The following is a 71173-nucleotide window of genomic DNA, read 5'->3' on the forward strand; positions in this document are numbered from 1 at the left end:
TATAAGAATATAAGTATAGAAAAAATTTAATACTATAAAAGTAAAGCCAAATAATTGAAAAAAAAATTAAAAATGAGTGAACAAGAAATTTTAAAAAGAAGATATAGCCATTATATAAAAAATTTTAGAAAAAAAATTCAACTGTGTAAGCAACTGAATTAACACCTAGAAAAGGTCATAAGGATCACATAAGACAGCATGCGCAAAGGAATTGTAAGGAATTTCCTGGCCCATATTAGGTCAACAAATAATAGCCAGTATTATCAGTGCCTCCCACAGCGGCTGGGGATCTCCTTAGTAGGAACTAGAGCAGGGTGGCTGAGTGGAGGAGCGGAATCAGCCTTGTTTTAGGTAGCTAATGCCAAAGTGACTCAGAAAGGTGTGGACTCTCCACTCTCCACCCCCCATGGCGATCCATACAGCCAAGTCTCAGCATCCTTGCCCAAAATGAAGGGCAAAGGGACAAACTATTTTTCTTTAGTTAATATTTTTACCATTACTTATATTTAGCTCTTTTGCCTTTTTTCACCTCTAGATTGGCTGTTCTTGCATTTTTCGCAATATTTCACTAGTTCATACTTCTCTCTTTTTTAAAATTTTTAAGAATTTATTTGGCAGAGAGATTGAGCACAGGCAGGGAGAGCAACAGAGGCAATGGGAGAAGCAGGCTCCCAGAGGAGCAGGGACCCCGATGCAGGGCTGGATCCCAGGACCCTGAGATCAGAACCTGAGCTGAAGGCAGAGCTTCACTGACTGAGCCCCCCAGGTGCCCCTCTTTTCTTTCTTTTCTTTTTATTTTTTTTTTAACTCATAGGAGAAGGGCACAGTGTACAGAGTCAGAGCGTGGCTTCTATAGCCTCAGCCCTGGGTCCAGCTCCTTCCCTTAGCAGCTCTGTGACCAGTAGGCAAGTTACTTAACCTCTGGGTCCATCACTTTCCTCATCTGCTACGTTGTGATAGGATATTATTTATATACGTTGATGTGAGGATTACATCGGGTTAATAAATACAAGGCAGTGAACTCTGCGGAAATGCTGTTGGAATTGCGTTCTCTGTATTAACCCTTTGTCCTGAGTATCACAGCGGGAACCAGCTTGGATCAGGGGCAGTGTCCTCACATGCCCAGGCCTGACACGTCTTCCTCAACATAGCCCTTCTCTAACGGCTCACAGTGTGATTTTGTAATTTTCTCTGCAGAAGTCTGGCATATCCTTTTTTTAGATTTATTTTTATTTTGAGGATTTATAAATGGAGTCTTTTTCTCCCCTCCAATTCCTTGTTAGAATGTTTGTAAATGCAATAGATCTGTAAAACCACTTTTAAAAAATGTAATAAAATTGTTAAATATTCTGACTAATTCAAATAAATTCTTTGTAAATTCTTTTGGGGTCCTACACACATAATAACATCATTGGCGGGTAATGACAGTTTGATTCTTCTTTCCTGATCTTTATTCCCTTAGTTTCTTTTTATCCTTTTATCATATTCTCTCATAGTCTCATGTGAAATATTGAATAGAAGTGTCATTAATGGGCTATTTATATTTATCTCAAAGGGAAAATTTACAACATTTTACTATTAGATTTGATACTTGGCTTTAGCTTTTTTGTATTTAAACTAGATTGAGAGGTAGCTCTCCGTTTCCAGTTTGATAAGCTCTTGTTATGAATGCTTATATCATTTTCCTTTCATCAGTTACGGTGGGATATTATATTACAATTTTTCTGACGTCCAAAGGAGAATCCCTGGCATTTGGGGGGTTAAACTCAATATAGGTAATTGTGTTTTGTCTTTCAGGCTATGTGCTAATATTTGTTACGTGCTGACGTGCGTGTCCGTGCACGTGCATGCATGGGTGTGTGTGTGTGTGTGTGTAAACACACAACGTATGATCTCTCCACTTCTCTCGAGAGTCCCCTCTGACATTCTATAAGCCATCACTGAGTTTTACTATCAAGATCACGCCGGCCTCATAAAATGACTTGGGAAGTACTCTCTGTTCGTGTTCCCTAAAGAACTTGTGAATCATCGAAATGGTTGAGGCCATCTGGGCCTGGCTAGTTCGTTATCAAGTGGCTTATAAATGATTCATTTGTTTCTTATTTAAATAAATGCACATATCTTCCAGAATGGATCGAGTTTTACTGAGACTTCACTGATTTTCATCTGTCATAGACATAGATATAACCTTCTGCCCAGTTTGTTCTTACTGACTTGTTATTCTCTGCAGCATCTGTGGGGGAAATCCCTTTATCATTTCTAATAATATTCATGGCATTTCTCTGCCTCTGATTAGTCTTGCTGGAGACCTTTCAGATCAGTTTTTCTCAGAGGAACAGTTTTTGACTTTGCTAAATCGTCTATATTTTAAGTTTCTTTTCTATGTCAACTATCTTAATCTCTACCTTCACCATAACCATTCTTTTCCCTTTTGTACTTTTTGTTTCTAGGTCTTTTCCTAACATGTGATTTTAAGGCTATGCAAGTAGCTTTCATTCCTCTTCCTTTCTCTTAGAGGTTTTTATGGCTGTGGATTCCCTTCTAAGTACTATTGTAGCTGAATTTCTCAAGTCTTGTATGCAATATTTTAAAGATATTTTCTCACTAGACAATTCTTAAAATAGTAGTTACTTAGAAGTATGCTTCCTAACTTCCAAATGCAGGGGAGATTTTCCAGTTACACTTTCTATTTATTTATTCAGCAAACATGTATTGATCGTTATACACCATTCATTCTTCTAGCACCAGACATGGATCAGTGAGCAAAATGAAAAAACATCTCTGCCCTGGTGGGGTTTTATTTTGTTGTTATTATTGATACCCTCACTGTAGGCAAAAGCGTGTTTTGTGTAATTTTAATCCCTTCGTGTGAGTCAAACTTTATCGTCCAGTGTATAGTAAATGTCCCTGTCCCTGTGAAAGGGGTATATGTTCTGCAATTGTTCGATGAAGCATTTTGCTATCTTTTTTTCCTAAATAAAAAGCTTTAGCATCATTGTTTAGTGCTTCTGTATCCTTATGAATCTGTGCTCTACTTTTTATAACAGTCACCAAGAAAGGTGTGTTAAACTCTCCACAATGACTATGAAGTTTCTTACTTCTTTCTTAGTTCTCTTAAAATTTTCAGTTATATAAATATTATATATATATTATATATATAAAGGATATCCATTATATAATATATATATGGTCCGATTATAGTAGCTTCCTAATGAATTAAACAATATGCATTATAAGCCGAACTCCTTATCATTGGTAATGTTTTTTGCTATAAAGCCTAAATATCACATTTTAATTCAGCTAGCACTGTATTTCTCTGTTTGGTTTTTGTAAGCCTTGACTATTTGGGGGGGGGCGGGGAGCGGGTATCATATTAGGTTCTGCTGTAGTAACAAACATTCCTAAATTCTAAAGGTTTATTTCTTGAGCATGTTGTGTTTGAGCATCAGGTGGCTACACCTACGCATTAGGCTCTGCTACCTCTTTTCTGGGATCCCGGATGAAGACACAGCCCTTACCTGCCTCCCACTGTTCTCATTGTAGAAGGGAAAGGAGCAAGTGGATCCATGCCATAGTTCTTAAAGCTTCTGCTTTAAACATGGCCCACACCGGCATTTACATTTCCTAGCCCCAAAGCGAATCTCATGGGGCACCCGGGTAGCTCAATGGTTAAGCTCTGCTTTCAGCTCAAGTCATGACCCCGGGGTCCTGGGATCCAGTCCCACATTGGATTCCCTGCAGGGAGCCTGCTTTTCCCTCTGCCTGTGTCTCTGCCTCTCTCTCTGTGTGTCTCTCATGAATAAATAAATAAAATCTTAAAAAAATAAAGTAATATACATATTCACTCCAGATTCTTCATCTTATCTTCTCCTGAAGGCTGACCTGTGTGAATTACAGTGATTGGATATAATTATGAAGGATATAAAAACTAGGATGCTGCTTAGTCCAGGTAACTCCATTGTCTATGCATTTCTCCTATGCCTTGATTTTCCTTAAGTCTAATGTGCCATTTGTTTCCCATTGGGACCTTGGCTGATCAGTGACTGAAAACAGAAATGGCTTGGGGAAAAAAATGGGGTTCCAGGACTGGGTTACTTGCCTATATAAGAGCACACAGACAACCCTCTCACCAGCGTGTAAAGGAATGAGTTCATTCTGACATCTGATGCCATTTCACTTACTCAGGTAAGCACCACTGTGGCATAGTTTGAATTATGGAGGGAGGCCACGGCATTGGGCAATCAAATTTCATCATTGGGCTGCAAATTTCATCAGTTTACTAGGAATGGGAGCTACGGAATCATCATCTTCCTCCAAATCATATAAATTCTGTTTGGCTGGGTGGTTATTGACCACATTGATCCTCATTCCAGCAGGATGGTTGTGGAGTGGTGCCATGGCTTTCTGCTGTGGAACCTGGATGGTTTTGGTGATTCAGGGCAGGGGTCACTAAGCCGATGCTCTAGCTTAGATAGCACGGTAATCGTGGTGGCCATAAAGAATTTTTAAGCTCCTGGCATTTTCACAATTATAGAGCATGAAAACAGATTTAAAAAAAAAAAAAGAAAACAGATAAAAACAAAGTTACAAGTAATTAATTGACAATTTAAAAGATGTCTGGAAAATCAGAATGTCCTCTTTTTTTTTTTTTTTTTTATTTATGATAGTCACACAGAGAGAGAGAGAGAGAGGCAGAGACACAGGCAGAAGGAGAAGCAGGCTCCATGCACCGGGAGCCCGACGTGGGATTCGATCCCGGGTCTCCAGGATCGCGCCCTGGGCCAAAGGCAGGCGCCAAACCGCTGCGCCACCCAGGGATCCCCAGAATGTCCTCTTAACAGATGTGCAGGAGTCCACATGTCCTAGAGTCTTAGGAAAGCTATCATTAAGGGGGAAGTCCGCGACCTGAGGGTATATTTAGCTTCGAAGGATCAACCTGACCAGAGCTCTTATGCTAAATGAGCTATGACATGACACACCGGATGGATACATTTCAACTGATCTAAGTAAGGCTGAGGTCTTGATCCTCCAATTCCCCTGAACCACCTTTATCTGTTGAGAAAGATATCACCCCCACCCCCATACATACACATCTAAGGGACTCAACCGTCCTCTGCATAAAAGACTGTGGTTGCACCTGGGCTATTTGCCCCGTCACCTAACTTTGTTTCTAGGCCTACAACGGGAACCAGATCACAATGCAATCTGGATAGAAAGGTGCAGGGCCTGCTCTGGGGTAGTTTAAACACACACACAAAAACAGAAACAAATACCCACAAGTCCTGCCAATCTGTATCAGTGGGAGTTAGGAGGCCATGTCCTCATGCAGGAGAGAATTATAAAGATCTTAGACCAGAGAAGAAAAAAACACCAATTTCAATCCTGGGATTCAGAATTCAATTTGTTGACTCATGCATCCAGCAATGGCATCAATTGTCTGCTATAATAACTAATAGAAGCCTGAAATAAATATTGACATACGGTTAACAAATTGGAAATGCCACTAGTTTTTGTAATACATCATCAAGGAATCCAAAAGCTCTGGGAAATGAATGTGTTGGGATAGAAAAACTAGAAACGACCTCCTCATCCAACCACTAAACACTATCACGCAGGAGACCTGGTTGTGTTTATAAAATGCAGTGGTAATAGCAATATAAACATCCTTAAAGAGCTCTATGGTAATTCTTATTGTAGACTAGAAATGATGAGAACTGATTTGTTTCATGAGAAGGAATGGGCAATTGGGTCCACCGATGTCAGAGAGAGTAATAGTATTCAGGAGGATGGAACCCTGGGGGCCACACAGAACTGTTAGAGATAAGATGTGGGCAATAAACAATATAAGTTGAAGTTTAGGGTGATAATTACTGTTATGACCTGCAAAGATCTGTGGAAATGGCTGACCAAGGGATTTCTAGCAATAAAATAGGTGAGCAGCCATTCAATAAACTGTTTGATTGTATTTTATGCCTGATGGATGACTGCGCAAGGTACCAGTATGGCAATTCATGGCCACTTACCTAAATTTCAGCACTACACCAATTCCTGAACCTCCTTGATTATGAGAAAAGATGGGTAATTTTGAGGAAAGAGACTGCAACATGGCCACAATTGTATCCTGAAAATCTTGACTTAGTATTTCCCAGAGGGAACTCATCATTTACCAAAGTTCCTGGGAACTGGATACAGGAAAATATCCAGACTTGGGGGGTGGGGGGTTCCTTAGATACTGTCTGTATATTTATGCACATCCCAGAAGACCAGGAATGCCCCCATGATCTACTGGTCAGAGTAGGGACCAATGGAGGTCAGGTATTAGATGAAATGTTGGTTCAGGTCCATCAGGATTTGAGTCTTTTTGAAACTAGGCTCGGGCTCTGAGAAAGCTAGCCAGTCTACTTCTTATTTGCCTCATACTCATGCTTATTTGTGCTTCTCAACCCAAAAGCTTGAGAAGTTCTTCAGGCACAAGTCCTTGGTGGTCCATGAACTGTATTTTTGTCCTCTGACTCCATTGGTTTTAACCTCAACTTTTCAGTATTTTTTTTTTCCAGAATTGCATAGCCTTTGTAGATGGACTTTTTCCACTCAGCAATATGCATTTAAGGTTCTTCAATGTCTTTTCATGCATTTCATTTTCCATTTGTCTGTTCCTTCACCAATATCATGCAGTTTTGATTTATTGTTACTTTATAGTAAGTCTTGAAGTCAGGTAGTATCAGTCTTCCAACATTATTCCTCTCTTTTAATGCATTTTAAAATGTAGACTTTACTTTTATTCAAATAGGCCAACAGATCAGGAGACAATTGCCATTGAATAGATAGTTTACTGCACACAGTTCCTGCGGGATCACACATCACTGGTGCCATGCCAAGATACAGGTGAGTTGGGTCACAGGCAGAGAAGGTTTGAGGAACTGAGAAAGATCCCCTCCTTTGTGCTGTTGTTTTTGTTTTCATGAAAAGGAATGGGCAAGGCAGGGTAAGCAAGCTAAGCAGATTTAGGACTGGCCAGTTTGATCATTTCAGGGAACTCCTGAGTGCAAGGCCATCCCTAGTTTCTGATGGTTGGCCCTAGGATAACCACCAGAGGGGAATCTTGTAAAGAGCCTGAAAAAGCAGATATTTGGGGATTGTTTAGTTTGCACATGAAAAGCATACTCTAAGGAAAGCCGAGTGTTATCTCCTGGAATTGGAATACTCTAGCCCCAGGGGGGCAGTCCCTCCCTGGTCACAGCCCCGGAATGTTAAAGCAACAGGTACGTTTATTTGGGGAATATAAAAACTAGTGAAAGGGAATAAAGGGGAAAGGAGAAAAATGAGTGGGAAATATCAGAGAGGGAGACAGAACATGAGAGACTCCTAACTCTGGGAAACGAACTAGGGATGGTGGAAGGGGAAGTGGGCCGGGGGTGGGGGTGACTAGGTGACGGGCACTGAGGGGGGCACTTGACGGGATGAGCACTGGGTGTTATGCTAGGTGTTGGCAAATTGAACTCCAATAAAAAATACATTTATAAAAAAAATTTAAAAAATTAAAAATATAAATAAATAAATAAATAAATAATAAATAAATAAAATCCGTTTAAAAAGTAAAACAACAGGTACAGAAATCAGAAAAATGTGGTTAACGTGCACTGTTGTGTTGGCTGTTCTGGGTTTTCAGCCTTTCCATATAAACGTGACGGTCAGTTTCTTGATATACATAAAATAACTTGTGATTTTGATTGGGAATACTTGGAACGTGTAGATCCAGTTGGAAAGAACTAACATCTTAACAATATTGGGTCTTCTCATCCAGTAACATGGAATATTTTCCCATTTATTGAAATCTCCTATCTCTTTCATTGGTATTTTGTAACTTCACAAACCGGACTTTTCTATATCAACTCTATTATCCTGTGATCTTGCTTTAATCACCTACTAGTTCCAGGAGGTTTTTGATCTATTCTTTGGGATTTTCTATGTAGACAATCATACCATCTGGGAAGAGATGTTCTTATTTTTTATAATTTCTATTTTGTTCTTTTCTGGGAGCGAGGCAGAGTCTTCTTTCTCCAAAGATAATCTGTACTTGTGTCTTGCAGATCTTTAGAAAGACTACCACGTAGACCCACTATAAATTTACCACTTTAGATCCACTACAAATTAAATTCAGAGCTCAAGATTTCTTAAACCAATAATGATGCAAATTTGGAATTAAATTAGAATGAACCCCAACGGTTCACAACCTCTCTTGAATGAATGTATTTTCCTCACCCTGACCTATGCCTTTGGTCAGCCTTGGGGTGATTTTCCCACTATTCCTCTTAACAGAGAACTAAGGCATGCCCTTAGTTTTGCCTCATGCTTATCTTAAGGCACCGTCCTTCAGAGTTACAGCTTAAAGAGGAAGATCTACTTTTTGATCCACATTTGGTGGGTGCTGATCTTTCATTTCTATCAGTGACATTCTGGGATTCGCTCAAATCATCAACTTGGCTTTGTCATTCCTTCCAGCTAAGTAAATCTCCTCACTCTGGAAGGGACTTCTAGCCCTCCACTCACCTCTCTAGATTCTTGCTTTCTTTCAGATTTTGACCTGAAAATTTCTGGGACACTTTCATCTTGTCAATCTACGAAAAATTTTAAAAATATTTCCCCAGTAACTTAGTTGTTTTCGGAAGAATGATTTGCTGGAATACCCAGACTGGCTACTGCCAGAAATATGCTCAATCTTTTTCCCTTGAATATCCTGGTATAAAACAGTAGTTTCCACTTCACTTTCTTATTCCCAGTGTTTTTGTTCATAAAGTCATGGGATGAATCTCAGCCCTGGTTGTGTTTGAGGCTCTTCACTGGGAGGTGCTGTCTTTCTAGAGGCCCTCATGTTCACTGGCACACACTTCGGCATGCCTCTTGTACGTAATTGTGCTTGTATTTGTCTTCTGTGCTAAATTAGAATGAGCAGTGTGATCCATTCATCTTTGAATCACCATCATGCCTAATGTCGTGCTCTGCGAATCACTGCACTCTATGAATGGCTGCTGAATAAAAGTCTTTACCTCACAATCCGACCCTGAAGGACATTTAAAAACCTAGTTGTCTGACTTCTTATCCAGGCTTTGGATAGAGAAGTGAGACAGAGATTTCCTACATAATCACCAACCCTCACCTTTACCTCTTACACTTTATCAAATCAGTCTTCGTGTAAGTCTCAGGGTTGGAAAACTCTCAGGGTTGGTTTCTCTTGACATCCCAGTGTTTTGTACCGTTTTTTGCTTAAAAGTAACTAAACTCCCCCTATGCTAAAAGAATACTTAGTTACCTTTTTAGTGCTTTACAGAGTTGGAAAGCTTTATGCAACCTGAATTATTTCTTCTGATATTAGATGAGATGCCTTTGTCCACATTCAGCCATTTATTTTCTCTCTCCCATTTGCTCCCCTAAGTCTCAGAGGGCCCTAGTCCTTAGAATCCCAGAAGGCTATAAATACTCTCCAACTTAATTATAGAATCTGAATTGACATATGAATAGAGAATGTGCTATTTTCTGACTCTTATTTAAGACTCAAAAAGGTTAGGCATCTTAAGTGTCAAGATAAACACTTCATGAAATGTTTAGGTGCATTTTTTTTCAATTGCTTAATCTTTCAGGACAGATGTCATTGCTTGTCCAAGTGACCTTCTACTGCTACTTCTTTCAACATCCAAAAGACCAACAGGACTCTGAGCCACTAAACTCAAAGTCATATGTCAACTTTCTCAATCATTTAAACATAAGTGGGTAAGTGTGTTTCCTTTGTCAGTTACTGTCTGAAGAAACATTTTCCACTAAAGATTTCAAAGATTTTATTTATTTATTTATTTATTTATTTATTTATTTATTTATTTATTTATTTATGAGAGACACAGAGAGAGAGAGAGAGAGGCAGAGACACAGGCAGAGGGAGAAGCAGGCTCCATGCAGGGAGCCTGATGTGGGATTCAATCTCAGGTCTCCAGGATCAGGCCCTGGGCTGAAGGCGGCACTAAACCACTGAGCCACTTGGGCTGCCCCCACTAAGGATTTCAGATTTGAATGTATTTGCATAATAGTTTTTATTATTATGAAAAAAATCTGCATCAAAGTAGAATTCGATTTGCTTTTTTCTTGAAATGAAAGAAGTATACACTCTTGAGTGTACATATACATACAAACAAAAACACATATGCACGCATACCACGCTTTACACCAAATTGAAATGCTTAAAAATCTCAGAAATAAGTAATGACAATGAGGTTAGAAGTTTATCAGTATAGATTTCTATTTTGTTTTTTAAAAAAAGATGACTTTATGAATAATTAAAAAACTTAAGGGTTATATAGATTGTAGTAGAAGAGCAAAGAGCACATCCTAGGGGGAAAAAAATCACAGTCTATGAGAAAACTCGGAAACAAAAGGAGAACAAAAGCATGCCATCACTTATTAAGGTTTGGTTGTAGAGTCTGTTATGTGCCTTTACCGTGATGGGGCTGCAGATTATCCAGAACACATTGCTGTGGTCCCTGCCCCAAAGAAACAGTCTAAAGAAGGTGTGTGTATGTGTTACCATGTATTATGGACTATATTCTCTATATGTTCTATACTATATATAATACATAGTATAATGTACTATATTATGTATAATATACTGTATTACATATAGTATTTAGTATAGAATAAATGGTATATATAATAATCTATATACTATACATAATATAGAATGTGTATAGTATATGGTAATATATATTATATATATATAGTACCACAAGATGATATCCAACTTGTTCACCATATAAGTATTATTGCAAGGTCTCTAGATATTAGGAGGAGGAAAAGCATCTATGTGGACTCTAATAGTCAGGGAAGGTTTATTGGAGAATATATATGGTCTGTTTTTTTTCTGTATCTGAGTCCTCATCATGTCCCACATTCTCCTTATACTTTATAGCCATTGGAGGAGCCAAGAAGTTGAGGGATGTGGAGTAGTGCAAGTATTCCTGGTATCTCCTAAATCCTGAACCTGGTTCTGAAAATAAGATGATTTAGGGCTCTGGATGTTATTGTATTATGAAATAGGTGTTATTTTTATTTTGTTAACATTTCTAGCAATAAAATGGCTTAGACATGCTAGCCATCTCCCCCTGAATGAAAGCATGTGTTATAAAATGGCACTCTAGAAAATTAAGGAAAGGAAGTGTTTGAAATTATACGCTGAGAAATTTTGCTTTCAAGAGGCAATTACCACTTCTTCCTTCTGTACCTTAACTGAACTACACACTGGTAGAAAAATTTCCAAGGGTGTGATGTGGAGAGAGCATTGGAGATATGGTTTGAAGGTTGTTGAGGTCTCTGTTCGCAGACTCTGACAACAGAAGTGCAACACACAGCCCGGTTCGAGAGGAATAGTGGAATTGCATTTCCCAATCGCAACATGAGAAATCTACCTTTTCTTCACCTCATCGTCCCCATTCTAAACCCTCCAACATGCCTTCTGATGTAGATCAAATGATGAGCTGGATTCTCAGACTGTTCTCTGCCAGGAATTGTTCTTGAACTTAAAAAATAAAAATGGTATTTGCTTTCATTGTTGCACACATTTGCTGATTACATTTGGCCAGTGACATGTGCTTTTCTTGCTTGCCCCCATCCTAGCAGGCCATCCACTGTGACTGCCAGTGGTCAGAGGACAGGTGTATCATGCTATCAGTAATCATCTGCACTAACAGATGTTATAAATGATGCGCATAGTTTAGATATGTGGATATTCCAAAAGCCTTTTTTTCATTTTGGAAAAATAATAGTATCATATTTAGAAGCAGTAAATCATTCTTATTTATGTTTGGATAGTATTTTTTTCCACCCAAAAGAGGTAGAAATACTCTGGAATACGTAACAGTGAAGTATATTTAGAATCATCAAATTAAAATATATTTATTGTTAAATATTTGGAAAATATAAAAATATATCTGAAAGCAAACCCAAATCACCTCTAATCTTATCATAAATATGACTTGGTATCTTATTGTAAATATGGCTTGTATTTTGTTTTTTCTCATATTACAGTAGAAGACTTTCTCATGTCCTCACATAGTCTATGGAAATATCGAAGTTGCTTCTTTTGTTACTTTTTTTAATCTTTGTATATTTCTATAATATTGCTAATCATTCTTCCATTACTGGAGATTAATAATTTCCTGTAAAAGTCATCAAAGGGAGTATTTTTGTTGAGAGAGAGAGAGAGAGAGACCTGGAGAGAGAGAGAGAGACTTATCAATATTCTGGGCCTGAAAATATGATACTGAAAGAGAAAGCATCAGAAAAATGTTTTTATTACAATGACAGTCATCCTTTTGTCTCTCCCAAACTCACTCACAGAAAGAAGTCATCCAGATGCACAGTTTCAATAGAACCACTATGGTTACGCGGTTTGTCCTGGTGGGCTTCTCTAGCCTGGGGGAGCTCCAGCTACTGCTGTTTGTCATCTTCCTTCTCCTGTATTTGACAATCCTACTGGCCAATGCAACCATCATGGCTGTTATCCGCTGCAGCCGGACTCTACACACTCCCATGTATGGTTTCTTATTCATCCTTTCCTTTTCTGAGTCCTGCTACACATTTGTCATCATCCCTCAGCTGCTGGTCCACCTGCTCTCAGCCACCAAGAGCATCTCCTTTGTGGCCTGTGCTGCCCAGCTTTTCTTCTTCCTTGGCTTTGCCTGCACCAACTGCTTTCTCATCGCTGTGATGGGGTATGACCGCTACGTGGCAATTTGCCAGCCTCTGAGGTATACACTTGTCATGAACAAAAGGCTAGGGTTGGGGTTGGTTTCCCTGTCTGGAGTCACAGGTTTCTTCATTGCTTTGGTGGCCACCAATCTCATCTGTGACATGCCCTTCTGTGGCCCCAACAGGGTCAACCACTACTTCTGTGACATGGCACCTGTTATTAAGTTGGCCTGCACAGACACCCATGTGAAAGAACTGGCTCTATTCAGCCTCAGCATCTTGGTGATCATGGTGCCTTTCCTGCTAATTCTCATCTCCTATGGCTTCATCCTTAATACCATCCTGAAGATCCCCTCGGCTGAGGGAAAAAGGAAGGCCTTTGCCACCTGCGCCTCCCACCTCACAGTGGTCATCGTGCACTACGGCTGTGCGTCCATCATCTACCTGAGGCCCAGATCCAAGTCTGCCTCAGACAAGGATCAGTTGGTGGCAGTGACCTATACTGTGGTTACTCCCCTACTTAATCCCCTTGTCTACAGTCTGAGGAATCAGGAGGTGAAGACTGCCCTCAAAAGAGTTCTGGGGATGCCTGTGGCAACCAAAGTAATCTAACAAAAAACCTTAAAATTATTGAGGGAAGCTACAGAAGTCAAAGGGAGAACATTTTCTCTGGCCTTTTACCAATCCTGTCCCAATGCTGTCAACATTTCCAAAGACTAAGACCACTGTTCCCTTTTTCTTTCTTCCCCATTCCAGAAAAAGGATGAGTCGGTCTACATGCCACATTGTCCAATGCCTGGCTAAAAAACAACAACAATAACAACAAAAAAACAGGGATGCCTCGGTGGCTCAGTGGATTGAGCATGGGACTCTTGATTTTGGCTCAGGTCACGATCTTAGGGTTCTGATATAAAGCCCTGCATTGGGCTCCCTGCTGAGAGTGGAGTCTGCTTAGGATTCTCTCTCTCTTTCTCCCTCTGTCCCTCCCTGCTCACAGTCTCTCCCAAAACAAACAAACTGGAAAACAACTCACACTTGGCAAAAAGAGAAAAGGATAAGGTTTTTTAAGGGAGGACAATACTCAAACTAAAAGGTGGCCGTGGTTAGCTTTCCTGGTTGAATAGAGAACAGGATCCAAAGCTACTGGCGTCATCTTATCTAGGACATAGGCATCTGCGTAGGCATCTATGTAGTAAACCCACTATGCACCAGGTTCCATGCAAAATGGAAAAATTAAAAGGAGAAATTAATAGCTTATAGGGATGAAGGAGAGGCAGGAACATGAACAGTGAAAGAAAACTATGACAATGCACAGCGATCAGATCTATGAAATGGATATAAACTAAGAGTTATAAGAGCCAAAAGAACAAATATTTATTCCTGCTGAAGAAAAAAAAAGAAAGTTTGGAATAAATGAGATGAGAAGAGGGGAAAGAAAATTTGAGGTGGGCCTTAAACGAAGAGCAAGATTTCAATACTAACGAATTGGGCTTTCCAGTGATGAAAGCATTGATCACTATTACCAGAATTTTTTTCAAAATTTAATACTAGTTTCTTATTATATTAATTATAAATCAAACACATTAATTTTTTTTAAACACATTAATTTTTGTTTGTAATTTTGCTTTGTTTTCATGGTGATGTGTTCAAACTTTTAGTGGACATAATTTTATTTTAATAACGGACCTAAAACAACCACTAGTGACATCATATTTGCTGCTGAAGTGGGACACAATGACTTGGCAGGATGAGCACTGGGTGTTATGCTAAATGTTGGCAAATTGACAATAAAAATTTTTTTAAAAAATAAAGTGGAGCACAATGCTCTGGGAAGGCTCAAATGGCCTGGATCTTGCAGCTCACTGACCCTGCAGTGGTCATAATGCTAACTTCACAATGACTCTAACATCCAACTGTAATAATTTGAACTATAAACACTAAGATTTTAAATCTATTACTTTATTATTTTATTATATCTATTATTTCAATTTCAGATGATATGTAAGACCCTTTGAACTGATGTGCCTTGAAGTTTTCATCCTGACAACTGAGGGGTTTTTTTTTCTTATGAATATGTGGATTATCTAGTGAGCACATAGCTTGTCTTCTTGCTGGGAGCATCGATTACTATTAATTAGACCTTTTCTCTGCCCAGTGACCCAACCCATACTAGAATAAAAAATCCCCTGATTTGTTAAGATAATGTTTCATCACCCAAAGGAAAAATGGTTATCATTAATTGTGTGACTGTGAAAATTACTTATAAACAGGGAACATATTTTATATAACAAGTTATTTTTTTTTAATATTTTTTTTATTTATTTATGACAGTCACACAGAGAGAGAGAGAGAGGCAGAGACACAGGCAGAGGGAGAAGCAGGCTCCATGCACCGGGAGCCCGATGTGGGATTCGATCCCGGGTCTCCAGGATCGCGCCCTGGGCCAAAGGCAGGCGCCAAACCGCTGCGCCACCCAGGGATCCCTATATAACAAGTTAGACAGCGTGCTCTCTTCTCTGTGTAAAGCTCCCGCTGATTCCCTCTGTATAATAAACACGCGTGTCCAGCATATTGCTTTCTGGGATGTCTGTGTGGTTCAGCCCATACATATTAAATTGTCTATGGGTGTTCTCAAAACCACCTGCGATGGTTGTATTTATTATTCTAATTATTCTGCTTGTGACATGTAATTTTGTAGCATGGCCTGGTGAAGTATGATTGCAGTAAAGATGATTTGTTTGTAATATAGCTAGATGGTGTTTTGATAAAATAAAATATGACCAAGAAAATCACAGAAGAAAGGAAAATCATAAAAACCTAGAAGTGTCATTTGCTTAGATTATTTTGCAAATGTCCTTAAGTTCCTGCCCATCTGTAAATTCCTGAAAGTTTTTCTAATGAATTACGGGTGGGCTTCTGCTAGATATGCTCTAAAGGGCTCCAGTCACAGGGGCCGACACTTGAAGTAAAAGCCTTATCCCCAAGTGAAAATATTTATAAATATGTGTATATTCAGTTGAAATAAAACATTTCAATTATATAAAGGCCATTCTTTCCATTTTCCGCTCTACCAGACTTTTTTTGAATTAGTCTACCAACTACCTGACCCTATTTGGGGCAGCTGAGAGGGCTTCTATTTTATGTTTTCAATGATGTAAAAATATTTATTTTTCCTATGGATTATATAAAGACATAGTAACCCAAAAAGAAAAAAAAAGTGGGGGGGATTGTGCTATGATGATGGACATATCATTGATATGATATTTTGATATGTTGATCAAGGACAGTTGATTAATTGTCCTTGAATGCTATTTTAGGCCATACAATCTTACAGAGTTGTATGGCATTACAAAGGTCATACAATCTCTGTAGCTGAATCCCACACATGCCTTGTTAGCAAGTAATACACTACTTCCCTCTTGAGGTGACCTAGGCTGGAGTTTTCAGTAACCCCGGGTATGCACACATTTAAGAAGAGAGTCAGAATGGTTTCCAGACAGAAGCTGTGTGCGGGCTGGTTCACTGCCATGTACGGTGCCATTTGCAGAGCTGTCCCTACAGGACCCACAGGCAGCACAGGTGCACACACCCCTACAAAGGGGCTCCCGAATGACATGACTCTCCGAGGGATGTTAGCCACGTCCCAACATAAGCGAAAGCTCCTCACGCATCTACACCCCAGGTCTCAGCTCTGTCTTTCTTTAATCCCTGTGCCCAATGCTGTCCTGTAACCACTGGCATGACCTCCGCTAAGTTTCAGAGGAGAGTGAAGTCAAGTCCACAGACAGTGATATCGCCTTGTCTTAAAGCAAACTGGCTTTCTCCCCCAACGGTGTGCTGTTTAACTCCTAGCTGGGGTTGGATTGTGTCACCGAGACCTACCTTCTGCCATTGCTTTGGTTGAGTCCTTTGTCAATTTACACAGTAAACACTGAAAATGTGTCTTGATCTCTTAACTCCATCCTTTACACTACGGAACCCGGTATCTTTCTAAGATGAAACACTGCAGCTCATCTCGATCACACACTCGTTCCTGTGGCAGAAAAGCAAAATAAAATATCCTCAAGTAAGAAACGGGTGATGTGTGTCACGAGCTTGTGGGGAAAACCCTGGCAACGTTGAAAATCAGAACTTGTGACTTGCAGGTCTCTGTGTGCCCCACAGGTGCTTTCCCATTAGCTAGCATGCTACCCCAGTTTTAGACAAAGCTGGGTCTCTATCAGTTGCTTCATTGCTTTTCTTCTTCTGACCATATGTCTGCACACCCGGTATCTCAGATCATCCTTCTATAGACTTCCTGCATAAAGAATGCACTTGACCATCGTGTTTTTATGAATCTGTGAAATGAAATGATAATCACTCTGACTTGGTACGTATTCTGGTTCTCAAACTTGTCACTCCCCCAGTTCCACACCCTTCCTGAAACTCGTATTTCTTATTACGCCAACAACTTGCTGGTTTGCCTGTTAGTACATTAGTAGATTTTGACACATGCTTGAGATACATTTTTCTAAGGGGTTTTTAAATATATTTTTAAAAACACATTGGGCGTCTTGTGAGATCACATCCCAATAATTCATCGTGACACACAAAGGCCTGTGTGTCCTGCTCCTTAGTTCCACTCTTATTTATGGCCAGATGCTCTCCTCATATTCTATGTCCTTGCTTTTCAACTTATTTGAGGTGAAAGACTAATTCTCCCGAAAATTTATTACATACCAGTGATGTTGTAAAACATAATGAAAGTGAATTATTTAAAAACCAAAATTAAAAGGACGTACAGGAACTGCTTTTGTCTTACTATTAGATCTATATACAGAAAATTATTCAATTGAATTGTAAAAGTTTCTACATATTTACTTTCAGTTCCTGCCTTCTCTTGTTAGGGAGGAGTAACAATGCGTCCTGCTCTCCTCCTGTTCCTCGGAGGGCATTGCTCTGTGCTTCTGTATTTCCAAAATACTCAGAAACCCACAACATTCAAAACTGAAATATTGTCCATCTCTGGGCCTATAACTTTGCAGCTTAGGGTCCCCCTGTGAGCAAGCCGATTCTCAGTTTCTGTGACATTTCTGATGCTTCTCTCACAACCCAGCAGGAAGAACTGGACGCTCCTTCCCTTCTGCCCACAGCACAAAATCCTTGCTTCCGACCAGCAGCCTCAGCAATGTCTTCCAACCATCGGTTGGTGTGGCTAACCCAAACATTGTGGAGTATTTCTCCAACGTGTTACTGCTCTCCAGTAAGTGTCTTCAGCATAGACACATCTCAATTCTAGACCTAAACCCAGTGGCTTGTCTAAACTCTCCATTCTGAATTTTAACGGGCATTTCAAATTAAACATCCAAAGCTGAATTCTCAGTCTGTCCTCCAACTCTGTTCCTCCCACAGCCTTACGTCTCTTGATTAATTATAATTCTGAATGGAATTCCAGCTCCTCAAAACAAAAACTGGGGGTCATTCCTATCTTTTTAGTACATATAATACAGCAGGTGGAATCTGTCATCCAGTTCTAATGGTTCTGCTTACAAAACACACAGCTTCAGGTCTCTGCCCGCCCCTTCCACCTCCAGCCCTGTAGTTTACGATGGTCATTGTCTTCTTGAGTTTTTACAGTAGGCTTGAAATAGCTCTACGTCCATGCTTCCCCTGTCCCCAAGTCTATCTATTCTCAACAAAATAGGACGACCCTAAGAAGAAGTCCCATGTTGAATTCCTTCTGCCTTTTTTGAGGTGCTTGTTAGTAACATCATCAGTAAACATTTTTCAGTTTACAAGAGTTCTAAACCTCTAGTTCTTGAAAAAAAAAAGGACAATTTAAAGGTCAGCATTAAAAAATAAAACTTGAAGATCTCTAAATATTACAAAATGCTACCATTCTAAAAGCTGTGTACACATAATTAAAGAGCTTAATTAAAAAAAAAAAAGACCCAAAAGAAGTCAGATTATATCTCTTCTCAAGTCAAAGATCCCAGTGGTTCCCATTCTACTCTGTGAAAGGGAATCTGCCTCGGAGTGACCTACAGGACATTAGTTGTCTGAGGGCCCACTCTGCCAAAAAAACATCATTTCTGGCCACTCTCTGGAGCAGAGACCTGCAGAGAACAGGACAAAGGGGAGGATGGCTTCACTTCTGTTCCTTGCCTACTTCCTTGGACTAAATCTGAATTTCAACCTGTGGATGTGTATATTTTTATTGTTCCATGCAGCTTTTGTGTGTGGATGGAAAAACTCTCTAAAACATGTACCGGCTTAAAGTTTGTAGTGGGTTGAAGCCATCTTAGTTACAACACAAATACAGCAAACTACTCTTCAAACCTTAAACATTCACAATATTTCTGTACATTTATGCATTAAATACACAAATAATTATGAAACGTGGGATACATGAAATTAGAAATATTAATGAGATGCTAGGAAGGCAAATCCAAGAGGAAAAATAACTACGAGCTTATATTCGGTGTGTGTGTATGCATTTCTCCTTTATGAAAATGGTAGCTCTTCAAGTTTTTATTTATTTTGAGTCCAGTTGGAACTCAGTACATTGAAAGACTTAAAAAGTATTCTTAATACCTGTCATATTGAAAGCATCCCCCAAGCACTAGTAGCAACACCTTTGCTTACCACTACAAAGCCATATGTGCCCCAGAACCCAAATTCCACATTAAAAAAAAGAGGAATTTCCTATAAGGGAGGTGTTTGCTTCATTTTCTGTGTCAAGAAAAAAGTAGGTTACCAGTATTCTTCAAAGGCCTAACCTCCTACCAGTTCCCCACCATATACTGCATGTTCAGCCATGCTGAAGGTCTAACAGTTTTTAAGAACATGCCCAGTACAATGTGGCTTTCGTTTGCAGTTCCTTTGCTTGGAATGGATGCTCTTTCCCCAGACACTGCCTGGCATGGTTCTTGTTCTTGTTTTACGTCTTCTCTCAAAAGCCACCTTCACAGAGTGGCTCATTCTGTCTACTGTCTATGCAATAACAGCCCATTCTCCTCCCTCTGATCCCCTTCCTCACATCAGGTTGAAATTATATCAGGTGTCATTATTATCTCACATAAAGTATTTTTATTTGCTGTCTGTTTCACCTGCCCTCCACTATCATGGAAGTTCTGTGGATAAAGGACTTTACTTTGTGTATCTGCTGCATTTCATTACCTATCACTAGGTAGTCTTCCATCAATTACTTGTTGAATGTGTAGTATTGTAGTTAAGCATGGGGTTTGGGAGCAAAATTGCCTACAGTGCTTACTAGTCTTGTGACCTCTGTCTTTTACCTATATAATGGGAATAATGGTGTCTGCCTCAGAGTTGTTCTGAGGATCACATGAATTAATATGTATAAAGCATGTATGTAGGAGGGATGCCTGGGTGGCTCAGTGGTTGAGCGTCTGCCTTTGGCTCAGGGAGTGATCCCTGGATCCTGGGATCGAGTCCTGCGTTGGGTTCCCTGCAGGGAGCCTGCTTCTCCCTCTGCCTGTGTCTCTGCCTCTTCCACTGTTTCTCTCATGAATACATAAATAAAAGCTCTAAAAAAAAAATAAAGCATGTAGGAGAATGTCTTCAATATAGCAGTTTCCGTTTAAATGTCTATTAGTATTCAATCAGTTTTAACCATACATAAAATAAGTTATTTATTTATTTATTAGAAAGAGAGCATGTGTGAGAGAGCAGGGAGGGGCAGAGGGAGAGGGAGGAAGAATCCAAAGCACACTCTACAGTGAGTACAGAGCCCAGGGTGGGGCTCACTCCCACAACCACCAGATGATGACCTGAGCCAAGATCTAGAGTCAGACACTTAACCAACTGAGCCATCCGGGCACCACCCCCCATAAAATAGGTATTTCTCTTATTTGCTATAATAATTGAACTCCTGGTCAGTTTGTGGTCGTTATCACATTATCAACAATGGGATTGTTACATTTTGTTCACACCTGGATCAGGGTCATGGAAAGGGGAATGGAGTGTAAAAGAAGTTATAAAGAAGGATTTGCTGACTGACTATTTGGGAACAGTGATGAACCAAAGAGCTGAAAGTTTAGATGTTAAGAACCATCAAATGACAGGACCATTTACAGAAGAAAGTAAGAGTGAGGACAGAGTCAACAAAGGAGAATCATAAACTAATTTTAATTCCTTAGGAGCAAAGTCGAAGTCCCCAAAACCAATAGGTCCCCTCTGTGAGTGACCTGAAGGAGCCTTCAACATGACCTTTCCTGTGAACTCAGGCTCCAGATCATGTTCTGCATCAATATCGTTCTTCACGAGGAAGGTGATATCTTAGGAGCCTAGATCCTCATCCTAGTTGACATCACTCCACTTAACCAAGTTGTCCACACCCTCAGCTTTCTTCATTTCTCAGGTAGAAGACGGCAGACGAGCATTCTTTCAGCCATGGTTGGCTGAGGGCATATGGCTCCTGAGCTTGGCCCAGCACATCCCGATCCCCCCAATCTTCCTGCAGCCTCCTCCAACAATTACTGCCACTCCTGGAGAATCCACCAACAACCAAGAATAGTGCCTCCATCTCTGTTTTCCAATCACCTCATGGTATTTTCACTGCATTTGTGTGCACAACAGAATACAGTAGGCTCCAGGTTGGTACCACCAGCAAAGCAGATCTCCTCCTTGGTTTTCTAGCTAGCAGGACTGGAAAGTACTCTCTTACTATTCAAAACACCCTGGCCCTTATTCCCCTAGAGGAATAAGCCTGTGTTCCAGGGCTTCAGCCAGACTTACGCAGTTAACAGTTCTAGGTGACACCTCTCTTGTGGGATGAATTAGTGACACACTTTGCTCTGCTCCTTGCCTGGGAGTTTAAGTTACATTAGATTACCCAGCCTGGAGGTCTACCACAGGGATGACACAGCGATTTTCTGACAATCTTCTGAACCAATATGCAGAATTTCCCCAAATCCTGTTGAACTGGTATTTCTGATAACATAGTCTTTTACCCTCAGGCCTCTCTCTGATCCCATTTATGCCAATTTTGGGGTAGAGGAGATGATGCATATGTGTAGGTATCCCAGGTCTGTCTCCTTTGAGTGTATACCTTGTGCCTCACACAAAAATACGGTCACTACTCAACTACAGGACCTTGTCAGAAGTTGAGCTAGGATGTGTTAGGGTATCGTGTTCAGGAACCCAGAGTTTCCTGAAAATCACTCTATTCAATAGTTATCCTTCCCTAAGAGATTCCCTGGGGATCACTACAATTCAGCAGCAGAGAAACCCAAAGCACCACTTTGTGGTTAATGGGGCTCCTCACTCACAGGATAGAGGACTCTGATGAGATCTTCTGAAATCTCATCCCTCCTCCCTTCCTTCCTATCTCCATCTTAGGCTCTTGCCACTCTTAGAAAGGCAATAACCTGAGGGAAAGAGAGAGCTGTCCATGACTATATTGCCATGATATTGATAATCCACTTACATCCTCAGTGACATCAGCACTTTGGAAATGTCAGTTCCTGAAAACCTGTGGCTTACTAGAAAACTGGTATCTCTAAGATCTTTAGTGGAAAGTCAAAGTTTATGTCATGTGTTCATTCAACAAACAATTTTGGTCACCCACTATATGTCCAGCTACAATCTAGACACTGGGATACACGTGTGATCAAGACAGATAATATACATGATGTCACAGTGCCTACATTGCAGGTGAAAATGACACTAACCACATAAAAGCGAATGAGATAATTTCAGCCAAATTCAGTATTTAACATAAATAACTAAAAAACATTGGAATAGAATGTGACTGAGGCAAGTGGCCACTTGGGCTACACTGACCACAAAGGACCTCTCCATGAGGATGATGTCTGAGCTGGGAGCTGAAGGTTGCCCTGAAATCATCTTTGGAGGATCAAGGTGAATGAAGAATGGCCCCAGGTGGAGGGAAGAGTTGAAATAATGGCCTTGTGCTGAGAAGAAGCTTGGCACAAGTAAAGGACAGAAAGAAGCCTAGCATCACGGAAGCGCAATACACGGGGGGTGTGGGGGTGGGGGGAGAGGGTGTTGGACATGGGCCTGAGAGTGAGCCTGAGGCATCTTAGGAGCTCAGGAATCATCGTGACCAAAAAATTAGAGGAGTGGGGAGAAGTCCACCTAAATGGGAAACATCCGAATTCTATTTGCATCGCACACTTGTGCTAGAAACTGAGACGTCCTTACGTGAGCCTCTTCATTTTGATAAAAGTCACCGCCTTTGACCTTGTGCCATGTGAGGGGGACCTCGAACTTCATCCCAACAGCCCTGTAAAGTTCCGCCGTCCTCCCTGGACTCTTCTATATGAGCTGTCTGAACATGTCATGCAGGAAGTGCTGGACTCTTGGTGGTGGAAGGCCTGACCCCAATACCTTGTTCGTGGGTAGGATTATAGCCTGGGTAAGGGGTCATGGAACCCTTTCTCTTAATTTTAAAATGCCCAATATAAAGATTGACAAGTTTCCTCTAAGAAATCTGCACAATCTGCCCAATGATCCCACCCAGGGGAAGGTGTCTGCAGGACATCTGCATGAATGCTCCACCTTAACAAGCTTCCAGCTCTCTGACAGGCTCAGTCGATGTGTCTCAAAGTTAAGTCGATAATTTCAAAATCCATATTTTAAAAAGTAAAGGGAAGACTATAAATAATAATGCTAGGAATAATAATAATAAAGTAAACTCATAAAGAAGAGTAAACGCCAAGCATCTGATCGCTCTTTCCATTCTCTGCCTTGGGTCTGCCCATGCTCCATCCCCATGTCCTCTTCCTAACCACTCAAAGTAGGACTTTCTTTCCTGAGTTCATGCCACATGAAGACGAATGGCCACACACAATCTCAAGAAGTGGGCACGTCTCATGTTCACTCTGATGGGAGATCTCTCCTGTATCATTATTTTTTTTGGAATTTCTCTGAAGACTCACAGATACCTTGGTTACTGTGAAGTCCAGAGCACCCACCTGCCTCCCTCACCTCTGGTGAGAGACACAGGGAGACAGAAAGAGTTTTAATAAGAACACAGCCAGGTGATTCATCAATGTCAAAGGGGAATGGATTAAGAAATCATCACTCAATTTGACAAAAAAAAAATTATTTCAGTCAGCATTTACTGAGAAACATCTTCCTCTGAACCAGCTACATAATTTGTGGAGCAAATACAAAATTTGGGAAAACACAGTATCTCCCAGCGTTAGTGAGGATTTTGAGACAGCGACCTGCAGAGATCACATGCCCATGAAGCTGGCCCTGAATCCAGGTTAGGCTTTTGGTCATAGGTGTAAATACAAACACCGACATCCGGCTTCAAGCAACAGAGAAAAAACAGAAAAGCAAAAATCTAAATAACAACTGTTCAGAGTAGGAAGACATGAGGGTATTTAGAACGATCCATCCAATTTTGGAAGAACAGAAGAGCTTTCAACCGGGCAATCCAGGGAAGCTTCCATGAGAAAGAAGCATCTGAATTAGAGATCGAAAGATCAATAGCAATAAATTTGTGGCCCATGCAGAAAAGATATTACTAGAAGATTGGGGGAAAAATAAAATAAGTGTCCAAAGGGGTGAAGATTACTGCCACAATAAGGTGTTTTATTGAAATTATGCTTTGTTTATGGGTATGAACCATGTTTAAGAAGAGGCAGAAAGTATTTCACGTGTTAGGTAAAACTAACGTCGCCAGAGTCGATTTAGGCTTGCTTTCAATTTCTCTAAAAATCTATTTTTGACCCATGATTCCTGTGGCGTGTAGAGCTGGTGTCCAGACGTCCTGGGCTTGGGGGTGTTGGTGCCCGTGGGAGAGTCAGGACTGGGTGCAGGGGCCTTCCGATTTGAGCTGTGGACGAAGAAGAGGATTTTTATCTCAATGAAGGGACGTCAGAGAGAATGCGGGGAGGTGGAGGAAAGAAGAACGAGCTGATGAAGAGTTGAAGAAACAGACGAGAAGAGGCTCACCTGCGCTTTTTACAGCAGGTGTGCACCACGGGCAGCGCGAGCAGGGTGACCACGGCTGCCAGACCGCTGAGGGTCAGCAGGGCTGAGTTTCCACCTCCTTGGGCACAAAACCAGGATGTCAGCGAACAGGGCTCTGTCACCATCAGTGCTTCTCCTTCCACAGACGGGCCTTCCCAGATTCTCCCTCTGCGTGTTCAAGACTTCACCGCAGTTCTTCCTGAGTCCGTGTCCCCAACGCTGTCCCCGCCCCATCTCTTTCCCAAATCACCAAACACCTTTTCTCTTTAGTACTTGAATCCCCTCATCCCATTTTAAAGTTTAGCCCTGGTCATTCTCTGCCCTTCTTTGCTTGGATTGATCCACCTCTGTCCTCTTCTCCCCACACCTGCCTCGCACCCCAGGACTCAGGAAAGGGGCCCCAGCCCTTCCTCACCCCAGTGGAGGACCATGTCCTGGCCCCCTAGACTGCTGTGCTTCACCCGGCAGGACAGGCCGGCCGCCTCCCGGGCCGCCACGTCCAGGGTCGCTCGGAGATACCACGTGCCGTCAGCATGGGGCAAGAAGTCGCCTCGCCGGGTGCCCCGCTGCTCCTGCTCACCCCGCATCCACGTCACCCGCACAGGCTTAGGGTGAAAGCCGGAGACGTGGCACACCAGCCACAGCCGGCCAGGCCCAGGGCTGGGATCAGCAGACAGCCAGGCCTCGGGTCGCACTGCGGGGGGAGTACACACGGCGCTTAGGGGCCCCTGGGACCAGGCTTAGGGACAGGGTGCTCTTAACAGTTGGAGTTCACTTCCTTCTCTTGTCTAAGAAACAACCCTAAACCCGCACATCCGACTCTTGGCCTCCCAGTGTATGTTTCAAAGGGATGGTCAGGAGTGGACCATGCAGGTCAAAGCCCTGGGGATGCTCACCTTGTCGCCCCAGCTCTGCTTTTCCTGCTTCAAGGATCCCCGCCAGGAACTGAGGGCAGATATAGCCGATGAGGCTCTTCACGATTTCCTTAATATCTTGGTACCTGTTGAGCATCTCACAGACCTTCCGAGCCCGACTCCCCGCTCCTGGAGATGGGTACCAGGAGTTTCCTTGGAAACTCAGAAAATCTGAGCCTTGATACGCTCCATTCAAGAAGCTTTCCGAGGCCTTCCCAGTGTGCAGTCTACAGCCGGCTGACATCTGGAGCTCGAAGGGGTCTGAGGGCGGACGAGGAGGACAGAAGCCGTGTGGAAACAATTAAAGGGAGGGAAGATCTAGGAATAAAGGGAGTCAAGGGAAGGGAGATTTGCTCTGGAATCACATAGCATGCTGGAGCTGGGTGGGGAAGGGGAGGAAATTTGTGGAAAGAAAATGGGACGATGAGAAGGTATTTAGGAATAATGAGGAATAATTGATGCAGAGAGACTAGATGGGAAGGTGTTGGAAAGCTGGGGGCCAGGCTAGAAGGGCTCACTTGGGAATGGTGAGGTACAGGCTGGGGCTGGTAGGAGAAGGGACGGCCGGGTCCTGGCTGGGAAAGGCCATGTCGGGGGTCCGGGGGGTGAGCAGATCACAAGGAGACAACCATTGCAAGGATCCAGAGCACGAAGATGCGTACAGCGGTATGAAGAGGTGGGTACTTGCAGGCCCCTCTGTGTATGTGCTGGGTGGGTGGCTGGGGTGGGGATGTGGCGAAACGTGAAGCAGGAGAGAGCATGAGCCAAAGGGGGGCAGGGGACACGTCAGGAAGACTGGCTGAAGTCCAAGCCCCTTAGGAAGAGGGCTGGAGCTTCCTGGCAAACATCGGCGTGGAACAATGAACTCACATTCAAACTGAAAATAACGTGCAAAGGCCTGCACTTCGATGGCGAAACCGTGGAAATACAGCGCGAACAGGCTCTGCAGATTCTTTAGCTCCACTGCACTGAAGTTCCCCCGGGACCAGGGCCACAGGAAGCGGATTGTGTCCCGGACATTGTCCCAGCCATGCGTCTGCAGCTCGCCCAGCCAGCCCCCGCCCTGCGTATACGCCCAGCTGTAGTTGGCAAAGGAGGACGTCTGCAGCACGCGGAAGGAGGGGGGCTCTTCTGTGGCTGGATGAGGGAGTCCTGCACCCTGGGATGCTGAGAGGCCAGGCCATGTGGAGAGAGGCCCCAAGGATGGGTGAGGGGGGTGCACACAGGAGCGGAACGCCGGGTCGGTCCCACAGCCTGCACACATTCCCACAGCCTACCCCTCTCCCCGGGCCAGCCTCGTCCCCCCCAAAACCAGCAAGAGGAAAGGAGACGGGGCAAGGTACTCTGCCTGGAGCCAGCCTGACCCGCGGACTCCAAGGGCATCCTGTGGGAGCAGTACTTCCTCCCGCGGATCCTCCCAGCACATCACCCTGATGCACCCAGCCTCAGGAATCCTCCCCAGGGCCCTTCCTACCCCCTGTGCTTGCCCCGCGCTGGACAAGTCCCCCGAAGAGCAGGAGCAGCAGGAGCGGCATTGCAGCTCAGTCGCTCGCAGGATGCCCCGAACAGGCCTCAGATGCCACTGTGCTCCGAACTCTCCAGTGCGGTCTGACTTCCCCTGCCACAGACAGGCAAACCTCACCCTCTGCCCACTTCCCTGTCAGAGAAACCCTCCTGCCTCCCCAGGGCAGGCCCACGGGGCTCTCATTTCCCCTCCCTCTCCACCACTCCCTAGCTTCCAGATGTTCCCCCTGCACCCCTAGACCTCCGCTCTGCACACCCGCTGTCAGAGGAGTCCTGGCTCAGGACAAAGTCTACAGTCTGTGGTCTTGCTGGAAAATGCAGATCCGTCTGGCCTTGGAGAAATGGGGTGCACGCTTGGGTTCTCAGTGTCCCCTTCCTGTGAAGAGAGAGGATGGAAGGGGTCATGGAGCCCATGGCCTTTCTAGCGGCCTCCTCCTCCTGCTGCAGCTCCTTCTCCCTCTTTGTGATCCTCCGTGACTCTCTTCTCTACTTACCCATTCTTCCCTCTCAAGACTGCTTTCATCCCTCCTGCTCCCTTACTTGTTCTCCCTCCCCTCACCCCCTCTGTCTCTTCATTCTGTTCTTCTCAAGCCATTGTCCGAAGACACGGGGCGTCCAGAGAGCAGCTGTACCCCCACCATGACAAGGAGTGTCCGTGGCAATGCAAGTGGACTGATAATCTAAGAAAAGGCTCCTGGGCCCAGCTTCTTCCCCCAGACCACCTGTTAGGGTTGAAGGGGTCTGAGGGTGGGCTTGCCCTGGCAGTGGGGAGCTGGCTGGCAGGTAATTCCCACTTGAAGGATAGGAGTGGGTCTGGAGGGAGCACACAGGAGTCTTGGATCCTCCCCATCCCCAATTAATCTAGAAGTCTGTGGGCAGGCCTCACTCTGGGTGGAAAGGGTGCTCAGTTCATGGCCTGGGAGCACGGGTATCCCCTGGGTGATGTCTGACCCAAAGGAGGTCCACTGGAGCAGGGAAGGAGCACTAGGGGCCTGGCGTGTGGCTGAGAGAATTAGCTACTGTCTAAAGCCTTTATTTTTGTTCTCTTCATGGATGCTTGCTGGGGAAGCGTGCAGCCAGCTGGAATACCAGTTCCTTTGTTTGGTTCTCCTGTGTTCATCCAGCCAACACTGCATCGGAACCCACCTGGTGCCAAGAAGTCCTTCAGAGGAAACAAAACAAGCTCAACCTAAAACCTCTACTTCTCCTACAGAGAAGACTCAGAGAATAGTGACCAATTCTTAGAAAAGGCCCACACTCCCTCTCATCCTGGTACTATTTCTGAATTCTAGGGGTAAAGAAAAAATCAGACAAAATTGGCTACTTTCAAAGAAGAATGACACTGACTTCAGATACCTCGCACGCAAGGCCATGGGGAGATACTTCAAAATTCTGAGGTGATAAGATCATCCCAAAGTTTTTTCTCAGGCCAATTATCATTCTCTGATGAGGCCAAAATTAATCCATATTTGAACACTCAAAACCTCAAAGAATATGCTCCTTCATGAAACCAGTTGTCTGAGTAAAAGCAAGAATTAACCCAAAGGAAACACCCAAGAAATGATGTAAGAAATGTCAGTATCAAAGTATGTTAAAAAGATATAGTCAATTTTCAATAATTGCTTAAAATGTACTTGTAAAATTTAATACATTTCTTTAATATTTAAGAAAAAAAAAGAGTTAATAATAGAAGAATCACGTTCCATATTACCTCACCAAAACCTGGGTGGGGAAATGAAAAGAAAGAGAGAAATAGGCTTATTTCAAATCATCTCTTATTGCTCAAGAACACAATGCAAAATGGAATCAGAAAAATCAGTTAAATCATGACATTTGGAGAAAACTTGATTACATAGAGGTGACAGAGAGCATGAACCTTTAGCTCCTATCTCCAAAACACCTGAAATGTTTAAAAATGTGTGTTACAAAAAACCACATGAATCCATTATCATGCTGGAAAATGCTGAAAAGATCCAATTGAGGAAGAGAAGTTTTAAAGTCTTTCAGGGACACTGGGGTGGCTCAGCGGTGGAGCATTGGCCTTCAGCTCAGGTCGTGACCCCGGGGTCCTGGGATCGAGTCCCACATCGGGCTCCCTGCATGGAGCCTGCTTCTCCCTCTGCCTGTGTCTCTGCCTCTCTCTCTTTCTGTGTCTCTCAGGAACAAATAAATAAATAAAATCTTTATTTAAAAAAAAAAAGGACAGGTGAAATGGGTTCAACATGCTGAGCATAGGACACACTCAGGAGAAACACCAGGCACACCGAAGAGCATGTCTGCAAAATGTGGGTGACATACACAAGAGTTGATGATACTCGATAGAGTCACTTTCTTTTCTCTTTTTTTTTTTTTTTTTTAGTGACAACTCAATTTTATTTATTTTATTTTTTTATTTATTTTTTATTGGTGTTCAATTTGCCAACATATAGAATAATACCCAGTGCTCTTTCTAACACAGGTTAGAGAGCCGGTGAGCTTCTAGCTGCAGGAGTGCTTGGGTGTAGGCTGGTGACCCAGGGCCTGCTCTCATAGGGGAGTCATGCGTCCACCTAGGGAGGCACAGGCACCACATAAGCCTATCTGATACGGGGGCAGCTAGATCCCCCCCAATTGTACATTCTTTGTTCTTTCAAGAACCTGGACAATTGGTGGCATCACACACACAGAAATGTGGAGGTCAGTGGGGTGTATTCTGAGTACCAGCCTCCTAGTTCTGCAGAAAGTCAGGTGGATTTGACAAATTTATTTTAAATTTTACCTTAAAAAGTAAAAGCATAAGAGCCTACATATCTTGGCTAAATAGTAATGAAAAGAGTATTTGTCTCACCACATGGTACAGCATACTAGAAAGTTAGTGTTAAAACGTGTCCCATGAGACAAGTGGGTCCTGAGCCTTGGGCACCAAAGGCAGCACGAGTTAGTTGATAAGCCCTTATGTCATGGGCTGTACTGAAGAGCTGTCTTGTTTATCCAGCAAGGGAAGGATTTTTTTAAGATTTTATTTATTTATTCATAAGAGACATACAGAGAGAGAGGCAGAGACCCAGGCAGAGGGAGAAGCGGGCTCCATGCAGGGAGCCCGACGTGGGACTCGATCCTGGGTCTCCAGGATCACGCCCTGGGCTGAAGGTGGTGCTAAACCGCTGAGCCACCCGGGCTGCCCAGCAAGGGAAGGATTTTGAACAGGACCATGACCTAGTTAAAAATGGCATTTAGGAAAATTTCCTAAACTCCAATGAGAGTTACAGGAGAGTGCATCAGAGCGGGGTGTCAGCAAGATGGCGGAGGGTGATAGTGATCTGAACAAAGGCAGGGGCAGTGAGGATGGAGAGGGATGGAATAGCAGAGAGAGCATGGGGGTGACCAGTATTAACCAAATTAGGAGGCATGGTCAGGAGGAGACAGATGGTGCCATCCACAGAGACAGACAACACAAGTTTGCAGTGGATGGTGCTGAGGTGCACAGTTTGGTCTGGGTCATATTGAGACTGAGGCTCCAGGTGGAGGTGTCGGGTGGTTCACAGCATGTGGGGTGTTGCCCGGGGGTGTTATGGACTTCACAGAACCTGTCACCCACGTGGTACCATAACCAGAAGTGTAGATGTCTACAAATCTGTCCCTCTTTCAAATTATATCCGTAAATTAGATTTAATAAGTATTAGAACTGTATGTGTCTTAGAAAACCTTCAAGTCTCTTGAAGTTTGGTCATTTAGCTCTTTCATTCATCAAATAAATATTGATTGAACACTTACTATATGCCGGGCTTTTTTCCAGAGGCTGAGAATATAACAGTAGAGCAAATTAAGAGTAAGGAAGGAGGCTATAAACTCCTTGTCCAGGTAGAGTTTAGTGTAAATAAAAAGACTCATACACATGAACATATATATGAATTTTCCTTCCAATCGATTGGAATGACATAACCCAAACATTTATGTCACAAATAACTGTACTAATTTGAGGAATTTTAGGATCATTTCCAAAATAAAAGCAAAAATAGGATAGAGAGAAAAACAACTGCATTATTCCACAAGAAATCACAGTTATATGGGTAAAACTAACCACACACCACTTTGCTATTTGGAGGTTACTGAATCCACAAACCGCTGTAATGAAGTGAGCAAAACAGAAATAAATTCCTGAGAGAAACCCAACAATGGTGAACAAAACCATTAAGGAGATTCCTTCTAAATTGAAAGCATGAAGATAAATTCCACAGGAAAAAATATATAACATTAATTTTTTTGCTACATAAAATGGTAGAAATCTTTCCTCCTCGCTTGACAAAACTTCCTTAGTTCATAACCACAATTTTTCACTTAAAGAAAAAAAGGAAAAACCCTTACCATTTGCGGCCAGGTCTCTTTTAAGAAGAAATTTCTCCTCCTACACCTCTGTCTGTCCCTCAAACTCCCAGATCCCTTTTGTAAACCTTCTTACCCAAACAGAAAGATTCCCTGGAAACCCGTCACGAGTTGTGGCTTTAGACAAATTAACCTTCCTAGGAATGAAAATGGTTGAGGGGGTGGGGGGTGGGGGAGGGATCACCTAGAATCAATTTAAAATAGTAAACACATATTGGAACACATTTGTGTAAACGTAAGGAAGTGGTCAATCTGCTGCTCCTGGAAACTCTGTAATCCTCTGACGACCTTCCTGTTTTTCCTGCAGAGGAGTCCGATCTACAACTTTAATGATTTTGTAATAAAAAACGAGAACTTAACAAAACATTAACAGAACGTGTAAAATAGCATCAGGTCTTACTACCTGGTAGGCAACCACGGTTTTGTGTGACAAACTGTCATCTTTCCCCCTGAAGGTGCCATTCCACGCCAGCTGCAGGAGGAGGGTGGACAGGAGTGCAGGCGGCTCTAGACGGGTACCTAACCTAACGAGGTCTCTCCTGAGCCTTCTTCACCTGCAGGCTATCAGCGGATGCTTGATCTCGCAACTGTGCGCAGTCAGCTCCCTCTCATGGTTAACTCCTGGGGGCCTGAAGATGATAGCGCTTTTCCTTCCTCACCTAATTCGAAATCCCTGTGACATTTTCTCCCTGAGCCTCGTTCTTTCGCAAAGACATTTCCCTAGATAGCAATTCCATTCCAGTGAACAGAGCCCATGTTGTCTCAGAGCATCACGGTAAAAAGACACGAAAAGGATGCCAGCAGCATCAACCCACGTGGCTCGGATGATGCTCCTTACGGTGCTTTGCCCTTAGGTCCCCCAAGAGCACGGCGGTGATTCTTCCATGAGCTCACCAATGTGTCCACGTAGCTCCCACATTTTGAAAACCCATGTGCAAGCTCCCCGGCCCCGTCTCCCTCGTCACTGACTCATGTGCCCGGACAGTGTTGGCTTTTGACATGAACTAGGCCCACATGCTCAGAAGGATGGTGCATGCTGAGGCCCTCAAAGTGCTTACCTCAAATGAAAATCTCTGTCCTTCTCTCCACTTTTAGTTGCATTTTACTTCTGCAGCACAAGAGGTTTTCAGTTATGCTGCCCACATCTTGCCGCAGTGCTAATGAAACGATCTGCATGATGGAGACGTTCCATTCTGTACTGCCGAGTACACCACTTAATTTAATTTAACTTAATTTAATTTAATTAACTTTTGGAAAGTGTCGTTTTAGTGTCCAAAGCACAAGGAATAATTTGCAGTTTTTATCCACATCTCTATAGCTTTCCATGATTCAAATGTGTCCAGCCCACAGATCAACCAGACGCTCGCCTCACACCCGGGTCCTGGAGACGGCCACAGTTCAGCCCAAGCTGAAGCCACTGCAGACGGGCATGGTAGCCGTAGTGCTTCATTTAGGGAGACTGGAGGAGTCGTCACCTGCAACGGCCTGCGCGTCTCTATCCACACTACCAAATTCATGGCATCTTTATTCTACGGGTGATGATGACTCTTTCTTTATCCCCTGTACTATTAGGTAGATGGAAGATGGAACAGCCCCTGGGAAAGGCTGGTTTCTCATGACCTGTGTGCTGCTTCTCTCCAGCCAGGAGACTTGACAGTTCTCAGTAGGTTCATGAACACTTCTGATGACAAAATATTTGAATAGGTTTAATACTGAATTTCAGCCTATGCATTTTTTATTCTGTTCAATTCAACATATTGTCCATCTATCTCTAATTTATTTTTTTCTTTCTATTGCTCATACTCCAGGATTTTTTTTAACTTGTTTTTAGTTTCTATCCTAGAGTGTATATGCTCTCAGAGCAAGTGCAATTTCTAGAGGCACACACTTGTGTAGGTCATCTTATCAGTTAATAAATATGCTTTAGGAGCTCTGAACTCTGAACTTCTTAGACTTTTCTTAGGAATTTACTAGGGCTTTTTAAAAATGTTTTATTTCAGAACAATTTCAGATTTAATGAAAAGGTACAAAGATGGTATGGGGCATTCCTATGTATCTTTTATCTGGTTTCCCCTAAAATTAACATCTTGCGTAACTGTGATTAATTTGCTGAAACTAAGAAATTAATATTAATGCAATTATCATGAACTAAAGGACAGATTTACTCAGATTTCACCAGATTTTCCAGGAATTTCTATTTTCTGTTCAAAGTTTCAATCCTGGAAACCACGTTGCATTCCGTGTCATGTCTCCTTAGTTTTCTTGGTCTTGTCTTGTTCCATGACCTTGATTTTGAAGAGTACCGGTCAAATCTTCTAGAATTTCCCTCACTTTAGGGATGTCTGATGTTTTTCTCAACAACCCCAAGCTGGGGTTGTTGGTTTGAAGGAAAAATGCTATGGAGGCGGCATGCCCTTCTCTTCACACCGTCTTAGGGGTATGTGCTATCAACATGACTTGTGACTGGTGGCATGCACTTTGACCATTTTATGTGGCTAACGTCATCTGTCAGTTTTTTCCACTATAAAGTTACTCTTTTACTTTGGAAGTTAGTGCATTGGAAGTTAGTCCAGCCCACACATGAGGGCAGATAATTAAGCCCTACCTCCTGGAAAGGAAATATCTATATAGGTAATTTGGAATTCTTCTAGGAGAAAGATGTATCTCTTTTCTCCCATTTAAAATTTTATTCATTATTTATTATGTAGGGCTTGTGCATATTTATTTTATACTTACTAGGATTTTTAAGACCTACTATCACCTCTACTCCAATCCTTGTTAGTGACCATCCTTGTCTCTGTTACCCATTTCCTTAATTTTCCTTGTAAACCAGCCTCCCAAGTCAAGAGCAACTCAAACTCTAAAGTTGTCTCTATCTAATACATATATCTAATACTATATGAAAAGTGTTGCAAGTTCTTTTCACCAAGAGTCACTTAAAAAAAAAAAGAATTGAAACAAGAGTATTATTAGGTCATCTTACTGTATGTGGATATAACATAAACCAATTGCACAATTCTGGAGTTACAGCCTCCTCATATGAAATGGGATCAACTACATTACATTCCTCATGGGGTTATTATAAGGATGAAACAAGGAATGTGGCGGGTGTGGGGGGAGAAGCACACAAAGCATTTAAAAATTATTAGAACCAGGACACCTGCATGGCTTAGTCAGAGTCTCTTGGTTTTGTCTCAAGTCATGATCTCAGGGTCATGAGATTGAGCCCCACATCTGGCTTCTTACTCAGTGGGGGTCTGCATGAGATTCTCTTTCCCTCTCTCTCTCTCTCTCTCTCTGCCTCTCCCTCCCTCTGAAAGAAAGAAAAGGAAGAAAGGAAGAAAGAAAGAAAGAAAGAAGAAAGAAAGAAAGAAAGAAAGAAAGAAAGAAAGAAAGAAAGAAAGATCTTTGAAAAAAGATTATTAGGGCTATCACCATCATCATCACCATCACCATCATCATCATCACCATCACCATCATCATCATCACTATCACCATCATCATCGTTGATGATGTTTGCAGCTTGAGAAAACAATGTCTCCCATGAATGTGCTAATGCCATGAATCAATCAGTTTCCATCTGCCTTCCTGATTACTAAATCTTTGTACTTTCAAGGTCATGATTTTATTGACTTCTAAAATAACACTGCCGATGATGAATTACATCATTTAGGGAAAATTATCCTGCTAGGAACAGCTGGTAAAACTAGATTTTGAAAAATATCGTCTATTTAAAGACATCTGAGAACTCTCAAGGCAGTGAGGAATGGAAAGTCCATGATCCAGGAAAGCAAAGAAGTCCTGGGAGATGAAAGTCAGCATTTGGGACCATGTTTTCCCTGACAGGCACCTGCCATTCCCAAGAGTGGCACCCAGGAGGTCAAGAAGCTGAGCAGAGACTTCCACAGAGTCAGGGGCTGAAGGAGACAAACACTGGAATTTAGGTCTAATTGGGAGAGAAGCCCTGGTAAACAGCACAGACTCTAGGTTGAGACCCTAAAAGCCTACATTCTAAAGCCTTCTATTCAAGGGGTGCAAGTGAATCAGAAATAGAAAAAATAGAGCAGACCTTGTAGGGACTGAAATCCATACTTGAATGATTGCAATTCCTGGTTCGAATAGGGTCAACTGACCCTGCTACCCCCAACACTAACTGCCACATTGAGTGCAGAAAAGGGCAAATAAATCAAAATAAATGCTTATTGTGTTGGATAAATTTAACTTTGAATTTATTTAAAATGTTAACTTTACTCTGTGAAATATATTGAAATATACAGCAACTGTAGCACATAAATCAGGAGAGGGACAGATGTGGTAAAAGTGTTCTGGGATCATTGCGCTAGCATGAACTGGCAAAATGCCAACTTATAATACATTTGATAAGCTTCAGATGGAAATCAATGTTTCTGGAATAACCAATAAAAGCATTATAAAAGACCGTGATACCAACCAGCCTAACTGAGGAAAGGATCTAAGTTTAAAATACTTACTCCAAAAAGTGGACAGGGAGGCAGGGAGGAGGAAGAATATAAAAGAGACCAGAGAGGAGGCAAACAAGAGCAAGATGGCAAAGGTTAGATTTAAACCCAAAATCTCAGTAATAATCCTGAAAATAAGTAGACTAACTAGAAGACAAAGATTGTCAAACTGAATAGAACATGAAGATATCATATCCTGCTCATAAGAGAAATACCAGGAAGGTAAGTAAACAGAAGATTTGAGACTAAAACAATGGGAAAGATACAGTCTGACAACACGAGTCACAAGGAAGCTCGTAGAAGGCTGACATTTAAGTGGTGACAAAGTGGCCACACAGGCAAGGGAGCGGGGCCTGTAAAGGAGGAAATTCATCACGGAGAAGATGTAACATTTCTAAACTCCTTCACATCTAAGCCTACGTTCTCAAAATTATAAAGCAAAACCTGATAGAAAATATTTTCAAATGTATAATAATGGTAGATATATATTTTTTAAAGATTTTTATTTATTCATGAGAGACACAGAAAGAGAGAGAGAGGCAGAGGCACAGGCAGAAGGAGAAGCAGGTCCCATGCAGGGAGCCCGGTGTGGGACTCGATCCCGGGACTCTAGGATTATGACCTGAACCGAAGGCAGATCCTCAATCACTGAGGCCCCCAGGTGCTCTGAGAATTATTTAAGTATACCTTTCTGAGTGACAGAAAAAGCAAATCGGCAAGTATATTTAATATTTGTACAGCACACTTAATGAGTAAGACTCAGCTGATACACTTAGAATTCAAGAATTTACCAATATAAAAATATATATTCTTTTCAAGTGCACATGAAACATTTATTCAGATGAATGGATGAAGAAAATGTGGTGTATATACATACAATAGAATATTACTCAGCCTTAAATTGAACACCAATAAAAAATAAATTTATTAAAAAAAAAGACAATTACTCAACCTTAAAAGAAAGAATCTCGTCATTTGTGACAAGGATGAGCCTAGAAGACATTATGCAGGATGGAATAAGCTAGTCACAGAAGGACAAAAACTGAGTGACTCCACTTACATGAAGCGCTGAAAGTCATCAAAACCCACAGGAGAAGAGAATGGAATGGTGGTTGCCAGGGATTGGGGGGGAGGGGGAAATAGGGAATTTTTTTTTAATGCATGTAAAGTTTCTATCATACAGGATGAATACATTTTCCAGATCTGCTGTACCTCGTGCCTACAATTAACAATATGGTACTGTGCACTTTAAAGTATGCTAAAGAAGGTAGATTTCATGTTAAGCGTTGTTGTTTTATTTTTTTTTAATATGGAATGCTTCACTAATTTGCATGTCACCCGTGGGCAGGAACCATGCTAATCTCCTCTGTATTGTTCCAATTTTAGTATAGTACTGCCAAAGCCATCACAAATGTTTCTTTTAATAGAAGCATAGATGACACACAGTGTTACATTCATTCTAAGTGCACATCAGTTATTCAACAACCGTATACATTTTCTCATAGGAAGTGTTCTTAACACACACACACACATGAACCCACAATTAGAAGGAAACTTTTGTAGGTGACGGCTATGTACATATGGCTGTACTAATGTACCGTGGATGTGTGCATGTGTCCAAGCTCATCAAAACGTATATAATAAATGTGTGCAATTTTTTGTGTATCAATTATACCTCAATGAAGCTAAAAAAATGATAATATATTTGTTCATGAAGCTATGTGAATAAATTTTAAAAGTTTAAAACAGTACAAAATGTTTTTTGACAACTGGAAGTAAGGTAAAAAAAAAAAAATCAATGATGAAAGTAGAACCAGACATTAGTCCATGTCTGGAAACTCAGAAATACAAATTCTAAATAACTAATGATGATGAGAAAATATATCGAACTGACAAATTCGATGCAGCTTATCAAACTTTCTGATATGCAGTGACATCCATGCTTAAAGGGAATTTTTATTTTTTCTTTATTATTTTTAAATTAATTTATATTTACTTCTTTGAGAGAGACAGAGAAAAAGAGAGAGAGTCGGGCAAGGTGGAGGGAGAGAGAGAATCTTACACAGGTTCATGCCCAGGTGGAGCCCGACGCAGGGCTTGAGTCCCTGACCCTGTGATCATGACTTGAGCCAAAATCAAGAGTTGGAAACTCAACCAATTGAGCCACCCAAGTGCCCCGAAAAGGGAATTTTAAGACTCGGAAGCACATATAAGAGAATAATGACTGAATATAAATTACTTAAGCACCTACATTAAGAAATTAGAAGTATAATGTAATATTATGGTTTATAATAAGAAATACATATTTGGTCTTTATTCCCATTTCTGGCACAGAGCTCCTAAAACCCTTGAATTCCCTAAGTGGTAAGAGTACTTGTTATGCTAATGAAGTGACTTTTGGATTGCACCTAACCCCTGGACCCAACCCTATGATTGGAGGGTTGGAACTTCCAGTCCCACTGCCCCAGGCCCTTGGGGAGGAGAGAGAGGCTAGAGGTTGGATCAACTGCCAATGGCCAATGATTCAATCAACCATATTTATGTAATGAAGCCTCCATAAAGACCCAGAAGGACTGGTTTAGAGTGCTTCCAGGTTAGGGAACACATGCAGACTCAGTGGAATGGCACGCTTGGAAAAGACATGAAAAGAAGCTCCAGAGTCTTTCCCATACCTCATCCCATGCATCTCTTCCATCTGGCTATTCTTCCATCTGAGTTATATTCTTTTAAAGAAACTGGTGATCTGGTACATAAGATGTTTATCTGAGTTCTTGGAGCAAATGGGAAAAAGGACAGTCTCTTCAATAAATGGTGCTGGGAAAATTGGACAGCCACATGCAGAAGAATGAAACTGGACGATTCTCTTACACCAGACACAAAGATAAACTCAAATGGATGAAAGACCTAAATGTGAGACAAGAATCCATCAAAATCCTAGGGGAGAACACAGGCAACACCCTTTTTGAACTTGGGCACAGCAACTTCTTGCAAGATACATCCATGAAGGCAAGAGAAACAAAAGCAAAAATGAATTATTGGGAGTTAATCAAGATAAAGAGCTTCTGCACAGCAAAAGAAACAGTCCTCAAAACTACAAGACAATCTACAGAATGGGAGAAGATATTTGCAAATGACCTATCAGGTAAACGGCTAGTATCCAAGATCTATAAAGAACTTATGAAATTCACTACACAATAAACAAATAATCCAATCATGAAATGTCAAAGACATGAACAGACATTTCTCCAGAGAAGACCTACACAAGACCAACAAGCACATGAGAAAGTGTTCCACATCACTGACCATCAGGGAAATACAAATCAAAACCACCATGAGATCCCACCTCACACCAGTGAGAATGGGGAAAATTAACAAGACAGGGGACAACACATGTTGGGGAGGATGTGGACAAACACTCTTGCCCTGTTGGTGGGAATGTGAACTGGTGCAGCCACTCTGGAAAACTGTGTGGAGGTTCCTCAAAGAGTTAAAAATAGATCTGCCCTATGACCCAGCAATTGCACTGCTGGGGATTTACCCCAAAGATACAGATGCAGTGAAACGCCGGGACACCTGCACCCCGATGTTTATAGCAGCAATGTCCACAATAGCCACACTGTGGAAGGAGCCTCGGTGCCCATCGAAAGATGATGGATAAAGAAGATGTGGTCTATGGATACAATGAAATATTACTCACCCTTAGAAAGGATGGATACCTACCATTTGCTTCAAGGTGGATGGAACTGGAGGGTATTATGCTGAGTGAAGTAAGTCAATTAGAGATGGACAATAATCACAAGATTTCACTCATACGTGGAATATATGAAATAGTGAAAGGGACCAAAAGGAAAGGAGGGGAACTGAGTGGGAAAAATCAGAGAGGGAGACAAACTATGAGAGACTTCTAACTCTAGGAAACAAACAAAGGGTTGCAGAAGGGGAGGTGGGCAGGTGGATGGGGTGACTGGGTGACGGGCACTCAGGAGGGCACTTGCTGGTATGAGCACTGGGTGTTATGTTATATGTTGGCAAATCGAACTTCAATTAAAAATATAAAAAATAAAAATTTTAAAATTAAAAGAAATTTTTAAAAAAGGAGCAAATGGATCAAACCCAAGGAGGAGGTCATAGGAACTTCCCATCTATATAGTTGGCTGCTTAGAAGCACAGGTGATCACCTAAATTTGCAATTGGTACCTCAAGTGTGATGTGCAGTCTCGGAAGGACTGAAAGTCTGACAGGTGGGATCTGATGCTATGTCCAGGTAGACAAAATTGTGTTGAATTGTAGAATTCCCCACGGGTGTCAGAGACTTTCTTATTCGGTTTGTGTGTGGGAAACCCCCTCCCCCTACACATTGGAATTTGGTGATCAAAATACTTATTAACAACAAATTAAATGCAAAGAAAATACCTCATTTTATGGCACTTCATGTTATTGCACTTTGCAGATACTGTATATTTTACAAATTGAAGGGGTTTTGGCATTTCCACATTGAACAAGTCTGTTGGTGTCATTTTTTCAGCAGCATTTACTCACATGGTGTCTCTATGTCACATTTTGGTAATTCATGCAATATTTCAAACGTTTTAGTTATTATATTTAAATTGTTGCACTTGCATGATGAAACTCTAATAGATGTGGAGTTGCTTCTTATGAATGGGCAAAGAAAATGCTTTTTTGAGATGTTCTTCACCCCTAGTGAGGATTCTGTGAAGATTGTTGAAATGACAACAAAAGATTTAGAATATTTCATAAACTTGGTTGATAAAACAGTGGCAGGATTTGAAAGGATTGACTCCAATTTTGAAAGAAGTGCTACTTCAGGTAAAATATTATCAAACAGTAGAATATACTACCAAGAAACCATTCATGGGGGGATCTCTGGGTGGCTCAGCGGTTTGGCACCTGCCTTCAGCCCAGGGCGTGATCCTGGAGTCCTGGGATCGAGTCCCACATCGGGCTCCTTGCATGGAGCCTGCTTCTCCTTCTGCCCCGCCCCTCCCCGTGTGTGTGTGTGTGTGTGTGTGTGTGTGTGTCTCATGAATAAATGAGTAAAATTTTTTTAAAAAAAAAGAAAAGAACCCATTCGTGGAAGGAAGAGTCAATTGGAGCAGCAAACCTCATTGTGGTCTTATTTTAAGAAATTGCCGCAGGCACCTCAGCCTTCCGGAACCACCATCCTCATCAGTCATCAGCCTCCAACATGAAGGCAGACCTTCCACCAGCAAAAAGATTACTACTTGCTAAAAGTTAAGATGATGCTTAGCATTTTTTAGCCATAAAATATTTTCGATTAAGCTATGTACATTTTTTAGACATAATGCTACTGCAATTAATAGACTACAGCATACTGTAAATGTAACTTTTATATGCATTGGGAAACCAAAACATTAATTTGACTCGCTTTATTATATTTGCTTTATTGCGGTGGTCTGAAAGTAAGCCCACAATATCTCTGGCATATGACAGTGGAAGGCAGGAAATGATAAAATTATATGCTCATAGAACCAGCAAAGCCAAAAGTTAGTTTTTGAAAAGTTTATACAATTGATGAACCCTGTAAATATAAGAAACAGAAAGAACAAACAAAAGAGGGAACAAATTTACAAGATATTGTAGAAAGATGATAACAATGATATGAATATTATGAACAAGGTGGTAAGAAACTGGATTGGATAAATCCTGGAAAAACACAACTCATCAAAGCCGACACAAAAAGAAAGAGACAATTTGAATAAACCTACATGTACTTTTAAAAATTAGCAGTGAAACTTAAAATCTCTCCCATACCAAAAAACAAACAAAAAACCCCCAAAATATTAGACTTCAATGATAAATTTTACCAAATACTTAAGGAAAAAGAAAATAACACAAAACTCCCTGAGAATAGGTACAGAGAAAAGATTTCTCAACTCATTTTATGAGGCAAAAAATCCTGACAAGGAAATTATAAAAATTAAATGAACAAAATATTATAAGCAAAATACTTGCAAACTGAATCCACATACATACATTATGACAAGATGATTTATAGGAACATAATTTTATTTTACCATTTGAGAATCAATAAGTGTGATTCATAACATTCAGGCGAAAAAGGATATAAAACATCTTGTCATGTCAAGAAATGCAGAATAAGCACCTAATAAACTTCAACAACTATCCATAATAATAATGACTAGAAAAAGTTTTTATTAAATTTGAAAAAATGTCCTTAATCTGATTTTAAAAAAAAAAAAGTAAATTGGAGCACACAGCAATTATCATAACTAATGTTAACTCCTGGATAATTCTTATCTAATAAAAGTAAAAAGATGAAGGGACACCTGGGTGGCACAGCTGGTTAACTTTTGACTGTTGGTTTAGGCTCAGGTCATGATCTCAGGGTCGTGGGATTGAGCCTCACTCATGACTCCGTGCTCAGTGAGGATTCTCTCTCCCTTTGCCTCTTCTCCTCCTCCCTACCCTCTCTCTCTCTTGCTCTCTCTCAAATAAATAAATATTTTTTTAAAAGACGAGAATGTCAGCTCTCAATAATTCTATGCATCATTTTTCCTGGAGGTCACAATCAGTGTAATTGGGAGAGGAAATACAACAAAAGATGGAAGGATTAAAAAACAATTAAAATTTTCAAAAAAAAACAATTAAAATGTTCATATTTAGAGATGTCAGAAGATTATGTATAGAAAATCCAAAAGGATCTACAGATAAAATATTAAACTGAATAAGTTAACTAAACTTGGCTACTGGAAGCAAGGTGAAACTACTTTAAACATATTTTTCAAAATAAATAAATAAATAAATAAATAAATAAATAAATAAATAAATAAATAAATAAATAAAATAAACATATTTTTCTATGTTAGCAGAACTCACACACACACACGTACACACATTCTCACACAAAAGGAGTTGGAAAGTCCTTGTGTTTGACACTAAGGATCTAATTCTGAAGGCCATTCACCCAGAAGTCATAGTTAAATCATAGAAGCATTAATTAAGGTTTTCCAGATAAGGACAATCAGAGGAAAGTCATAAACCCAAGAAACCACGTCGGAGGGATGACTTGGGGAAAGGAGGAGACAAGGAGGGTAAATAAAAAGTATAAGAAGAAAATAAAGGAGCCGATGCAAGACATCAGAGATCATGGGGTATTAGAATTTTCAAGCAACTAAAGTTCTAGCCCAGCCAGTTCAAAGGGAGAAATGAAATATATTAGATCCTTAAATAACTGTTTTTATTTGTTCTACTTTATTTGTGAACTTCATTCCTGGGTCAGCTTTACTTCTGGAACAAAACTCCACAGCGATTTCGAGCTTTGAAGACATTGTACCACCCCGACCAAGAGAGAGCCTCTTCTTCCTCAACCACCAAATAGAAAGTCAAGCTTCAGGTGGTTTGGACCAAATTAGGTCACGTGTGCACCATGAACCGATTATTCTAACTAAGCAGGGGGATGGAATTCTGTTCATTATCGTACACCTTGATTCTCATCTGGAGTCAGTTTTGCCCCATAGGAGACATTTGGCAAGGTCTGAAGATGCATTTGGTTGTTAAAACTGGGGAGGTGTCACTGGTATCTAATGGGTAGAGGATGGAGATGCTGAACATCTTAATGTACAGGACAATTCTCCATAACAGAGAAAGATCTGGCCCAAAAGGTCAATAGAGTGAATGTTGAGAACTATTTAGAGACGGTTTCCTCAAACTTAATTGTACATCAGAATAATCAGAAAGGCTTGTTAAAAATACAGATTTCTGGTTCTCATTCCTGGATTTCCTGACTCCATAGGTCTAGGGTAGGCTGCTTTGCTCACAAGCTCAAAGGTACCATTCCAGCTGCTGATTCATAGTCCACACTCCAAAAAACACACTCATCAGAGCCCCGGGTGATAGCTGAGGCCGCCTCTGCTCTAAGGGAAGGTGGAGTTTAACGCATCCTGGAAAATTCACCAGCTCTGATAACAGAGAGGGGAGGAAGCTGTACATTTATTTCAGCCATCTCCTAACCTTCCTCAATCCTGAAATTCATATTCTCCTCAAATTTCCAGTTGGGAGAACTGTTTTCAGTACCTTTGGCTTCTCCAACGTCTCTGCTCATTCTAGTCTCCCTTCCCAAAGTCCTATAACAAATACCCTCAAATTCTCCCCTTCCTCCTCCTGCTATTTTAATCAAACTGAGTTTGGTTTTTTTCTTAAATGAGGTTTCTAAAAAAACTACGGAATAAGCAAAAGAATCAGCAAACGTAAATCAAAATACAACTGAATTGCTATAGCACAGATATTTTTTGAAAGCCCTCTTGAGTCTTTCGAGTGAATATTTAACAGCCCACCTGCATCATCATCATCCCTCCTCCATCCTGCCTCTCTTTCCCACTGGAAATGTGAGGAGCAGGATCCCATCCAGATGAAACTCTGCAGATGGGCTAAATCACAGCGCGGACACAAGCGATTTCCCATAGAAGGCTTCAGGGCAGAAAAGAGTGGAGCATGGTATTTTTTTGCTAAGTGAGAAATATCTTAGAAAGAAGAAAATCCAGAATCTCAAGGAAGGGGTTGGGGATAGGGAAGGCTATAAGTTTGGAAAAGACCATTAATGAGGTAATTCTATCAACTCAGACTATTTCACTGAGCAAATGCTTGTGCACGGAAGAGCTCATGCATGCTAGAGATTGACCTGAAGCAGGCCTTGCTCTCAAGGAGTTTGCAAGGAAAACGAGCAGAAACCCGGAAATAGCTCAATGCCAGGGGTACAGAGTGAAGTGACACCAGACAAGGGAGAGTCACTTCCACTGTAGCACTAAGGAAGGCTTCCTGGAAGAAGAAGCGTCTCAGCTGCGCCTCGACGGTCAACCAGGTAGAGTCGGAGACATTATGGTAAACTTGCTCAGCATCTCTGCGAACGCAACCTTCCCAGCATAATGATACTTTGCCTACTTGACAAATGACATTTCAGCAGAAGCAGAAAAAAAAAAAAAAAGGTCTAACATCAGAAGCCAAAAGGACATCACCAGTAAGTGGTATATAATATTTCTTTTTTTTTAAGATTTTATTTATTTATTCATGACAGACACCGAGAGAGAGGCAGAGACACAGGCTGAGGGATAAGCAGTCTCCATGCAGGGAGCCTGATGTGGGACTCGATACTGGGTCTCCAGGATCACGCCCTGGGCCGAAGGGGGATGCTCAACAGCTGAGCCACCCAGGTGTCCCAGTATATCATATTTCATTTATTTTGAGACACATTCTCTCCCACACTCATGTGTAGGAAGTCAAGGAGAATCCTACTCTTGATACCACCTCATAATAAACTCATGGTTTTCTCTTATTTTCCTGTTAGAGCTAGTGATTTGCATTACATCCTATAGGAACTCTGATACTATTGAATAGGAGGATTATTCAGTGAAATAAGATGCTATCGACCCCTCCCCGGCTCCCAGAGCTGACAACTTGAATTTGTGGGCTTCCGAGTGCTTATCCCAAATGGAAGAAGAGTTCATGAGATGGCGAGGGTTCATGAGATACTCTGATAGGACCTGTGAAGAACACAAGCAAAAAATAACTGCAGAGTTGACGCTCGTGCTCCCATGCTCATAGCAATGATATACACAAATCGCCAAAATGTGGAATCAGCCCAGGTGTCCATCGACGGGTGAATAGTAAACACCCTGTGTCCTGTTCGTGCAATGGAAATCATGACTCGGCCTTGAGAACACAGGAAATTGTGACACGTGGATGAACCATGAGGCCTTGTGCTGAGAGGAATAAGCCAATCACAAAAGGACAACGCATAAACGTATGACTTAAATGAGGTCCCCAGAGGTGTCAAATTCCTAGACAGAGTATAGAATAGTGGGGAGCAGGGGCTGGGGAGGGGTTGTTCAATGTGTACAGAGTTCTAGTTTTCCAAGATGAGATGAGCTCTAGAAATTGGTTGCACGAACATGTGAATGTCCATACTTCTAAGGGTAGGTTTTAGGTCTTATGACGAAGGTTTACCACCATGGAAACAATAGATTTACATAAAGACGATGGGACTGGGGAGTAAGGGAAGAGGGTCTGGTGGAAAGACTGAGGTAATGCGATGCAAATCGATAAAATGGTAGAAGGAGTGGATGTGTAGACCAAAAAAAAAAAAAGATTAAAAATAAAAACTCTTTTTAAATATTTTTATATTTTTAATATTTTTATATTCCCCAAATGAATGAAAATGGGGATATTATATTGGGTAATATAAAAAATATTAAAGAGTTTTTATTTTTAATCTTTTTTTTTTTTTTTTTGGTCTACACATCCACTCCTTCTACCATTTTATCGATTTACATCGCATTACCTCAGTCTTTCCACCAGACCCTCTTCCCTTACTCCCCAATCCCATCGTCTTTATGTAAATCTATTGTTTCCATGGTGGTAAACCTTCGTCATAAGACCTAAAACCTACCCTTATAAAATATAAAAAATAGTGAAAGGGAATAAAGGGGAAAGGAGAAAAAATGAGTGGGAAATATCAGAAAGGGAGACAGAACATGAGAGACACCTAACTCTGGGAAATGAACTAGGGGTGGTGGAAGGGGAGGGGGGCGGGGAGGGGTGACTGGGTGATGGGTACTGAGGGGGGCACTTGATGGGATGAGCACTGGGTGTTATTCTATATGTTGGCAAATTGAACATAAATAAATAAATAAATAAATAAATACTCAAAAAAATAAAAATAAAATAAAAATAAATAAAAACTCACCAGCGCCTCCAAAGCCAAAACGGAAGACCTATCAGAAAGATCAAGACGGGCAATATTACTGCCAAAGATATCAAGCCGATGGAGATGGAGTTTCCTGGAAATTAGGAAAGGACACAGGAAGTCACTTCAAAACCCGTTCTCTGATTCTTCTCGCCTTCCTTTGCCTGCTCCTGGGGTACACTCCCTCCATCCCTCCCTCTGCCTCCTTCTATCTCTCCATCCCCCTCTCCCTCCACCCCTTTCTTCATCCCTGCCATCTCACCCTGTCCCCCTCTGTCCCTCCCTCCATCCTTCCCTCCTCTTCCCCTACCCCTTCCGTCGTTAAGCCCCACCCTCCTCTACTCTCCCTCTCATCTGTCCAGCCCTGCTCACGGCCAGCACCCCCTGGATGCTAGTGGACCCACTCCCTATGCCCAGGGGGGCCCCAGCCTCTCCTCACCCCAGTGGAGGACCATGTCCTGGCCCCCTAGACTGCTGTGCTTCACCCGGCAGGACAGGCCGGCTGCCTCCTGAGCTGCCACGTCCAGGGTCGCTCGGAGATACCACGTGCCGTCAGCATGGGGCAGGACGTCGCCTCGCCGGGTGCCCTGCTGCTCCTGTTCACCCCGCATCCACGTCACCCACACAGGCTTGGGGTAGAAGCCGGAGACGTGGCACACCAGCTGCAGCCGGCCAGGCCCGGGGCTGGGGCCAGCGGACAGCCAGGCCTCGGGTCGTACTGGGGCAGGAGGCAGCAGGGAGGTGTCAGACGGTGACTCTGCTCTAGAGCCCAGGGATTGGGAAGCTCACAAGTTGGGACAGGGACCCCTTCTCCTCCTTTGGAAGCCAAATCGATTAAGCCCCTCTCTTCCCAGGCACCTGCTACTCTTGAATTTAAAACAAGTGGTGGGAACTGGAATGGAAAAGCCTCTGGGGGTGGAGGCCGGGGACAGGACTAACCTGGCCTCCTCAGCTCTGCCTTCCCAGCGTCGAGGAGGCCCAGGAGAAACCGAGGGCAGGTTTCAAAGAGGAGCTTCTCCGCGATATCCCGGATGCCTTCATACTGAAGGATGAGCTCACAGATGCGCTGCGCCCTGCTGCCGCCCTCCGGGGCGGGCACACAGGAGTGATTCTTGAGGCTCAGGAAGTCCAGGCCCCCTAAGGCTCCCCGCAAGAAGCTCTCCGTGCCCCTGTCGGGGTGCAGCTGACAGCCTGCTACACCCTGGATCTCAAAGGGGTCTGGATGGAAGGAAAATAGAGAAAAAATTATGAAGAAGCAAATGAGAAAGAGATGGGGGAAGAACCTGGGATTTGGGATTCGGGAGATGCGAAAGGTCTAAGGTGTCAAATAAGGGGCCAAAACCTCATTACAGCAAGCAGGGATTTTTCAGAAGGCTGAGACCCGGGGAGGCATGCACGTCACTAATGGTAGAGACGCAGTTGTGCTAATGCATGTGGGAGGAAGGGAGGGGGGCAGAGTGCGAGGGCTGGGGTGAGCCGTCCAGGGGGCCCAGGAGGGGGACCGCGCGGGAGGTCCCAGGAGGGGCAGTGGAGGAGGAGGTCACCCGGGCTTCGGGGCAGGGGAGTGGGGCTCCTTGCTGGGGTTTGAGGGAGCAAGTCGTGCCCAAGCCAAGCAGGAGATGTTAGAGACGGCAGCAGGAAGAACCCGGAAGGCTGTGCGGGGTGTGGAGTCAGAGCGAGCACCTGCTTCCGAGATGGAGCGCGGGAGGGCAGGTGGGCGGGAGCTCCCAGGGAGCAGCCGCCTGGAGCAGGGGGAGAGAAGGCCCTGGGAGCCCCCTCCTCGACCCCAGAGGCCTGGACTCACATTGCATCTGGAACTCCGGGGCGTGGTCCTGCACTTCCAGGATGAACCCGGTCAGGTAGACCTGGATGATCTCCTCCAGCTCGACCATCTCCTCGTCACTGAAGTTGCCCTTGGACCAGGGCTTCAGGAAAACCGCCCTGCCAGCGTCGGCGTCCCAGCCGTGGATCTGCACGTCGCCCAGCCACCCCGAGCCCTGGTTCTGTGCCCAGCTGCTGTTGGCAAAGGACGAGATCTGGATGACACGGTACGAGGTGGGCCCCTGAAGGTCTGCAGGCGCTGGAAGGGCGACAGAGGGGCAGGGGAGAGGGACAGTCGGGGCCCATGACACACGGAGAATTGGAACCTCTGGGTCCCGCAGAGAGCCCGAGACAGGAGTCTCCAGGGCCTTGGCCCCTGCCCCCCTCCGAGAGCAGCCCGACCCTCCCTGGCTACATCCAGACACCGCCCGGGCAGGTGCAGCCGGGTGCCCACCTGCCTCGCCGCCTCCCCCCGGGTACAGAGCCGTGGGCCACAGCAGCAGCAGCAGGAGCCGCATCTCCCCGGACAGTGGGCTGCCACCCTCGGCCGCTGGGCCCACCACTTCTTCGCCCCCGGCACACAAGAGCTGCACCTCCCACAGCCCGAGCCTCCCACTCACTCTCAGTTCCCCCCAGCCTGACTCTAGCGTTGATTTTCTTATCTCCCCGGCCTCCAGCTGCTTCCTGTCTTCGGTTCCCTTCGTACTTAGCGCCTGGGAAGACGCCCAGTGTGGTTGGAAGGTCACTTCGCCTGCCGGGTCTGCACCCCTACAACCTCCAACAAGAGGGGGACGTCAGACAACTGCTGGGCTAGCTCCACTCTACAGGGATGCTTCGGGTCCATCCACGCGGCTCAGCCTTCTCCCCGCCTCGTTGCTCGGGCCCTGTGTCCTCACCTCCCGCAGCGTCCACACTGGCCCCCGTGGCTCATCTCACGCCTTTGACTCGTCCCTCTAACCCACATTCTCATTTCTGGGCAGGGCGGTTGGGTTGGGGGAGGTGGTGTATGCTGACCGTCACTCACACCAAGGCCAGCGAACACCACCCCACCCGACTGCGGTGCTACAGATGCAGAGCCCAATGCAACAAATACCGCTGTGCGTGATGCAAGCGATCAATCTCATGCCATAGCCAGTTTTGAGGGTAAAAATGACATCTTCTACCAGCGAATGGTCTCCTTTCAGTCGCTCTCAAGCTTTGGAGCACGGGGTAACTAACCTTGAGGTCCGGAGAACTTGGGGAGTCAGTCAAGCATAGCTCTCTGTAGAAGGTTCACAAGCAATAGGGCCTCCTCCTCCTCCTCCTCTGGCAACATCCCTAAGGTCAACATTTTGGCCTTTGTGACACCAAACAAAAGATTACTAGGTGAGCAGGGTGCTTGTCGCTTTTCACCAAATGCTCAGAGGTGCTAGTCCTAAGATGCCATCCCCCGTCTTCTCTGGGATGCCCCTGGCAGGCTGCAACAGTACACTGAGCATCTTCTGAGTGAAATATTTGGACTCTAATCAATATTAGCTGCAAGGATGATTCTTTGATTTTTCTCCAATCAGGAAAAAAAATGACAATTTTGCATAGATCTACATACCGTCTAGCAGAAAGGTGGTGGTAAATCATTCCAAGCATAAGGAGCCTTCAGTAACCGATCCATTTATGTAGATTAAAAAAAAAAAAAACGCAAAATGAGGATTGTAACGATCTCTACGCCTGGAAATAAACAGCTCCCGGTGTTAAGAGCAGCCTTTATCCAACACCGATTGCAAAGTCCAAATTGCCAAGTATGTAAGTCAGAACAATATTCCTGGAATCCAATACCTCCTACAAGCTAATTCACTTTTTAGGTCACAGCCAGAGGACAGCAGAGGCTTAACGTTACTTGACATTGTCATTTTTTTTTTCTTTGTAAGCCTTGAGTTTGAGACAGAGCGCCCAAGACTCGGTTGGGTGTGCTGGCAATTCGCTGGCATGCACCAGTGTTAAGAATTTAGGGGTGTGTGAGCATAATGAGCAGATTAATTCTCCTACGTGACTAGTATTCCACTGAGGGCGAGGTGGCGGCAGGAGAGGCAGTGCCGGCGGCCGTGGCGGGGAAGCCAGCGTCAGCGTGAGCACCCACGGTTCCTGGAGCTCACTCAAAGCCCACGTGAGAACTACAGGCTCCGTTGCAGGGTCAGCACCTGACAGGTGTTCTTGTGCCCCCCTCCCCTTGCCCCCGACACTGTCGCTGTCACCACCACCACCCCTGCTCCGTGCAAACCAGACCTAAGGCGTGGATGCAAGAGGCACACCCGGAGCTTGGTTACACAGCTACTCCACGCGCAGGCTGTCGGCCTCCTCTCCCGAATGGCCCAAGCCTCCAAAACCAAACGCCGGGGGGGGGGGGGGACACACACAATCTTTCGACGGCCGGTTAACGCTGATCAAGGAGCTCAGAAGACAGGGTCCCCCCTTTACGGGTGAAAAGAAGAGAGAACAGGATTAACAGGTGAAAACTCCCCTCTGATTCCTTCCTCCAAGATCCCAGAATTAGAAATACAACAAATATCCTCAAATTCTACCCCAAGAGCAAAGAAGAGAAGCGTCTTGGAGCCAATCATGAGATTTCTGCAGACGCGGGGCCAGCAGGGGCCCCTCCAGCAAAGCACAGGCGGCCTATGAGTTGGCACCCAGCTGGCATCTGGGCTGGGAGCAGCCCCGGGCTCTCAGCAGCCACAGGAGATGGAGCCGGGCAGCCCACTGAATTGCTCGAATTTCGTGATTTCTTTCTTTTTTTTCTTTTTAAAGATTTTATTTATTTATTCATGAGAAACACAGAGAGAGAGAGAGAGAGAGAGAGGCAGAGACACAGGCAGAGGGAGAAGTAGGCTCCATGCAGGGAGCCCAACGCGGGACTCGATCCCGGGTCCCTAGGATCACGCCCTGGGCTGAAGGCAGCGCCAAACCGCTGAGCCACCCAGGCTGCCCTGAATTTCATGATTTCAACCAAAGAATGAACGTCAACAACAGACCCAAAAATGGCAAGTGTGCCTTGACCTACTTGTTCGTTTATGAGCTCATTCACTTATCCCCCAGGTACCGATTGAGCACCTCCTGTTTGCACGTGTGGCGGCTCAGCGCTGTCTCATCACTGTCGGAATTCCGACCCCCTGTCCCAGCGTATCCCAAACCTGGAAGTCAGTTCACAGACTCGCTGTTAAGCTCAGGAACCTTGATGGGCTTGTAGCCCGGGACCCACAGACTCGTAAGAGTCAGAAAGAACCTTAAATTTGAGCTCTGAGGGGTATTTCCAGGGACAATGAACCCTGGCCTCCCCCGGACTAGGTCACAGAGGTTTAAACGTTTGAGACAGACTGGAAAACCCACTGCATCTTTGCCTTCTTGGCTTTCAAACCAAACTGCATGTTTGTGGGTTTCGTATTTTTGTTTTGCTTTATTTTGCTTCCTAACATGACTCTGTTCCTGTAGGTTCACTTTGGTTTCTGCCGTTGTCTGTCTTTTAAGAGAGCACATGGTGGGGTCCCTACAACCCTTTTATCGGAAGAGCAGACGGAGGTCCAGGTCTGTCTGGATTTCAAATTCAAATGTCAAATTCTAACTTACTATTTTCTTGCATTTGCTGTTGAAGAGGAGACTTCTGTTACCACATTTGTCATTACTTTGTAGGCGATTTTTCTTTCCAGAGATTTTTCCATCTTTCCTTTCGTTCTTTTCCAAAGTGGGACATCCTATACTTAGACTCCGGAGTTTCGCATTATAGTGCGAATATCTAATTGCTTATCTGTTTTGTTGTTGGGGCGAAACACAATATAGAATTAACTGTTTTATTTTTTATTTGTTATTTTGTTTTTGAAGAACATCTTTATTCAAAAGAATAACTGTGTTAAAGTGTTCCCGTTCGGTGGCGTTTAGTACATTACACTGTGGCACCACCACTAGCTCCAACAACTTCCAAAACATGCATATCACCCCAAAAGAATATCCCATACCCGTTGCCCAGTCCCCCCGCCTCATCCCGCCCCCGTGCCGATTCTCTGTTAACTGATAATCTTCCTAATATTTCAAAGGACTTACCTATTCTGAGCATTTCATATAAATGGAATTACACGGCATGAGCATGTTTGTGTCTAGTTTCTTTTACCAAACGTCGTATTTCTGAGGTTCACCCACATTGTATTATTTTTTCTTTCCTTTCTGTGGCTGAATAATGTTCCGTTGTTTGAGTCTACCACATTTTGGGTCACCATTTTTTCACTGGTGGATATTGGGGTTGTTTCTTCCTCTTCAACGTTGCTGTGAACGTCTGCATACAAATGTTTGTCTGGATATCTATTTTTTTTAATTTTATTCATTTATGAGAGACACAGAGAGAGAGGCAGAGACACAGGCAGAGAGAGAAGCAGGCTCCATGGAGGGAGCCCGATGCGGGACTCTATCCCAGGACCCCGGGATCATGACCTGAGCCAAAGGCAGACGCTCAGCCACTGAGCCACCCAGGTGTCCCTGAACATCTATTTTCAGGATATATCTAGGGGTGAAAAGTCTGGGCCAAATGGTTAATTCTATGGTTAACCTTTTGAGGAACTGCCAAACCATTTTCATGGCAGATGTCCCACTTTACATGCCCCCTGGTGACATAAGAGAGATGGAGTTTTAGATAGTTATTATGTTCGACGTAAACACGAATACATTTTTAAGATAGGTGTTTCTTTACTGACTTAAAAACAAAATGAATGTGTCTTTTAAAAAAACATAATGAAAAATAAATAAAAAAATAAAAATAAAAAAACATAATGAGAATAGTGGCTTTGTAGGTTTTTAAAATACCTTTTGTCATTCTCTTTAACTTCTGACTTAATAGAAGGCAGCTAAATTTTCATATCTCCTTCCAAATAAAATCTGATGCGACATTACATGCCCATAGTCTCTGGAAAGTGATGTACACTAAAATATCATCATAGTGTTGTTATAAGAATAGTCTTGAGCTCACAGAGCCTCCGGAAGGGGGCCAGGGGCTCCCGGGTACACCTGAACACACCGTGACAATAACTGGCCTAAATGTGGTGTTTCTTCTGGGGAAATGCAAAGGTGTTGTACCTTCTTTATTAGTTAAAATATTTCTACAAAGATATATTCTCCTAAATAACTATCTCATTACGCTGAGATAACCAAAGACAGAATAAGTATGAGATTTTTCCCATTTATGTACCAGTCTTCAAGAGAATGAATTGTTTGTGTAGCTTCCCAGGTAACCAATGAGTCATTTTTTTTCTGCAATAGATGCACGAACGTCAACGTGTTTGCAATGGCAAATCGAACTCCAATTACAAAAATACAAAAAAGAAAAGAAAAGAAAAGAAAAGAAAAGAAAAGAAAAGAAAAGAAAAGAAAATGATGGACTCTGTCCTAGCCATTGTTTTCTCTGAGTCCCATTTGTGACTTGGGATCCTTTCCATGTCAGCCTGCTTCTGAATTCCCAACACCCCCTCCTCCCTGAGCTCTCCATCCCTTCCTGGTGCAGCAGAGCAGCTCCAGACTCGGGTACAAACTCTGCCATTTCCCCCCGGCTCTCAGGTCCCTTATAACGGGAAAATATGATATGGAAGCCATACGCCGAGACCCGGCTCAGTCTTGGATTCTGGGCTTTGTAAGTGGCTGACCTTTTTTTTTTTTTTTTTTAAGGAATAAACATGTTGGAGAAGTCCAGATAGACGGAGTGGTAGCCAACGCTGACAAGGCTGCAGAAAGGAGCTGGTGGCCGTGGGGTTGGGCAAGTGGCTCCACAGCAAGTCCGAGCACACAGAGCAGCATCTGGGAGCACAGTAGCCCATCAGTGTCATGCAGAGGCTGGAACATCGATGTCACCAGCAAGACCATTGTGAAGAGCGACCATTACCCCAGGGATCTGGCAGGTGTAAGGGCTGGACCTCATGGTGTTGGCCATTGTGTGTCCAGCGCAGCCCAGAGTGGCTCTCAGTTCACGTGGGCAGACTGGGTGCCGGCCTGGGTCGAAACACTGCTGTGGGATTCTTGACAACACAGTGTGACCCCCAGAAACCATGATGCCACCGTCACACCCTGTCAGGAGCCCAGGGCTTTCTTGGGAGTCCCAAGAGCTGCTGAGCATCTGCACAAGGATGACCTCCAGAAGCTCTCGCCCTTGACCCAGGTCTGATGTCCCCGCCCCGGCCCTCCAGTCCGCGTGAGCGCGAAGATGCACCCAGGAACAGAGTGGGCCAGTAGGCACCCACAAGGAGCTCTCGCATCTTTGACACCTCCTACCCTTTCTTTTGGTTTGCTTTTGCTTAATATTCTAGAATCTCTCATTCCTTCCAGGCTCTTCAGATTTTAACAACAGAATTTCTGGAGGAGCTGTTTCCATACTGCATACTGTTGTGCTTTGCTTTCAATGACTAGGAACTGAGACTCTTGTTGGTTTTATTTATAATGTTACAACATGTCTACGTGGAGCAGGACACCCCAATGGCTGGGTGAGGGGCTCAGCACATCCTTTCCCCCAAATACCAGGGATAATACTGGACATAATTTTCTAAATAAACCATTTCAGAATTCTGGAAAAAGACCAAAGGCGTGCAACAGATGGAGAAGCACTTTGTTCAAACATTGCCTTAGCGTCAGCAAGAGCAATGGGGTGACTGAACACATGGCTGCTTCCTTCCATCCCTGGTGTGATTGTGGAGACTGAGGACCTGTAGTGTTGAGGCCACCAGAAGCATAGACCCAATGTGGAACTCCACAGAGAAGCCCTATGCCCAGGGAGCTTGTAGGAAACAATAGCAAAGGGTAGCAAGAGTCAAAGTTCTACATGTCTGCTGCCTACAGCTGCAATTCCACTCGAAGCAAAGAAGAGAGCAGCTGAAATTTCATAGACAGTGGGGAAGTGAGTCATCCACGGTGGACCTTGATGAGCTCTCGAGTACTCCTAGAGACGCAGAAGGTTGCACACAAACTAAGGAGAGAGCAAAGCAGGCCACGGTTACCTGCTTCTTCCTGGTCAGACGTGAAGCTTTGCGCAAAGTAGAAGCCAGGGCAGGTCTGTAAGCTGCTTGAATGGTGAACGTGCGCTCCAATCCACACGCGTCCCCCCAACAAAGGGTGTAAACCTTACCTCCTTACCTGTTTGACATGTTGCTAAAACACACAGTTCAACCAAGTGAATCTGAAGATGTCTTGGCTTTATTAAATCATTCATGAATGGGGCGGCATCCCATCTAGGAAGTAGAGATAGGAGTGACTCAGAGGAAGGTGGGACAGAGGGAGGAAAATAGGAAGGGAGGAGAGAAAAGAGATCTTACAGTGACCACTTTGCAGTGTAGACAAAGACCCAAGTATTATTTTGTACACCTGGAACTAATATAATGTTATATACCAATTGTCACCTCGATTAAATAAAAAAGAGAGAGAGAGAGAGCAGGGCAAACGTCAGGGCACCCAGAATCCACAGAATTAGTCCAGGCAGGTAATGGAACAAACAAAGCAACTTTATTCAAAGAACCTCAACCTAGAAACAGAACAAATAACCATCAAAGAAGAGGTGAATGAAAAAAAGTGCTTTATTCATACATGCAATCAATTGGGCAATAACAAGGAATGTTGAGTGACCTACAACCATATGCTAGGTTGGGGGGAAAACACCTAGATACAAAGAGTACATACAGGTGATTTCATTTTAATAAAAATATAGAAAAGAAAAAAAAGAAAAAATACAGAAAAGACAAGTGTAAGCTTAACTATAACAGTAAGCATGCCAGTAGTTGCAGGGGTGCCCCGTTGACAGTTTAGCTGCAAATGGGTGCAGAGGTATCAGGGTGATGGGTTGTGCTGCATCTTGATTGTGGTCTTGCTTGCATGGTTGTACACATCTTTCAAAAAGAGCGGAACTATGCACTTAAAACTGACGCATTTTACTGTACGTAAATGTAGAATTTACGTACAGTAAAATGCATCAACTTATCTATGGAACTGATTCAGAATTCCTAAAAAGAAACAAAACGACGTACCCAGGACGAAGGACGTAGACGGAAGAAGTAGGCATTGTACCTCCAGGCTGGGGGGTACGGTCCCCACCGATTTACGGGTGCGTGTGCCTGTCTCAGATTCAGTGCTTGACAAGTATTGAGCTCGTGAATGAAACTTAAAGGAAACAAAATCCAGATGAGGGTGTCTGAGATAGATAGGGGCTTGTCTTCCACATGCATCCCTTGCCTTGATCCCATCCTAATGCTGGGGACCAGTTCTCTTTTTCCTTTTTGTTAACCATCGAGAAACACGCCTGCTCCCCTGCCCTGCAGATGTGGCCTGTTCAGTCTCTCTTCTTGTTTAGAGTAAGTTGGAGAGAGTTGCCCCATTGTATTTACAAAGTAAGCAGGGCAAGGAGCAAAGCTGCACTTACGTGTTAGGGAGAAAATGAGGGAGCTAAAGAAATGTGGGCTTTCTGGGCCGGGGACACTCTGGAACGTGAAGGGAAACGTCAGTCCTCCCAATACTGCAACCACGTCAGGAAATCGAACTTGGATATGGGTTATTTGGGTTTGACTCTCACTGAGCATATGTTGCACGCAGGAAACGCACCTTCGTCTCGGTCATCGTCCCAAAGGAGCTTGCACGTTGGAAGGGGAAGAAAGACCTGAGTAACGGCGTGCGGGGTAGAAGCGAGGTGCCCGTGTAGCAGAGCTGAAGAAGGGCTTCCCAGGTACGGACAAGGGAGCACCCTGGAGGCTGTGAAGCCGAATGGGCTTCAAAAGCGCAGGACTATGGACCAAACGGAGATTACAAGCAAGGTGTCCCATACGGAGTCACAGAACTGAGCTAGTTTGTGTGAACAAGGGGTCATAACGCAGAAACAGGAAAAAAAAAAATTACACGGAGGGTGGAAAGAAGGGTATCATCAGTCTGTTGTCCGAGGCTCCCGAGCCGCTGGGGGAGGCATGGTGACGAAGCTCACGGGATGTCCTGATAGGAGCTGGGAAAGAGAGACGGGAGACACTGGGTGCGCTGGAGGTGGCGCGGTCAGGACACGGACGCTAAGACAGGTGGAAATGGAACGCGAAATAAGGTAGCGGGAAGAGAGGAGAAAACGGAACTCACCAGCGCTTCCGAAACCACAAGGCAAGGACTATGAGAAGCACTAGGGGCACCGTCACGGCCAGCAGGATCAAGTACATGGGGACGTGATGTCCTGTGGGCATTGGAGAGACACACGGGTGTCGTGGGTGACCCACCGCCAGTTCTACTCCATCCACACTGACACATACATTGGCTACACGCACCATCTCCAACCAGCCCGGTCGCTGTCCTCACACCTGCTCAGGGAAAGGCACCCATCCCTCCCCAAGTCCCTTACATCTGAGGCTCCCTGCGCTCCATCCTCACATCCTTGAAATCACTTGTATTTCTTCCTTCCTGCTGTTACAGGCCCTACTTCTGGCCTCCAGAAACCGTCCTCTGCCCCAGCCTCTAGGCTCAGGAACCCCCGTCGCACACCTCCAGACCCCGTCTTCCTCACCCCAGTAGAGAACGATGTCCTGGCCCCCTAGACTGCTGTGCTTCACCCTGCAGGACAGGCCGGCCGCCTCCCGGGCAGCCACGTCCAGGGTCACTCGGAGATACCACGTGCCGTCAGCATGGGGCAGGATGTCGCCTCGCTGGGTGCCCTGCTGCTCCTGCTCGCCCCGCATCCATGTCACCTGCACAGGCTTGGGGTGGAAGCCGGAGACGTGGCACACCAGCCGCAGCCGGCCCGGCCCGGGAGCGGGGCCCGTGGACAGCCAGGCCTCGGGTCGCACTGTGGGGAGCATGAAGCACATTCAGAGGGGGGCTCTGAGACACAGCTTAGGGCTTATTAACCACATCGGCACGTGCGTATTATCTTGCTTTAGGAACATGAACCCAGCAAACCTTGTCCCTCTTGAACTCTTCCTTATTCCAACTTGGATAGGGACGGTGGGAAGGGGCAAGAACTGTGTAGAAAAATCTTAGAGGAAGGGGCTGTACGAACCTTGCCTCTTATAATCCACCTTTGCTGCATCGAAGAGACCCAAGACAAATCGGGGACAGGTGTTCGTGATGAGCCTGTACACTATTTCCTTGATGCCTTCGTACTGGTTTATGAGATAACAGACGCTCTGGGCTTTGCTATCAGCTCCTGGAGATGGCACCAGGGACATGTTTTGGAAAGTCACAAAATCTGATCCTTCATAAGCTGACCGCAAGAAGCCTTTTGAAAAGTCACTGGAACGTAGCTCACAGCCACCGACCACCTGTATTTCAAAAGGATCTGGGAAGAAGGAGAAACAGATTTGTGGGGAAAATTGAGAGAAATGATATAGGAGTTTTATATAAAGCATCCTGATCTTGGAATGTGGGCTGAGTCAATTTAAAAAAAACAATACTAAATAAATAAATAAATAAATAAATAAATAAATAAATAAAAATAAATAAATAATAAATAAAAATTAAATAAAATAAATAAATTCAAATAAAAAAAACTAATACAACTTGGGAAGCTTGGATGGCTCAGCGGTTGGGTGTCTGGAGCTGCAAGGTCCCGTGACGTGGGCCTTGAGGGTTGTCCCCCGCAGGGACCCTGCTTCTCCCTCTGCCTGTGTCTCTGCCTCTCTTTGCAGATGGAAAGAGGTGAAAATAAAGAAGGAAGCTATGTTGAAACAAATACAAGTCAAAAGGAACAAAATTTACAAAGAACCACACAGGAAGGTGGCCGTCGAGACCGTTGTCCTTTCAGTGTCCAGGTTGCTGGGCCTGTGACGGCTTTCAAGCATTGGTTTAAATACCCCTGCCCGTCTCTGTATGTTACCCACCAACACACTTGGTGCCAAGCGTGTGTTGAGGGACTTTCTCAAGTGCATGAATATATGAATTATAGGGTTGTCAAGTTGTGGACATAGACTTGGGGAGACACCCAATGGGGGAAGAGATTATACTTTAAGGGAGTCAGGCGCAGAGGGGGACGGTTGTGTGTGTCCATGTTTTAGGCCTTAGAAGGGAAACCACTGGGGAAAGATGAAAATGCACAAGAAAAGAGGAATCTGAGAAAGTGAGAGTCTACGACATCTTGAGGAGTCGATATCTGGAATGACCCCCAAGAAGTTTATGCACAAAAATTTTTACAGTGCAGCAGGAATAATGGGCAGTGGTCCAGAAGGGGGTGAGGATGCTCCCCAGAAATCGGAGAACCTCCTGAGGGGGGTTCCCTTAGGAACTTTCCTAATTCCCTTAGGATTGAACTTACACGTGAAGTGCAGTTGACTGACGTATTCTTGGGCCTCCCGGGTTAATCCAATGAGGTAGACGCGGAACAGCAACTCCAGATCTAGGAGTTCCTCGTCGCTGAAGTTGCCCTTAGACCAGGTGTGCAGGAAAATGATGGTGCCAGAGTCGGTGTCCCAGCCGTGAGTCTGCATGTCACCCAGCCACCCTGAGCCCCGATGCTGCACCCAGGACTGATTGACAAAGGATGAGATCTGGATGATAGTGAACACGAGGTGTTCCTGGATGGCTGTGGGTAGTAGAGGGGTAGCGGGTCAGGTAGAGAGAGAGACAGGGAGAGACAGAGAGACAGAGACGGGGGGGGGGGAGATGAGCTGTGACTGGGTTGGTGACTGGTCCCCAACTCACCACCATCCCATCAAGGAGTAAACAGGACCCCTCCGGGTGTGAGCACTCTGGTGACCTGAGAGTCGCTGTCTGTATTGGGAGCAGCTGGGATGTCCCACCAGGCCCCAGGGACTGGGCGGCCGGCGAGCTCTTACCTTGCGCATTGTCACCCTGCAGGAGAAGAGCGGCCAGCAGGACTACACTCCAGAGGCAGCATGTCACCTGCAGATGCTTCCCCGCTCCCTGCCTTCTCAGCAGAGCCTGCCCCAGCACTTCCGTCCTGACTTCCTTCTCGCACCAGGACGCCGTGCTCCTCCCCGCAAGCACCCATTGAAACAGAAGACGGTCTGTGGCTCCCTCAACCTCCCACTCATGCTCTCGTTTCCCCTCCAGCTCAGATCAGCAGTGGCTCCTGCCTGGTGGCCCGCTGCTCCCATATCACCAGCCTCTCCACTGCCGGCTTCCCTCCGCGAGCCCTGGAAGGTCCCTGCACCTGTCGGGGCCTCGTGTCGCATGGCGACAACCACAAGACACACACTGCAGTGCGTCGCCCAGCCTCACTCGTCCTGAGAGATCAGGGTTCCGGGTTCTCCATGCGGCTCTGCCTCAGTGTCCCCACCCCGCCTCCTGTCTGGACACTGGGTCCGCCTCTTCCCCGCTTTCCCATCTCACCCCGTAGCCGTCCACCTGTCTTGCTGGTCCCCTTTGTAGCAGGAGGATTTGCCTCCTCCAGTCCTCAGCCTCTCCCTGGGCATCTGGTAAACCGTGGGGGGCCCTCCGCTGCCCCGGGCGGTGGAAGGGCGGCCCCCTCACGGGGCACAGCGCAGTGCAAAAGTCCCCTGCCCTCCTGGTGACTCTAATTCATATATTCATGCACTTGAGAAAGTCCCTCAACACATGCTTGGCACCAAGTGTGTTGATGGGTAACATATAGAGACGGGCAGGGGTATTTAAACCAGCAGTTGAAAGCCGTCGAGACCGTTGTCCTTTCAGCGTCCAGCGTCCCGGACCCAAAGCCGAGCCTTTCCGGGGAGGCGTGGTGACCTCCCCGCCCCGGGAGCGTCTGCAATCGGAACACTTGGGAGAGGCTCACTTCTCAGCCCCAGGCTGCGGTGGGCGCTGTGCCAGGGAGGGCCGGGGGGTCACGGGTGCAGCCTTCTGAGGGGACACGTGCAAGGGGGGACCTGGCACGTCCTCGCCGATGGCAGGTGTGGCGATCAGAGCAAAATACATTGTCAGGAAGAAAGAGCGGGGTCTGTTCATGCTCGAGGATACGCAGGTGCCCGTCGAGGGGCGGCTGGAGGTGGATGGTTGTAAGCAGCTCATGCCAGGGCCGTGGGTTTATGACAGCGCCCTTTAATAACTTCCCGAGTTTGCTGAGGGCAAGGGGACGGACACGTCATGAAATCCCACGTGCGGCCATCCCTCTTTCATGTTTGTCACACGGCGACCAAGTCATGGTCGGCGGGCTCTTTCTACGACGGCCACGGGTAGAAACAGACTCCTCCGGAAGCCAGCGGCCCTGCCCGGATCGTGCTCACGCCCCAGGTCCCCTCGCTGCCTGAATCTTCTTGCCAGTGGCAAGCTCTGGTCCCAGACCCCAGCCCACACGGTGCTGGATGGTTAGCACCCCGCCCCCCGCGGCCCGCAGGAAACACGCAGCCCTCCGCTCTCACAGCAGGTCGGGGCAGTGGGGTGTGCGGTGCTGCAGACATGAGGCACCTGCACCCCACGGCCCGCACGGGCAGGGAGCCGCCACCGGGGGTCGGAGCCCCAACGAGAGGCCGCGTGTGGTTCGCTGCCGTCGGGAATCAACGGTGCTGCGTGTGGCTAAGACGCTCAGGTGTACCCGGGCCTGCAGCCCAGCCCGACCCAGCCTCGCCCAGGGGCCCACAGGGTGACGCGCATTCTCTCCCACTCCTGAGCTCAGAACCAAAGGAGGTACAGACAGGGAGCGTTAGGATGAGCAAACTGTCAGCCCCACCGCTGCAAAAGCTTCCGGAGAATTTCCCTTTCGTGAGCCATCCAGGGAATTTTGCTGGCATCGAACTCCGAACGGACTGGTCTTATTGTAGAGGGATTATTTGTGAGCCCCCCCCCCAACATTCCTATGTTAGCAGCCCTAAGTTCCCCCCCCCCACCCGCAGCTGCGGGGTTCTATTCGAAGGTGGGACCCCTGAGCAGGTGGCCGTGTTACACAGGATGCCAGCAGGGAGGCCGACAAGAGGAGACACCGCAGAACCAGGGCGCTCCCTCCCCATCCCCCCCAGGAAAGGTCACCTGAGCACATGTCGGGAAGGCCGCTGTGCACTGGCCCTGGGACAGGCCAGTATCTTGTACCTCTGGTCTCAAGGGTCTGTGCATATTAGGCCCCGGCGGCCCAGCCCTGCAGACGCCCTGGCTGCCCCCCAGAGCCCCGAGGGCAAGACACCCCCCAGGGACACCCCCAGGGGCCCCTGCAGACTCCCTGGCTGCCCCCCACAACCCCAAGGGCAGGACACACCCCAGGGGACCCTGCAGACGCCCTGGCTGCTCCCCAGAGCCCCGAGGGCAGGACACCCTCCCAGGGACACCCCCTAGGGGCCCTTGCAGACTACCTGGCTGCCTCCTCCCGCAGCCCTGAGGGCAGGACAACACACCCCAGGGGCCCCTGCAGACGCCCTGGCTGCCCCCCTGAACCCCTGAGGGCAGGACACCCCCCCAGGGACACCCCCTAGGGGCCCCTGTAGACTACCTGGCTGCCCACCCCCGCAGCCCCTGAGGCCGGGACACCCCCAGGGACACCCCCAGGGGCCCCTGCAGCCGGTTCCTGCATGATTCACGTCTGAGGGACAGAGCCTGACGCCCTCTCACTTTGCCATCATCTCCCTGGGGCTCGGATCACGTTCATTTCTATTTACAGAACTTTTCCCTTCTTCTCCCGTGTCTCGCGTGTCACCTTCCATCTTGTGTCCACACTTGTCTCCTTGCCCTTCGCCTGAGCTCCCGGCCTCCCTCCCTTGTCCCCCCTCCTGCTTATCTCCCCCGTTCCTTGAGGACCCGCCACCACCGTGAGTGACCCCTGGACCCTCCAGCGCTGCTTATGCCTTGACCGTAGGCTTCTATGCATCATGACATATGAAGGGTCCTTTTCTTTTGCAAAACAGAAACCAGATATTTTTTGCAAGCTCACAGCTTGCGTGAGCAGTTTTTACAGTCCCACACTCTTATGCAAAGCGAAGACTGACTTTGAATCATAAGATTTGGAGTCGAAATTTAAAAATGGCAATTTGCATCGATGGCCCCCTTCTTAGTGACATCATCACTTCAATTTTTCTTAAAAAAAAAAAAAAAAATCCCTTAACCCTGTGACAGTTACAAGGAATTAAGCACATTGACCTGGAATTCTAATCTCATTCTGCCTACGGTACTAATCGCACTAAAACATGACAGGCCAGGGCTACGGACATCAATTTATGGGATGTTTTTGGAAGTAGACCTTTGACTTTTATTGTACTAAAAGGTCACATTAGCAGCATCTTTCAAGTGATCATGGCTTAGCTCTTTCCAGTGAAAAAACTGGAAGTGGGCTGTTCAGGGCTGTTGTGGCTTCTGCTACCTCGGGACTTGGTGTGTAGGTTCCTCTTTTGTTTGGGGGGTTTTTGAGTGTTTTGTTTTGTTTTGTGTCATGTCTGGTCTTTCTATGCTTGGTCCTCCTTCTGAAGGTCACCTCATACTTAAAGGTGGTTTTCGGAGACCCTTCCTTCGAGCCACCTCAAAGCCAGTGATGCGGGGGCAGGACGAAGGTGGGCACAGCCCCTACTACCGCTGCGGTCCCCTCGCTGAAGCTGGGCGGTCCTGGGTCACTCTGCTCGAGGATGCAGCTCTGTGCCCCCATCTAACATCTAATGCTTGGGGGGTTGATTTACTGTCGAGCAAGCATCTTTGAGAGACAGCGGTGGGGTCTCCCGTGGAGGCCCAGGTGGTGGGTAGGTGTGTGGCTGGCAAGCAATTTCAGGTGACGTCCCCGGAACCAACTCAAGGCCCTACGACGGTGGCTGCTCCCCTCAGGACACGCTGGAGCCACGTCGGGGCTGGCACCTGTTGCCAGGTTGGGCCAGGTCGGGCCAGGTCTGGCCTCCTGGCCGAGCAGGATGGTACAGAGTTGGGCTGCAAGGGCCTCTGCCTTGGAGCAGAGCCTCAGGTTCACCTCAGGAGGAATCGGGGCTCCCCACGGGGCCAGCAGCAGTCTCCGTGGACCCTCGTGGCCACCTCTGAGCACGTGTGCAAGCCTTCGAGACGCGTCCAGCTGTCACCTCCACTGCAACTCAGCTGGTGTCCGGCCGCCGCTCTAACAGGTGGCGTGAGGTCGTGGCAGGTGGGGTGGAGGTTAGAGCATGTGGCCTAGAAGCCACCGCTGCTTGAAGCCCACGAAGCAGGTCCCCCGTGGGCCGCATGGACCCCCTGGAGCCTCTCAGGCCAACCCTGGGCGCCCCGGAGGCTGCTGCGCAGAGGCCACTTTCCGGGGGGGCTGATAGTCAGGTTCCTTAGGTCAGGAGCCCGTGAACCTGCGGGCAACAGGTGCCACCCGTGGGACACAGCTTCCCCAGAGCCTTGTTCTCAGCACCACGCAGCTTGGTCCTCGTAAGAACCGCCGGGAGAAACTGCCGTGTGGTCTGAGGACGGCAAGAGCTGCGCTTTCTCAAATGGCTGGGCCCTGCACCTTCCTAGGCCCAGGGACGGCCCCTCGGGCCCCCAAACCTCCCGCCCTCCGCTCCACTCCACCCTCCTTCAGCAGCCGTGTCCCCCCTTGACTCTGTGGCTGCGCTATTCTCACCGCTGATCCTCGGTCTCACGAGCATGTTTTTGTGAATAATTTCAGTGCCTCGCCGGCAGCTTCCTGTGGACGTAAGCGTGGGTCTGCTGGCCACTTGATTTGGGGGACTCCCGATGTCGTAGGAACAAGGACACACTCTGGTTTACTGTCCACTGCCACCTGGAGGCAAGGCGTAGACGGTGGCTCCCACCCGTAGCTTTGGGTGATTACAGAAACCCTGAAGTTTGCAACCAGACGGTTTTGATGCTGCACATGTTTTGCTTCTGTGGTTAGAAATGGGAGTGTGGGGGGATCCCCGGGTGGCTCAGCGATTTAGCACCTGCCTTTGGCCCAGGGCATGCTCCTGGAGACCCAGAATCAAGTCCCACGTGGGGCTCCCTGCATGGAGCCTGCTTCTCCCTCTGCCTGGGTCTCTGTCTCTCTCTCTCTCTCTCTCTCTGTGAATAAATAAATAAATAATCTTAAAAAATAATTTTTAGAAATGGGAGTGTGTTACACGACATCATATATTGTCATGTTGCTCCCCCGGTGTTTTATCCACGGAGCAACCTTTTATCCCAGCTCAGCCTCTCTATTCTCATCCCCACTCCCTTCTCCCCACGTTTTGCTGCATAACGTGCTGTCCTTCTGTTTCTACGTGTTCTTAGAAGATGTGATGCTTTAAAAAAAAAAAAAAAAAAAGGTTTTATTTATTTATTCATGAGAGACACACAGAGAGAGGCAGAGACCCAGGCAGAGGGAGAAGCAGGCTCCATGCAGGGGAGCCCGACGTGGGACTCAATCCCAGGACCCTGGGGTCATGCCCTGACCTGAGCCGAAGGCAGACGCTCAACCACTGAGCCCCCAGGCACCTCAGAAAATGCGGTGCTTTGATGTACACAACTTGGATTTCCACAAAACGTATTATACTATGTGCTTTATTTATGAACATATCTCAGCGAGCTCTGTTCTAAACACTTTCCCATAGTGTTCTAAATATATATACATATATATATATGTATGTATATTTAGAATTCCAAATATTTCTCTCAATTATCCACCATTAATTTTGTTCTGTTGATGCTTGGTTAATAAGAAAGCCTTAATTTTGCAAAGTAAAATTTAACGGCTTTTATATTTTTTGTTTAATTTTTTTTCCCCAAAAAGTCCATCCATCTTACACCCTTTGTGGTTCTGAAGCAAGAAAATATGCAAACAGAGGAATGGTTTGTGTTGCCGCCACTCCTCATGGACGTGCCCATCGCTGTTCCCGAAGGGTGGAGAGCTCAGGACCCTTGCCAGGCAGGACCTGACTGGGTTCTAGGTCCCTGGGAGGGACTGAGCCCTTGGAGCTTGAGGCTGGGAGGGAGGGACCCCTCGGCCCCCCTCAGGCCCCCCTCCGGCCCTCGCTGCTCACCCGGCACTGAGTACGTTACACGTAGGGTGCTTGAGCGACCGCCACAGGCCGTTTCTCACCGAGCCTCTGCAGTGCCCAATTTGGGAACTTACTTTAAGTAATAATTCCCCGCCTATAGATCATAAAAACATTCTGCTTTGGTAAATGCTACTGATTTTGTAGTATTGTCTTTTGCATTTGCAACTTTATTCCATTGTCAATGAATCTTTGCTCTACTCTTTCAAGAATGACTTAGATATTTGTAATCATTTATTCTTTTTTAATAAATTTATTTTTTATTGGTGTTCAATTTGTCAACATACAGAATAACACCCAGTGCTCATCCTGTCAAGTGCCCCCCTCAGTGCCCGCCACCCAGTCACCCCCACCCCCTGCCCACCTCCCCTTCCACCACCCCTAGTTCGTTTCCCAGAGTTAGGATCTTTCATGTTCTGTCTCCCTTTCTGATATTTCCCACTCATTTTTTCTCCTTTCCCATTTATTCTTCTACATAATGTAGAAAATAAGCTTACTATGTACCTCCAGAAATCCAACTGGAATTTTATTTTTTATTTTTTATTTATTTTGTTTTTGTTTTTAGTTAGTTCATTTATTTTATTTTTTAATTTTTTTAAATATATATGCCATATAATTTATTTTAATTTTTGATTTGCCTTTATTTTTTTATTGGAGTTCAATTTGCCAACATACAGCTTAACACCCAGTGCTCATCCCATCAAGTGCCCCCCTCAGTGCCCGTCACCCAGTCACTCCAACCCCTCCTCCCCTACCCCTTGTTCATTTCCCAGAGTTCAACTGAAATTTTAATTAGAAATTTGCTGAAATAGAATGACTTAAAAAGAACTGTAACTTTTTATAATAATTCCTTCCATACTACTCCAATTAATTAGAAATACTTTTATGATCTTTAATAGTTTTTATATTTCTCTGTAGAATTCTTGTACATCCTTTCTTTAGCCAATTCTTAGCTATTGCATAGATTTTGATGCTGTTATAAATGGTTTCTAATTTCATCTTATTTGTCCTTGTTGCATGTATAAAAAAGTGTTGCTGATTCTTTTAATATATATTTTGTGCCTAAAGAACTTGCTACATTTTTGGGCGCCTGGGTGGCTCAGTCAGTTAGGTGTCAGATTCTTGGTTTCGGCCCTGCATTGGGTTCCATGCTCAGTGCAGAGTCGGCTTGTCCCTCTGCTCGTCCCCCGTGCTCATGCTCTCTCTTTCTCAAATAAATAAATAATTAAATAAATAAATAAATAAATAATCTTTTTTAAAAACTTGCTACATTTTTACGTTAGCTATAATTGTTTGCTTTTTATTCCACTAGTTTCTAGGTAGGAATCATATCATCTCTTGAAATCCTTACAATTTTTATTTACATGTTAATTTTTTTATTTAGATAAATTCCTGAACTCTCGTCACTCCCAGTATTTTAGTTATTTTTAATTTCCTCATATACAACCATATGATCTGTAAATAATAATAATTTTTATTTAATTTCTGTTTTCAGGGATCCCTGGGTGGCGCAGCGGTTTAGCGCCTGCCTTTGGCCCAGGGCGCGATCCTGGAGACCCGGGATCGAATCCCACGTCGGGCTCCCGGTGCATGGAGCCTGCTTCTCCCTCTGCCTCTGTCTCTGCCTCTCTCTCTCTCTCTCTGTATGACTATCATAAATAAATAAAAAAATAATAATAATAATAATTTCTGTTTTCATGCCTCCTTATATCCCTTGCCTTGCTGGATTAAGGAGAGTTCATAGTATTCTACAGAAAAGCAAAGATTCCAGCAAGTAGGCATCTTGTCCTTGATTTTCACTGGAATGATTTCAAACCTTCGGAATCAAATATGTGTCATACAGGCTATTTGCAGCCATGTGTCCCTGTATTCTGGGTTGTTCAGGTTTTATCAGAAGGGACATTTAAATACCTCAAATGCGTGGAGGTTCCTCAAAGAGTTAAAAATAGACCTGCCCTACGACCCAGCAATTGCACTGCTGGGAATTTACCCCAAAGATACAGTTGCAGTGAAATGCTGGGACGCCTGCACCCCGATGTTTCTAGCAGCAATGTCCACAATAGCCAAGCTGTGGAAGGAGCCTCGGTGTCCATCGACAGATGAATGGATAAAGGAGATGTGGTTTATGTATACAATGGAATATTAGAAACGACATTAGAAACGACAAATACCCACCATTTGCTTCGACGTGGATGGAACTGGAGGGTATTATGCTGAGGGAAGTAAGTCAATCGGAGAAGGACAAACATTATATGGTCTCATTCATTTGGGGAATATAAATAATAGTGAAAGGGAATAGAGGGGAAGGGAGAAGAAATGGGTAGGAAATATCAGAAAGGGAGACAGAACATGAAGACTCCTAATTCTGGGAAATGAACTAGAGGTGGTGGAAGGGGAGGAGGGCGGGGAGTGGGGGTGAATGGGTGACGGGCACTGAGGGGGCACTTGACGGGATGAGCACTGGGTGTGATTCTGTATGTTGGCAAATTGAACACCAATAAAAAATAAATTTATTATTAAAAAAAGAAAAATAATAAATAAATAAATACCTCAAATGCTTTTTCTGTGATTCTGGAGATGATTATATGGCTTTATTTTCTTAATCTGTTAAAGTAAGTGATTCTATTGAGATTTTTAATGGTAAACAATCCTTGCATTCCTGGCAAATCCTACTTCATCTAATGCTGGTTTCTGTTGGCAAATATTTTGAGTCTATAGACCTAATTTCCCTGTAAGTATGCAAAATGAGGTTAACAGATAGTCACTATTTTAATAATTGTTTTTTATTTCTGGAAAAAGCCTTGCTGGTTTGGGTACCATGAAGATTTTGGACAATTAGTTGAGATTGTTTTCTGTCCTTTCCTCTGCCTGGAACGATGCATCTGGAGTATAATTACTTGCTACACCTGTAGTTTGTACCTAGCAGGAACCAGCAGGAACTTTGGTCTTCACTCCTATTCCTTAGTGAGCACAGTGCAGGCATTCAGACTCTCCCTCTTCTAGGATTTTTTAAAATAAAAAATCTATAACAAATATGTTGATATAAATCATAAATAACATGTTCTTATTCAATGTATGTCATTCCTATAATATGTCTGCTTTTCTCATGCTTATGACTCTTTCAACCAGTTCTGACAGAGGTTTTATATTTTGATTAATTTTCTCAAGAGGCCGTGCTTTAGTGTTGTCAGTCACCTTTATAATTTTTTTTGTTTTACTTTTAGTGCTTTTAAATGAATTTTTTACCTTCTAAATTTTTACTGATTTTGCTCTTTTCCTAGCTTCCTAATTAAAATCTTAACTCCTATGCTTTTAGTCTTTCTTGCTTACAAATAAGTGCTTTTGAAACAGTAAATTCCCCCGATACCTGTCACCTCGCAATCATTTTAAGCCAGGAAAAGAGAATATGTGCTCAGTAGTGTAAAAACAATGACCGTGAAAACCACTAAGGAGTGACCACTGTTTAAAAATCTGGAATATTTTAAATTGCACTAACGTAGGCACTGAGGGGGCACTTGACAGGATGAGCACTGGGTGTTATCCTATATGTTGGCAAATTGAACCCCAATAAAAATATTTTTAAAAAATTACACAAACACAGAAACAGACAGGTGTGAGGCCAGATACACACCGGGCTCACAGTTCAGGTCTGAATCCTGTTATAAATGCTCAAGGCCTGAAGTTACAAGTCACCACAAAAAAAATGGGACAAAGCATACGCAAATTATTTCTGAAACATAGAGACCGTACCCATGTTCAAATTCACCAGTGAGTGTTCCTAGCCCCAAACTAAAGTCACACAGAAAGTGGATTTCACAGCAAGAAAGGCTAATTCTAACTGTCCTGATCCAAGCTACATTGGTTTAACCTTCTTGGTAATGAGGAAGCTTGCATTTGTGCGCAGACGTGCCCAGCCCTCATCCGAGAGGAAACGTCCTTTCCCTTGTTTTTTACTGCAGATGCTCATCTTTGCTCCCAGGCTCACTTTTAATCTTTCTAGAAAGGAGAAATGCCTGAACGCTTACAGCTTACTGTGGACTTGGCCAACTAAACTTCCTCTCATGTGGGAAGAAGAGGATTTTTTTAAAGCTGACCACTAACAATTAAAAGAGTTAGAAATTAAAGGATTCATAATGAAACTATTATAAATAGTACACATAATGATTCGTAAAAGTGAGCATGCAGTGATGAGCTAACTCTTCTCTCGTGTACAAAGCTGACTGTAGTCATCTGGTCACATCTCTAGACGGACTAAAAAAAAAAAAGAAGAAGAAAGAAAGAAAAAGAAAGCTCATACATGCCATTAAAAAGTTTGTAACAAAATTAGGATCTAATGAATAAATTAGGAAAACATCAAATACTAACTTAACACACTTTTCCTGTTCAACACAACTTCACATTTTAAAATATCTCACCCTTTAACTTGATCAAATTACTTAGGGATGCAGAGTGGGGGCACAATGCCCAGCACCCACCGCATGTGCACAGCACGAGGGCCTGCCATCACTCCCTCACCTGCTCCCTGTCTGCCCGTGGATCTGACAAGACGGACTCTCCTTCCAACTGCCAGATCCAGAAAGTTTACATTTCAGCTTCTCCTTTCTCCCCTGTCCAATCACAAACTGGCCTCCCGTTTGTACTATACTCTCGAACCTTCCATGAGGAGCTCCTCCCAGTGGACATTTCCTTCTCTTAAACATGAGCCCACTGTGGCTGCAATAGAGACTCTGTTTAGGAAACCAAGAGGGGGATGCCTGGGTGGCTCAGTGGTTGAGCATCTGCCTTTGGCCCAGGGTG

General features: G+C 44.5%; 4 protein-coding genes and 1 non-coding gene across 5 annotated transcripts; 1 reads left to right on the forward strand and 4 right to left on the reverse strand.

Annotated features, from left to right (window-relative positions):
* The first annotated feature begins 12396 nt into the window (after nt 1-12396).
* On the forward strand, nt 12397-13344 carry LOC112642825 (olfactory receptor 10T2). The gene has a single exon (XM_025420633.1). The coding sequence runs from the start codon at nt 12397-12399 to the stop codon at nt 13342-13344; it is 948 nt and encodes a 315-aa protein (XP_025276418.1).
* A 10939-nt stretch (nt 13345-24283) lies between these two features.
* CD1E (CD1e molecule) lies at nt 24284-27226 on the reverse strand. Its single transcript, XM_025420693.3, has 6 exons — nt 27070-27226; nt 26466-26762; nt 25578-25856; nt 25097-25375; nt 24664-24760; nt 24284-24544 (listed from the first exon to the last, which is right to left on the reverse strand). The coding sequence occupies exons 1-6, from the start codon at nt 27128-27130 to the stop codon at nt 24379-24381; spliced, it is 1179 nt and encodes a 392-aa protein (XP_025276478.3). The 5' UTR covers nt 27131-27226; the 3' UTR covers nt 24284-24378.
* A 10036-nt stretch (nt 27227-37262) lies between these two features.
* LOC112643276 (U6 spliceosomal RNA) lies at nt 37263-37366 on the reverse strand. The gene has a single exon (XR_003125752.1). It is a non-coding gene; the product is annotated as a U6 spliceosomal RNA (small nuclear RNA).
* Nucleotides 37367-45035: 7669 nt separating this feature from the next.
* Nucleotides 45036-49271, reverse strand: LOC112642864 (T-cell surface glycoprotein CD1b-like). The gene is made up of 6 exons (XM_025420652.3): nt 48976-49271; nt 48505-48780; nt 47640-47918; nt 47140-47418; nt 46701-46794; nt 45036-45498 (listed from the first exon to the last, which is right to left on the reverse strand). Exons 1-6 carry the CDS (start codon nt 49037-49039, stop codon nt 45477-45479), a joined length of 1014 nt encoding a protein of 337 aa, XP_025276437.1. The 5' UTR covers nt 49040-49271; the 3' UTR covers nt 45036-45476.
* A 6821-nt stretch (nt 49272-56092) lies between these two features.
* Nucleotides 56093-60366, reverse strand: LOC112642863 (T-cell surface glycoprotein CD1c-like). Its single transcript, XM_025420651.3, is given in 7 exon segments — nt 56093-57498; nt 57624-57714; nt 58042-58320; nt 58534-58812; nt 59785-60051; nt 60305-60347; nt 60349-60366. Coding segments are annotated over 7 exon segments (999 nt in total). The 3' UTR covers nt 56093-57476.
* Nucleotides 60367-71173: the final 10807 nt, after the last annotated feature.

The sequence above is a fragment of the Canis lupus genome, chromosome 38, assembly GCF_003254725.2.
Source record: "Canis lupus dingo isolate Sandy chromosome 38, ASM325472v2, whole genome shotgun sequence".
Classification (NCBI taxonomy): Eukaryota; Metazoa; Chordata; class Mammalia; order Carnivora; family Canidae; genus Canis; species Canis lupus.

Coding starts and splice junctions, on each gene's coding strand:
- LOC112642825 (XM_025420633.1), top strand. CDS start 12,397: ATGCACAGTTTCAATAGAACCACTATGGTTACGCGGTTTGTCCTGGTG.
- CD1E (XM_025420693.3), bottom strand. CDS start 27,130: ATGCCGCTCCTGCTGCTCCTGCTCTTCGGGGGACTTGTCCAGCGCGGG. Junction 25,857..26,465: donor ACGTTATTTTCAGTTTGAAT/GTGAGTTCATTG, acceptor GTCCGCCCTCAG/ACCCCTTCGAGCTCCAGATG. Junction 24,761..25,096: donor GGACATGGTCCTCCACTGGG/GTGAGGAAGGGC, acceptor TTTGTGCCCAAG/GAGGTGGAAACTCAGCCCTG.
- LOC112642864 (XM_025420652.3), bottom strand. CDS start 49,039: ATGCGGCTCCTGCTGCTGCTGCTGTGGCCCACGGCTCTGTACCCGGGG. Junction 48,781..48,975: donor GGGGGGAGGCGGCGAGGCAG/GTGGGCACCCGG, acceptor TCGCCCTTCCAG/CGCCTGCAGACCTTCAGGGG. Junction 46,795..47,139: donor GGACATGGTCCTCCACTGGG/GTGAGGAGAGGC, acceptor CCTAATTTCCAG/GAAACTCCATCTCCATCGGC.